General features: G+C 49.7%; 1 protein-coding gene across 1 annotated transcript; it reads left to right on the top strand.

Moving 5' to 3' along the window:
* Positions 1–12,212: 12,212 nt before the first annotated feature.
* Positions 12,213–33,742, top strand: LOC134350186 (endonuclease domain-containing 1 protein-like). The gene is made up of 2 exons (XM_063055163.1): positions 12,213–12,664; positions 30,346–33,742. Exons 1-2 carry the CDS (start codon positions 12,356–12,358, stop codon positions 31,075–31,077), a joined length of 1,041 nt encoding a protein of 346 aa, XP_062911233.1. The 5' UTR covers positions 12,213–12,355; the 3' UTR covers positions 31,078–33,742.
* Positions 33,743–70,655: the final 36,913 nt, after the last annotated feature.

The following is a 70,655-nucleotide window of genomic DNA, read 5'->3' as shown; positions in this document are numbered from 1 at the left end:
GTGTAGTTCTTGTCCATTTCCCTGGGGGTGGTACAGTGTAGTTCTTGTCCATTTCCCTGGGGGTGGTACAGTGTAGTTCATGTCCATTTCCCTGGGGCTGGTACAGTATAGTTCATGTCCGTTTCCCTGGGGGTGGTACAGTGTAGTTCTTGACCGTTTCCCTGGGGGTGGTATGGTGTAGTTCATGTCCATTACCCCGGGGGTGGTACAGTGTAGTTCGTGTCCATTTCCCTGGGGGCGGTACGGTGTAGTTCTTGACCATTTCCCTGGGGGTGGTACAGTGTAGTTCTTGTCCATTTCCCTGGGGGTGGTACAGTGTAGTTCATGTCCATTTCCCTGGGGCTGGTACAGTATAGTTCATGTCCGTTTCCCTGGGGGTGGTACAGTGTAGTTCTTGTCCATTTCCCTGGGGGTGGTACAGTGTAGTTCTTGACCGTTTCCCTGGGGGTGGTACAGTGTAGTTCTTGTCCATTTCCCTGGGGGTGGTACAGTGTAGTTCATGTCCAGTTCCCTGGGGAGTGGTACAGTGTAGTTCATGTCCATTTCCCTGGGGGCGGTACGGTGTAGTTCTTGACCATTTCCCTGGGGGTAGTACGGTGTAGTTCATGTCCATTTCCCTGGGGAGTGGTACAGTGTAGTTCTTGTCTAGTTCCCTGGGGATGGTACGGTGTAGTTCATGTCCATTTCCCTGGGGATGGTATGGTGTAGTTCATGTCCATTTCCCTGGGGAGTGGTACAGTGTAGTTCATGTCCATTTCCCTGGGGAGTGGTACAGTGTAGTTTATGTCCATTTCCCTGGGGGTGGCATGGTGTAGTTCTTGACCATTTCTCGGGGGGGGGGGTAGAGTGTAGTTCTTGACCATTTCCCAGTGGCCACCCATTTTAATTGCACTTCCCATTCCAATTCTGATATGTCAACCCATGGCCTTCCTTACTCCCAAGATGAGGCCACACGCAGGATGAGGAGCAGCACCTTATATTCTATCTGGGTAGTCTCCAACCTGACGGCATGAACACCGATTTCTCGAACTTCCAGTAATGCCCCCCCTCTTCACCACTCCTCATCCCCTCTTCCCTCTCCCACTTTATCTCCTTGCCTTCTCATCGCCTCTCTCTGGTGTTCTTCCCCCCTCTTCTTTCTTCCATGACCTTCTGTTCTCTCCTGTCGTACTCCCCCTCTCCAGCCCTGTATCTCTTTCACCAATCAACTTCCCAGCTCTCTACTTCACCCCCTCCCCTACCTTTTAAATCTTCTCATCTTTTTATCTCTCCAGTCCTGCTGAAGGGTTTTGGCCTGAAATGTTGACTGTTCTTCTTTCCATAGATGCTGCCTGGCCTGTTGAGTTCCTCCAGCATCTGTGTGTGTTGTTTGGATTTCCAGCATCTGCAGTTTTCTCTTGTTTGAGATTTCAATCTTGTCACACTCACAATACTCCGTGTGGTCTGACCAGTGCCTTATAAAGCCTCAGCATTACATCCTTGCTTTTATATTCCAGTCGTCTCAAAATGAACGCTAACATTGCATTTGTTTTCCTCACCATCAATGCAACCTGCAAATTAACCTTCAAGGAAACCTGCATGAGGACTCCCAAGTCCCTTTGCACCTCAAACTTTTGAATTTCCTCCCTGTTTAGAAAATAGTTAATGCTTTTATTCTTTCTACCGAAGTGCATGACCATACACTTCCTGACACGGTATTCCCTCTGCCACCTCTTTGCCCATCCTCCTAATCTGTCCAAGTCCTTCTGCAGACTCTCTGATTCCTCAACACTACCTGCCCCTCCACCTATTTTCGTATCTTCTGCAAACTTCGTCAGGAAGTCATCAATTCTGTCATCCAAACATTAACAAACAGCACTGTGCAAATATATATACACACATACATACATACATATATATACAGTGAGGGTGCCTTAGACCTTTGCGCAGTACTGTATTTGTCAACGTGGAGTGGACAGTGATGTTGTATATCTGCTGGGAGCAAAGGATGTGGGGAATGGTGAGGGTGGAGAGCAATGGGAGGGGTGTGGGGAAGATGGCAGAGGAACAGTGTGAGGGGCATGGGAGATGGTGATACACCCAAACCCAAGATACCAGGCAAGGGCATTTAATTACAAACAATTCGTTTATTGATCATTACAGAACATTTCTCTGGTGCTTCTGCTCCATCCCCTCTCCCTTCCCATTTTCCCTACCACAATTCCCCTCTCCCAGCCCCCTTCCCACTCTCAGTCCACAATTGAGACCCAAATCAGAATCAGGTTTATCATCACTCACATAAATCATGAAATTTGTTTTTCTTTTTGCGGCAGCAGTTCAGTGCAATACATAAAATGACTACAGTACTGTGCAAAAGTCCTAGCTACATATATGTGCTCAAGACTTTTGCACAGTACTGTACAACGTACAAAGAAGTGGTTCTAACACCAAGTCCTGTGGAACACCACTAGTCACTGGAAGCCAGTTAATAAAGGCTCCTTTTATTCCCACTTGTTGCCTCCAGCTCGTCAGCCAATGCTCTATCCATGCTAGAATCTTTCCTGTAATACCAAGGGGTCTTGACTTGTAAAGCAGCCTCACATACAGCACCTTGTAAGAGGCCTTCTGAAAATGCACCGATTCTCCTTTGTCTATGCTGCTTGTCATTTCTTCAAAGAATTCCAACATATTTGTCAGGCAAGATTTTCCCTTAAAGGAAACCACACTGACTTTGGCCTATTTTATCATGTGACTCCAAGTACTCTGAAAACACATCCTTAACAGTCGATTCCAACATCTTCCCAACCACTGAGGTCAGTCTAACTGGCCCATCGTTTCTTTTCTTTTGCCTCCCTCCCTTCTTGAAGAGTGGATTGACATTTGCAATGTTCCAGTCGTCCAGGATCATTCCAGAATCTGGTGATTCCAAAATTACAGAAAAGGGCCAGACCCCAGGCACCTCCTTCCCTCGCTTCTCACATTGTCCAGGACCCAACCTATTGATTCCCCTTCATGCACTTCAAAGCCCTTGACACCTCACCTTTCTTAATGCTGGTAGAGGGGAGGCTGATGTCCATCATGCACTGAGCTGGTGCCACAACTCCCCGCAGTTTTTTGTAGTCACGGGCAGCGGAGTCGCCACACCAAGCTGTAATGTATTCAGATAGCATGCTTCAATAAGTACATTTAATGTCAGAGAAATGTAATCAATGTACATCCTGAAATTCTTTTTCTTCGCAGACATCTACAAAAACAGGGGAGTGCCCCAAAGAATGAATGACAGTTAAACATTGAAACTCCAAAGCCCCCCCCAACTACCCCTCCCATGCACAATCAGCAGCAAGGCAACGACACCCCCACCCGCCAGCAAAAGAGCATCAGCGCCCTCCACTGAGCACTCAAGTGTGCAGCAAAGCAACAATAAAGACACAGACTTGTAGTACCCCAAAAACTACATGTCCACCAGATAATTTGACATACCACAGGTTCTCTGTCTCTCTCTCTCTCTGATAAGGGAGAAAGAGGTGTCTCCGTTTCACAGCGAGAGGGCAGACATAACAAACAACTGGCTGGTCTATCATGTTAAAAGTCCGTTGCGTCACATTTTTTGAGCTCTGCGCCCAGAGAGTCGGCACTAAAAAGGCGCAGCTCCCCGGGACTCTCATACGTATTGTTGAAAATTGGTCAGGGTCAATGCGGACTTGCCAAATTCTTCAGCTTCTTGAGGAAGCAGAGCATCGGTGAATTTTCTTGACCATGGAGACAATGTGATTGGACCAGGACACGGTATTGGTGATGTTTACTCCGAGGAACTTGAAACTGTCAATGCTGTTGACCTCAACACAGGAGCACGTGTACCACCCTCACTCCCCTCCTGAAGTCAGTGATCAGCTCTTTAGTGTTACTGACTTTGAGTCTTGGGCCTTGAGGCTTGAGGCTTGAGGCCGGGGTCTTGAGTCTTGAGGCTTGAGGCTGGGGTCTTGGGTCTGGGACCTTGAAGCTTGAGGCCGGGGTCTTGGGTCTGGGATCTTGAGGCTTGAGGCCGGGGTCTTGGGTCTGGGATCTTGAGGCTTGAGGCTGGGGTCTTGGGTCTTGAGTCTTGAGGCTTGAGGCCGGGGTCTTGGGTCTGGGACCTTGAGGCTTGAGGCCGGGGTCTTGGGTCTGGGATCTTGAGGCTTGAGGCTGGGGTCTTGGGTCTTGAGTCTTGAGGCTTGAGGCTGGGGTCTTGGGTCTGGGACCCTGAGGCTTGAGGCCGGGGTCTTGGATCTGGGATCTTGAGGCTTGAGGCCAGGGTCTTGGGTCTGGTATCTTGAGGCTTGAGGCCAGAGTCTTGAGGCCGGGGTCTTGGGTCTTGAGGCTTGAAGCTTGAGGCTGGGGTCTTGGGTCTTGGGTCTTGAGGCTTGAAACTTGAGGCTGGGGTCTTGGGTCTTTGGTCTTGGAACGTGGAGGCTGATAACTCGGAGACTGGACCTTGGAGACAGACTGGGAACTGTACATCAACATAGAGCCGGGACTTATCCTTCAAAAAGCCGGGACTCAACTTTAACATGACACTAACATGAGACTGGACAGTACATAGACATAGAGCCAGGACTTATCCTTAGACAAGCTGCCCGGACTCAACTTTATCCCCACACCAAGGTGGGACAGGTCCATCTGTCGAATAACGGCAAAACAGCCGGACTTACCCAACAGAGGCAAAGACAAGACAAGCCGAGACAGGACACCCCGCAGGGCAACAGCAGAACGGCCTGACTTACCCCACGGAGGCGAGGAGAAGACAGATCCCCCCACAGGACAACGGCAGATCAGCCTGACTTACCCCACAGAGGCGAGGACAAGAAGAGACAAACACCGAAGAACAGACAGTCAGTTCCATCTCTGCATCAGGGTTGCTCTGAAGCGGAGATCAGCATCTTACCTCCAACGAGTTACGACACCCGCAACAGAGAACCGGGACCCACCCTGAGGGCCGCAAATGGCAGCACAATATGAACCTACGGCACCCGCACGGTGCGGCTACAGTTCAGCTCCAGCCGGTTCACGTGGGACTTCACACTGGCCGCCGTGGCCCAACCACTCCTGGGGTTGGATTTTCTACGAGCCCACAGCCTGCTGGTCGACCTGCAAGGGAAGCGAATAGTCCACGCCAAGACTTTTCAAACGTTCTCCCTGGGTGAAGCCAAGTTGCCGGCCCCACACCTGGACTCCATCACGCTGTCCGACGATGAATTCACCAGGGTCCTGGTGGATTTCCCATCAGTTCTGCCACCGCAGTTCACGGCAGCCATGCCCAGACACGGAGTACAGCACCACATCCCGACCCAGGGACCACCCCTCCACGCCCGTGCTCGAAGGCTTCCCCCGGACAAGCTCCAACTGGCGAAGGAGGAGTTCAAGAAGATGGAGGAATTGGGGATCATACAACGGTCTGACAGCCCATGCATATGGTGCCCAAGGCAACGGGGGGCTGGAGACCATGCGGTGACTACCGCAGACTGAACGAGGCTACAACGCCAGACCGCTACCCTGTGCCGCACATTCAAGACTTCGCAGCAAACCTACACGGCGCAAGGATCTTATCCAAGGTAGACCTCGTCCGGGGATACCATCAAATCGCGGTACATCTGGACGACATCTCCAAATCAGCACTCATCACCCCGTTTGGCCTTTTCGAATTCCTCCGAATGCCGTTCGGCCTAAAGAATGCTGCACGGACTTTCCAGCGGCTAATGGACGCGGTGGGATGCGACCCGGACTTTGCAATCATCTATTTGGACGACATCCTCATAGCCAGCAGTAGTCGGCAGGAGCATCTGTCCCACCTCCGCCAGCTCTACTCCCGCCTGAGCGAATTCAGCCTTACAATAAACCCGGCCAAATGCCAGTTCCGACTCGACACCATCGACTTCCTGGGCCACAGGATTACTAAAGACGGGGTAACCCCGCTGCCCGCCAAGGTAGACGCGGTCCGCCACTTCCCCCGACCCAACACAATCAAAAGCCTGCAGGAATTCGTGGGTATGGTGAATTTTTACCACCGTTTCCTCCCCTCAGCAGCCTGAATCATGTGCCCCCGTTCACCCTGATGTCGGGTAAGGGCAAGGACATTACCTGGGATGAAGAGGCCGCAGCCGCTTTCGTTAAAACCAAAGAAGCCTTGGCAAATGCCGCAATGCTAGTGCACCCCAGAACGGACATTCCTACTGCCCTCACGGTGGACGCATCCAACACAGCAGTCAGAGGAGTGCTGGAACAACTCATCGAGGGTCACTGGCAACCCCTGGCGTTCTTCAGCAAACACCTACGACCACCCGAACTCAAATACAGTGCTTTCAACCGGGAGCTATTGGCACTATACCTGGCAATCCAGCATTTCAGATACTTCTTAGAAGGTAGGCCCTTCACCGCGTTCACAGACCACAAACCGCTTACCTTTGCGTTCATGAAGGTGTCCGATCCCTGGTCGTCCCGCCAGCAGCGACATCTGTCCTACATCTCCGAGTACACGACGGACATCCGGCATGTCTCTGGAAAGGACAACGTCGTGGCGGACGCACTTTCCAGACCGACCATACAGGCCCTGTCCCAGGGGGTGGACTATGCAGCGCTGGCAGAGGCACAGCAGGCAGACGCTGAGATCCCCAGTTACAGGACTGCAGTCTCCGGTTTGCAGCTCCAAGACCTCCCCATAGGCCCAGGTGAGAGGACCCTACTATGTGACGTAGCTACTGGCCCACCCCACCCCGTCGTCCCGGCAGCCTGGCGCCGGCGGGTGTTCGAATCCATTCACAACTTAGCGCACCCCTCCATCAGGACAACTGTCCGGCTGGTCGCCAACAGGTTCGTGTGGCATGGACTTCGTAAGCAGGTCAGTGAATGGGCCAAAACGTGCATGCAGTGCCAAACGGCCAAGGTGCAGCGGCACACCAAGGCTCCACCGCAGCGGTTCGAACCCACCCGCCGGAGGTTCGACCACATCCATGTGGATATTGTGGGGCCCCTGCCAGTGCCGCGAGGAGCGCGGTATCTCCTAACTATGATAGACCGGTTCACCAGATGGCCAGAGGCAGTCCCGCTCACCGACACCACCTCCGAATCCTGCGCCCGAGCACTGATCGCAACCTGGGTAGCACGCTTTGGGGTACCGGCCCACATTACCTCCGACAGGGGCGCCCAGTTCACCTCCAGCCTGTGGTCGGCTATGGCCAACCTTTTAGGATCGCAGCTACACCACACAACTGCCTACCACCCACAGTCGAACGGACTAGTGGAGCGCTTCCACCGTCACCTAAAGTCGACTCTCATGGCCCGCCTGGAGGGGCCTAACTGGGTGGACGAACTTCCCTGGGTCCTGCTCGGAATCCGCATGGCTCCCAAAGAGGATCTGCACACCTCGTCGGCCGAGTTGGTGTACGGCGCGCCCCTGGTCGTCCCAGGAAAGTTCATACCAGCCCCAAGGGGGCAAGAGGAAGAACCCACAGCAGTCCTGGACAGACTACAGGAGAGGCTCGGTAACCTGGCCCCCATACCCACTTCACAGCACGGACAGAGCCCCACCTGCGTACCCAAAGACCTGCAGAATTGTAAGTTTCTTTTAGTACAACGGGGCAGACACTGGGCACCGCTACAGCGGCCCTACGAGGGGCCGTTTAAAGTGATCAAGAACAACGGGTCCACATTCGTGCTGGACATTGGGGGAAGAGGAGAGGTTTTCACAGTGGTCCTACTCAAACCGGCCCATGTGGACTTGGCGCAGCCGGTCCGGGCTCAGGCACCGCGGCGCAGGGGCAGACCTCCAAAACAGAGGCCGATCCAGACTGTGGACATTGGGGGAGGTATCGCCGGTTCTGGGGGGGCGTTATGTGGCGACCCACTTTCTAGCACACACGAACCGGCTCACAAAACAGCGCGCGCAGGCAGAGGGCCGGCCCCAAAAAGGGCGCCAGGCCATCTTCACCAGCAGGGGGAAAATCCCGCGCACGGGAAGGGTCTGCGAATATGCATTCCCCACAGCAGTCCCACCTGGGAAGGGCGGGAACGGGAAGGCTTTAAAGGAGGCTGCGAAGTTTGAATAAATCTCTTTTATCGCAACTCCAACTCACTGACTACGTGTCGTTATTCTAGCGCTGTGTGTAGCACACCGCTACAATATGTTAATTCATGTGAACCTTTATTTAACTGACAAAAGTACAAAGAAAAGATTTTCAATACTTTTACTGACCAACTTAATTGTATTTTGTAAACATACACAAATTTAGAATTTGATGGCTGCAACACACTCAACAAAAGTTGGAACAGAGGCATGATTACCATTGTGTTACATCACCTTTCCTTTTAATAACACTTTTTAATCGTTTTGCAACTGAGGATACTAATTGTAGTAGATTTGCAATTGGAAATTTTGTCCATTCTTGCTTGATGTAAGACTTCAGCTGCTCAACAGTCTGTGGTCTCCGTTGTCTGATTCTCCTCTTCATGATGTGCCATACATTTTCAATAGGAGATAGATCTGGACTGGCAGCAGGCCAGTCAAGCACACGCACTCTGTGTCTACAAAGCCACGCTGTTGTAGCCCGTGCAGAATGTGGTCTGGCATTGTCCTGCTGAAATAAGCATGGACGTCCCGGGAAGAGATGTCGCCTTGATGGCAACATATGTCTCTCTAAAATCCTAATATACACCTCAGAGTCAATGGTACCTTCACATACATGCAACTCACCCATGCTGTGGGCACTGATGCACCCCCATACCATCACAGATGCTGGCTTTTGCACCTTTCGCTGATAATAATCTGGATGGTCGTTTTCATCTTTGGCACGGAGAACTCGACGCCCCTTTTTTCCGAAAACTAGCTGAAATGTGGACTCACCTGACCACAGCACACGGTTCCACAGCCTTTCGGTCCATCTGAGATGAGCTCGGGCCCAGAGAACTCACCGGCGTTTCTGCATAGAGTTGATGTATGGCTTCCTCCTTGCATAATACAGTTTCAAGTTGCATTTCTGGATGCAGCGACGGACTGTGTTGAGTGACAATGATTTTCCGAAGCACTCCCAAGCCCAGGTGACTATAATTCTCACAGTAGCATGACCGTTTCTTAGGCAGTGCCGCCTGAGGGCTCGAAGATCACGCGCATTCAACAGTGGTTTCCGACCTTACCCTTTATGCACTGAGATGTCTCTGAATTCTCTGAATCTTTTCACAATATTATGTACTGCAGATGTTGAAAGACCTAAATTCTCTGCAATCTTGCATTGAGCAATGTTTCTTTTGAACTGATACTTGAATAGTCTGTGCACTTTTCTAGCAACACACATCAAAGTTGCTGGTGAACGCAGCAGGCCAGGCAGCATCTATAGGAAGAGGTACAGTCGACGTTTCAGGCCGAGACCCTTCGTCAGGACTAACTGAAGGAAGAGTGAGTAAGGGATTTGAAAGCTGGAGGGGGAGGGGGAGATGCAAAATGATAGGAGAAGACAGGAGGGGGAGGGATAGAGCCGAGAGCTGGACAGGTGATAGGCAAAAGGGGATACGAGAGGATCATGGGACAGGAGGTCCGGGAAGAAAGACAAGTGGGGGGGGGACCCAGAGGATGGGCAAGAGGTATATTCAGAGGGACAGAGGGAGAAAAAGGAGAGTGAGAGAAAGAATGTGTGTATATAAATAAGTAACAGATGGGGTACGAGGGGGAGGTGGGGCCTTAGTGGAAGTTAGAGAAGTCGATGTTCGTACCATCAGGTTGGAGGCTACCCAGACAGAATATAAGGTGTTGTTCCTCCAACCTGAGTGTGGCTTCATCTTTACAGTAGAGGAGGCCGTGGATAGACATGTCAGAATGGGAATGGGATGTGGAATTAAAATGTGTGGCCACTGGGAGATCCTGCTTTCTCTGGCGGACAGAGCGTAGGTGTTCAGCAAAGCGGTCTCCCAGTCTGTGTCGGGTCTTGCCAATATATAGAAGGCCACATCGGGAGCACCGGACACAGTATATCACCCCAGCCGACTCACAGGTGAAGTGTCGCCTCACCTGGAAGGACTATTTGGGGCCCTGAATGGTGGTAAGGGAGGAAGTGTAAGGGCATGTGTAGCACTTGTTCCGCTTACACGGCTAAGTGCCAGGAGGGAGATCAGTGGGGAGGGATGGGGGGGACGAATGGACAAGGGAATGGACAAGTTCATTCTAGGACGAGGGAGATGTCTTCTTTTTTTAAAGAAAGGGGCTTCCCTTCCTCCACTATCAACTCTGCTCTTAAACGCATCTCCCCCATTTCACGTACATCTGCTCTCACTCCATCCTCCCGCCACCCCACTAGGAATAGGGTTCCCCTGGTCCTCACCTACCACCCCACCAGCCTCCGGGTCCAACATATTATTCTCCGTAACTTCCGCCACCTCCAACGGGATCCCACAACTAAGCACATCTTTCCCTGCCCCCCCTCTCTGCATTCCGCAGGGATTGCTCCCTACGCAACTCCCTTGTCCATTCGTCCCCCCATCCCTCCCCACTGATCTCCCTCCTGGCACTTAGCCGTGTAAGCGGAACAAGTGCTACACATGCCCTTACACTTCCTCCCTTACCACCATTCAGGGCCCCAAACAGTCCTTCCAGGTGAGGCGACACTTCACCTGTGAGTCGGCTGGGGTGATATACTGTGTCCGGTGCTCCCGATGTGGCCTTCTATATATTGGCAAGACCCGACACAGACTGGGAGACCGCTTTGCTGAACATCTACGCTCTGTCCGCCAGAGAAAGCAGGATCTCCCAGTGGCCACACATTTTAATTCCACATCCCATTCCCATTCTGACATGTCTATCCACGACCTCCTCTACTGTAAAGATGAAGCCACACTCAGGTTGGAGGAACAACACCTTATATTCCGTCTGGGTAGCCTCCAACCTGATGGTACGAACATCGACTTCTCTAACTTCCGCTAAGGCCCCACCTCCCCCTCGTACCCCATCTGTTACTCATTTTTATGCACACATTCTTTCTCTCACTCTCCTTTTTCTCCCTCTGTCCCTCTGAATATACCTCTTGCCCATCCTCTGGGTCCCCCCCCCACTTGTCTTTCTTCCCGGACCTCCTGTCCCATGATCCTCTCTAATCCCCTTCTGCCTATCACCTGTCCAGCTCTTGGCTCCATCCCTCCCCCTCCTGTCTTCTCCTATCATTTTGCATCTCCCCCTCCCCCTCCAGCTTTCAAATCCCTTACTCACTCTTCCTTCAGTTAGCCTTGACGAAGGGTCTCGGCCTGAAACGTCGACTGCGCCTCTTCCTATAGATGCTGCTTGGCCTGCTGCGTTCACCAGCAACTTTGATGTGTGTTGCTTGAATTTCCAGCATCTGCAGAATTCCTGTTGTGTGCACTTTTCTATCTTATTTTAACTCTGTCCCAACGTTTGTTGAGTGTGTTGCAGCCATCAAATTCTAAATTTGTGTATGTTTACAAAATACAATTAAGTTGGTCAGTAAAAGTATTGAAAATATTTTCTTTGTACTTTTGTCAGTTAAATAAAGGTTCATGTGAATTAACATATCACAGATTGTTGTTCTTATTGCATTTTGGAAAATATCCCAACTTTTCTGGAAATGGGGTTTGTAAGACTTTGACAAATCTCTACAGATGCGCAGTGGAGAGTAACCTGAATGGATGCCTCACAGTCTGCTATGCAAACACCAATGCCCAAGGATGGGAAAGCTGACAAAAAGTGGTGGATACAGCCCCGCCCATCAGAGGAAAAGCCCTCCCCACCTCTGAGCAGATCTACAGGGTGCAGCGTCCATGTCAAGGACCCCCACCATCCAGGCCGTGCTCTCTTCTCACTGCTGCCACCAGGAGCTTTAGGTCGCACACCACCAGGTTCATGACCGGTTATTACCTCTCGGCTACCAGCATGGATAACTTCACTCACCTCAACACCGAACTGATTCCACAGACTCACTTTCAACGACTCCAGAGCTTCATGTTCTCAGTATTATTTATCTGCTGTCTACCTGTTTATTTACATACTTCAATAATAAGTTTACTTTGAACTTTGATGGCCTCCTCACTGGGACAGTGATGCATAAGGAAGTACTGAAGTCACTCCCCAAAGCCGGCCGCAGTTGCATGGGCTCAGCATTTTCAGCAGACCAGGCAGCAGAAATCTGCTGACTTTGCTCACGTCAGCAATCACTATTCTCGGAAGGAACAGTGAGTTTCTTCCCTCTCGCCATATAAAACTAGAACAGAGGAGCCTGAATGAGTGGCTCACTCTGCTTTGTGCTCCCTCATTCCAGAAGGTTCCGTCTTGCAGAACTTTCCCCCAGGAAACTGCAGTGACACAGATCGTCAGCTTGTCAACCACGGGTTGAAGCCCCCTCTGCTCAGCATGGCCATTGGGCTCGGCGCTCTGGTCTGGTTCCTGCTCCTGGCTACCTCCCACCCTGGGACAGTGCAGGGGACGGTGGTTCAAAACTTCCAGGAATGTCACTCTTTCTTCAAGGACGGGATCCCACCGCAGGGATTCGAAAACATGGGCAACCTGGTCAGGATCTGTCAGAGGAAGGAGAACCGCTATCACTTCGCCACTTTGTACCGGACAGACCTGAGGATCCCAGTCTACTCCGCCTACATGTATCTGAGAGCCAGGGACATGGTGGAAATTCAGAGACCTTGTGACTGGTTTTATGAGCCTCAGGTGAGATACAGCAGCTGCTAAGGTTTGTGTCCCCGTGGGCATCGTTTTTTTTGCATACAAAAGCGCAGTCAAGGAGAGGCACGGTGGACCCATGAGTAGAACCATTGCCTCAGACTGCCAGAGACTCGGGTTCGATCCAGTTTCTGCCGATATCTGTGTGGAGGTTGCTTGTTCTCCTTCCAGCCACATTATTTCCTGCAAGTTTCTGTTTTCCCAAGACGGGCAGTTATGTAGAGTCACAGAGCACTGCAGAAGCAGAAACAAGAGCAGGACCTTCCGCCCATCGAGTCCATGCTAAGCTACCTGACCATAAGACCATAAGATACAGGAGCAGAATTAGGCCATTTGGCCCATCAAGTCTGCTCTGCCAGTGGTTGATCCATTTTTCCTCTCAAGATCCTGTCTTTCCCCCACATCCCTTCATGCCCTGACCAATCAAGAACCTATCAACCTCCGCCCTAAATATACATGAAGACACGTCCCCCACAGCTTCTGGCAATGAATTCTATAGATTCACTGCTCTCTGGCTAAAGATATTCCTCATCTCCATTCTAAAAGGACGATTTTCTATTCTGAGGCTATGTCATCTGGCCTTAGACTCTCCCACCATAGAAATATCCTCTAACATCCACTCTATTGAGGCCTTTCACCATTCTATTGGTTTCAGTGAGGTCCCTCCCTCATTCGTCCATCCCCATCAGGTGGTTGTCCAGTCTCTATAACCCTCCTATTCCCATCAGGTGGATGTCCAGTCCCTATAACACCCCCATCCCCATTAGGTGGATGTCCAGTCCCTATAACACCCCCATCCCCATCAGGTGGATGTCCAGTCCCTATAACCTCCCCTATCCCCATCAGGTGGCTGTCCAGTCCCTATAACACCCCCATCCGGTGGATGTCCAGTCCCTATAGCCTCCCCCATCCCCATCAGGTGTATGTCCAGTCCCTATAACCCCCCTATTCCCATCAGGTGGATGTCCAGTCCCTATAACACCCCCGTCACCATCAGGTGGATGTCCAGTCCCTATAACCTCCCCTATCCCCATCAGGTGGCTGTCCACTCCCTATAACACCCCCATCCCCATCAGGTGGCTGTCCACTCCCTATAACACCCCCATCCCCATCAGGGGGCTGTCCAGTCCCTATAACACCCCCATCCCCGTCAGGTGGATGTCCAGTCCCTATAACCCTCCCCACCCCCATCAGGTGGCTGTCCAGTCCCTATAACTCCCCCATCCCCATCAGGTGGATGTCCAGTCCCTATAACACCCCCATCCCATCAGGTGGATGTCCAGTCCCTATAACCTACTATTCCCATCAGGTGGATGTCCAGTCCCTATAACCCTCCCCATCCCCATCAGGTGGCTGTCCAGTCTCTATAACCCTCCCCATCACCATCAGGTGGCTGTCCAGTTCCTATAACCCTCCCCAGCACCATCAGGTGGATGTCCAGTCCCTATAACACCCCTATCCCCATCAGGTGGATGTCCAGTCCCTATAACCCCTCCATCCCCTTCAGGTGGATATCCAGTCACTATAACACCCCCATCCCCATCAGGTGGATGTCCAGTCCCTATAACCTCCCCCATCACCATCAGGTGGATGTCCAGTCCCTATAACCCCCTTATTCCCATCGGGTGGATGTCCAGTCCCTATAACCTCCCCTATCCCCATCAGGTGGCTGTCTAGTCCCTATAACCCCTCCATCCCCTTCAGGTGGATATCCAGTCCCTATAACCCTCCCCATCACCATCAGGTGGCTGTCCAGTCCTTATAACCCTCCCCATCACCATCAGCTGGCTGTCCAGTCCCTATAACACCCCCATCCCCATCAGGTGGATGTCCAGTCCCTATAACACCCCCATCCCCATCAGGTGGACGTCCAGTCCCTATAACCCCTCCATCCCCTTCAGGTGGATATCCAGTCCCTATAACCCTCCCCATCACCATCAGGTGGCTGTCCAGTCCCTATAACCCTCCCCCTCACCATCAGGTGGCTGTCCAGTCCCTATGCCCCTCCATTCCCTCATCAGGAAATTCTCAAAGCTCTCTGCTTATTTCAAGGGCAGAATTCCCACCCTAAACCTCACCCGTGCAGATTCGACATGACATGACATGACCTCTAAAGATCTGAGAAACGTCTATAGATGGAGAGTGGAGAGTATCCTGACTCTTTGCATCCTGGTCTGGTATGGAAACACAAATGGCCAGGATTAGAAAGGTTACAGAGAGTGGTGGATCCAATCCAGTCTATCACAGCCAAAGCCCACCCCACCTTTGAGTACATTTACAGGGATTGCTGCCACAAGAAAACAGCATCCATCATCAAGGCATCCCACCATGCCATGCTCTCTTCACACTGCTACCTTGGGCAGGAGGTACTGCAGCCTTAGGTCCCACACCACCAGGTTCAGGAACAGCTATTGCCCTTTAAACATCAGGCTCCTGAACCAGTGTGGACAACTTCACTCACCTCAACTCTGAACTGATTCTACAACCTGAAGACTCACTTTCAAGAACTCTTTACAGCTCAAGTTGTCAGTACTGTATTATCTGTATTTGCACAGTTTGACTTCTTTTCTACATTGATTGTTTATCAGTCTTTTTTCTTAAAATTCTCTTGTATTTCTTTTTCCCCAGTCAATAACTGCAAGAAAATGAATCTCAATTTAGTATATGGTAACCTTGAACTTTGAGAAGATCTCATTATTGATCTGCGACAAGCTGAGTCAGGAAATACAGAGACTTCCTCTGTATGTGTATGAGACAGCAAGAGATATTTTGTGTGTGTGTGTGTGTGTGTGTGTGTGTGTGAAAGGGAGTTGGTGTGTGTATACGTATGTACATGCGTGCATGTGTTTGTGAGTGTGAGTGTGTATTTGTGTGTGTATGTGTGACAGTGTGTGTAATAGTGTGAGTGTTGTTGTGTACTGATCAGCTAGGTCTTCTACTATACAGTAACCAACTGCAAAAAATTCAGAGTGGATCAAATGATAGGCTTATTTATTATTTACTTACAAGGTAAGTCTGCTTCCCTACATTAAGTTAGTAGCTCAAATAAACCACTTTTACAGAGACCAGTAATTAGTTTGTTCCATTCCATAACATTTCTTCCTTATCTGGAACCGTCTCTGGTTCCTGGCATCTATTCGCCAATCAGTCTAATTGCCTTTAGAGGCTCCTTCCCCCATGACAGCTCTGTCTTCTTTTACTCTGTTGTCAAAACATTCCTGCCATAAACGAACATCTTGATATAAAACACATACAGACTTCTTGTAAGCCTCCGTCCAAACTAGCAAAGCACTCTGAAATCACACAGGTTCCATTTTGTCACATTGCATTTTACAGAAGTTATAAATTGATAAAGATTTCAAGGTTACAGATATACTGTATTTCCACATTTGCCCTCGTTTGTCAGATCATGATAACAAAATTTTCTCCAATACACAACTGTTAAGGTATGAGTACAGTAATCAAAGTGATATTAAACATTACTATAATGATACAGTCTCAGAACTTCAGTTAGGCAAAATCCATTTTTCTAGTCCACACTGCCAGATACCCATTTTCAATATCCTCTCCTTTTTAGTCCTACTATACTGCACAAAATTCACAAAACAATTACAGCTATTATTATTGTACCAATGATTATACCATAAGGTAGAATAGTTGCCCACCATCCCCTTCCTAGAAAGTTATAATTGTGAAACTGATCTCCCATTGTTTGGTGCCCTCTTGGATTTGAACACAAAGTGAGTTATGTCTTCGGATTCATCTGGTATGTAAATACAACGTTCTTGTCCAATCAGGGCACACTTGCCTCCTTTTTTGGATAAAACAAAGTCCAAAGCCCTTCGGTTTGCAATGCTATTGTACAGACCACCGCCGATTCTGCCAACAATTTAGATATTGTTTATTCGATCGAGAGCATGTGCAGTTTCACTTGTTAACTTTTTCCAGTGCTGGTGCCATGTTAATCAGTTCCTGTGCTGCTTTACCAGTTCCATAGGCAAGTGTTACCTTTCCCCAAGGACAAGAATGACTCTATTTACTCAGGGCATAGCATTGTCATATGGAGGTATATACCATCCTCTAAATCACTTGTTTCCAAATTAATATCCTCATCTTCCCCCAGTGACATTCTTGCACTGAAAAGGGGAGCAAGGGGGTCTGTGTTTTTGAGTCCTATCATGTACCAAACATTTCCAGGGCAGCAGGCTTGGACCAAATCGAGTAACAATTCATCTCTGTTTCACTAAAGGGTACGGGTAAAAGGGACACACCCATTTCTACAAACCCAGCAGCTTGAGATATTGATCCTGTTTGCATGTCGTAAGTCATTCGTAAGAAAGCACTCAAGGCAGTTACACCTGCCAGAGAAAGGACACGTGCTAATCCAACTGCTGTCATTAGGACTTTGTGTTTTTTACATCGTTATGCACTTTCTTACAGTCAGAGACATGAACTGGTGACGGCTTTTCTCTTACCTTGATCGTTGTATTGGTAACCAGCAACATCTGAAATGGTTCTTCAAATAATTATTTCTTTCAAATGTCTGTATCACCACGAAATCTCCAGGCTCGATGTGTGGGACTTATTGTCTGCTGCTGCTTGCTGGGCTTCCTTTAACTGTTGATGATATTTGTTTTTTTTTAGAGTAATGCAATGGCTCAGAATCCAGGTTATTTACATCCATCTGCTTAACTTCCCATGGCATATCCGTGTTACGCAAGGGCCATCCCGTTATGATTTAGTGTAGGGACAAACCAATGGTTCTACTAGCAATAGCTTGAAAAGTCATCAGAACCAAAAACAGAACCTGTTTCCACTTCAGTCCTGTTTTCTCATACATTTTACTAAATTTGTTTTAATTGTTCATTTCATCCTTTCCGCTAGGCCTGCTGATTGAGCTACAATGGAAATGTTGATCCACCTGTAAGGCCTTGCATATTAATTTAATGACTTTACCAGTGAAATGGCTACCATTGTCTCTAGATTGTGTCCAGGTGATCCCAAATTGCGGGATTATTTTCTTTAACAAACATTTCGCCACTGTAACTGCATCATTTGTTCAACAAGGAAGTGCTTCAACCCATCGTGAGAAGACATCTAAAATGACTAATACATATTTAGACCCTTCCCATTGAGGCAAATCAGTAAAGTCCATCTGTAAGTGTACAAAGGGGTGAACTGATGCCAGAGTATGAACCCCTGATTTCCCTGATTCTGTAAAGCTCAAATAATACATTGTCTATAGATTTGTTCTGCAACTTGAAATATTGCTTCAATCCAAGTCTTAATCAACGACAGGGATAGGGTATGTCCGAGACAATGAACTTCTGGTCATATAAACTGCTTTGATACTTCATGGTCTTTCTTAGTTAGTTTATGTAAAAGGTGAGGCAGTCCTGCTCACCAGCTCCCTTGCTTGGGGAAGTCGACAGGATGGACTGTATAAGAGTCGAGTCCCCGGGAAACTCTTTACCTTCCTTCATTTGCAATTTACATGCCAAAACGCTGATTGCATTAAACTCAAAGTCAATATGTCAAAAGTATTGAGTAAAATATTTTATTGTTCTATAAAAGAAAACAGTCTTGTTAGTGATGCAAACACGAGAAAATCTGCAGATGCTGGAAATTCAAGCAACGCACACAAAATGCTGGTGAACGCAGCAGGCCAGGCAGCATCTATAGGAAGAAGTACAATTGACGTTTTGGGCCTCCTCTACTGTCAATATGAAGCCACACTCAGTTTGGAGGAACAACACCTTAGATATGTAAAAAGGAAAAGACTGGTAAAGACAAATGTAGGTCCCCTACAGACAGAAACAGGTGAATTGATTATGGGGAGCAAGGACATGGCAGACCAATTGAATAATTACTTTGGTTCTGTCTTCAGTAAGGAGGACATAAATAATCTTCCAGAAATAGTAAGGGACAGAGGGTCCAGTGAGATGGAGGAACTGAGCGAAATACATGTTAGTAGGGAAGTGGTGTTAGGTAAATTGAAGGGATTGAAGGCAGATAAATCCCCAGGGCCAGATGATCTGCATCCTAGAGTGCTTAAGGAAGTAGCCCAAGAAATAGTGGATGCATTAGTGATAATTTTTCAAAACTCGTTAGATTCTGGACTAGTTCCTGAGGATTGGAGGGTGGCTAATGTAACCCCACTTTTTAAAAAAGGAGGGAGAGAGAAACCGGGGAATTATACACCGGTTAGCCTAACGTCGGTGGTGGGGAAACTGCTGGAGTCAGTTATCAAAGATGTGATAACAGCATATTTGGAAAGCGGTGAAATCATCAGACAAAGTCAGCATGGATTTGTGAAAGGAAAATCATGTCTGACGAATCTCATAGAATTTTTTGAGGATGTAACTAGTAGAGTGGATGGGGAGAACCAGTGGATGTGGTATATTTGGATTTTCAAAAGGCTTTTGACAAGGTCCCACACAGGAGATTAGTGTGCAAACTTAAAGGACACGGTATTGGGGGTAAGGTATTGATGTGGATGGAGAATTGGTTAGCAGACAGGAAGCAAAGAGTGGGAATAAACGGGACCTTTTCAGAATGGCAGGCGGTGACTAGTGGGGTACCGCAAGGCTCAGTGCTGGAACCCCAGTTGTTTACAATATATAATAATGACTTGGATGAGGGAATTAAATGCAGCATCTCCAAGTTTGCGGATGACACGAAGCTGGGTGGCAGTGTTAGCTGTGAGGAGGATGCTAAGAGGATGCAGAGTGACTTGGATAGGTTGGGTGAGTGGGCAAATTCATGGCAGATGCAATTTAATGTGGATAAGTGTGAAGTTATCCACTTTGGTGGCAAAAATAGGAAAACAGATTATTATCTGAATGGTGGCCGATTAGGAAAAGGGGAGGTGCAACAAGACCTGGGTGTCATTATACACCAGTCATTGAAAGTGGGCATGCAGGTACAGCAGGCGGTGAAAAAGGCGAATGGTATGCTGGCATTTATAGCGAGAGGATTCGAGTACAGGAGCAGGGAGGTACTACTGCAGTTGTACAAGGCCTTGGTGAGACCACACCTGGAGTATTGTGTGCAGTTTTGGTCCCCTAATCTGAGGAAAGACATCCTTGCCATAGAGGGAGTACAAAGAAGGTTCACCAGATTGATTCCTGGGATGGCAGGACTTTCATATGAAGAAAGACTGGATGAACTGGGCTTGTACTCGTTGGAATTTAGAAGATTGAGGGGGGATCTGATTGAAAAGTATAAACTCCTAAAGGGATTGGACAGGCTAGATGCAGGAAGATTGTTCCCGATGTTGGGGAAGTCCAGAACAAGGGGTCACAGTTTGAGGATAAAGGGAAAGACTTTTAGGACCGAGATTAGGAAAAACTTCTTCACACAGAGAGTGGTGAATCTGTGGAATTCTCTGCCACAGGAAACAGTTGAGGCCAGTTCACTGGCTATATTTAAGAGGGAGTTAGATATGGCCCTTGTGGCTATGGGGATCAGGGGGTATGGAGGGAAGGCTGGGGCGGGATTCTGAGTTGGATGATCAGCCATGATCATAATAAATGGTGGTGCAGGCTCGAAGGGCCGAATGGCCTACTCCTGCACCTATTTTCTATTCCGTCTGGGTAGCCTCCAACCTGACGGCATGAACATTGATTTCTCTAACTTCCGTTAATGCACCTCTTCTGCTTCTTACCCCATCCCTTATTTATTTATTTATTTATTTATTTATTATTCCTCCCCCACCCCTTTTCCTCTCTCTGTCCCTCTCACAATCACTCCTTGCCTGCTCTCCATCTTTCTCTGGGCTCCCCTCTCTTTCTCCTTAGGCCTCCCGTCCCATGATCCTCTCCCTTCTCCAGCCTTGTACCCTTTTGCCAAACAATTTTACAGCTCTTAGCTTCATCCCTCCCCCTCCTGTCTTCTCCTGTCATTTCGGATCTCCCCCTCCCCCTCCCACTTTCAAATCTCTTACTATCTCTTCCTTCAGTTAGTCCTGACAAAGGGTTTAGGCCCAAAACATCGACTGTACTCCTTCCCATAAACAACACACATCAAAGTTGCTGGTGAACGCAGCAGGCCAGGCAGCATCTGTAGGAAGAGGTGCAGTCGACGTTTCAAGCCGAGACCCTTCGTCAGGACTAACTGAAGGAAGAGTGAGTAAGGGATTTGAAAGTTGGAGGGGGAGGGGGAGATCCAAAATGATAGGAGAAGACAGGAGGGGGAGGGATGGAGCCAAGAGCTGGACAGGTGATAGGCAAAAGGGGATACGAGAGGATCATGGGACAGGAGGTCCAGGAAGAAAGACAAGTGGGGGGGGGACCCAGAGGATGGGCAAGAGGTATATTCAGAGGGACAGAGGGAGAAAAAGGAGAGTGAGAGAAAGAATGTGTGCATAAAAATAAGTAACAGATGGGGTACGAGGGGGAGGTGGGGCTTTAGCGGAAGTTAGAGAAGTCGATGTTCATGCCATCAGGTTGGAGGCTACCCAGACGGAATATAAGGTGTTGTTTCTCTAACCTGAGTGTGGCTTCATCTTTACAGTAGAGGAGGCCGTGGATAGACATGTCAGAATGGGAATGGGATGTGGAATTAAAATGTGTGGCCACTGGGAGATCCTGCTTTCTCTGGCGGACAGAGCGTAGATGTTCAGCAAAGCGGTCTCCCAGTCTGTGTCGGGTCTCGCCAATATATAGAAGGCCACATCGGGAGCACCGGACACAGTATATCACCCCAGCTGACTCACAGGTGAAGTGTCGCCTCACCTGGAAGGACTGTTTGGGGCCCTGAATGGTGGTAAGGGAGGAAGTGTAAGGGCATGTGTAGCACTTGTTCCGCTTACACGGATAAGTGCCAGGAGGGAGATCAGTGGGGAGGGATGGGGGGGACGAATGGACAAGGGAGTTGCGTAGGGAGCAATCCCTACGGAATGCAGGGGGGGGAGGGAAAGATGTGCTTAGTGGTGGGATCCCGTTGGAGGTGGCGGAAGTTACGGAGAATAATATGTTGGACCCGGAGGCTGGTGGGGTGGTAGGTGAGGACCGGGGAACCCTATTCCTAGTGGGGTGGCGGGAGGATGGAGTGAGAGCAGATGTACGTGAAATGGGGGAGATGCGTTTAAGAGCAGAGTTGATAGTGGAGGAAGGGTGGCCCCTTTCTTTAAAAAAGGAAGACATCTCCCTCGTCCTGGAATGAAAAGCCTCATCCTGAGAGCAGATGCGGTGGAGACGGAGGAATTGCGAGAAGGGGATGGCGTTTTTGCAAGAGACAGGGTGAGAAGAGGAATAGTCCAGATAGCTCCTTCCCATAAATGCTGCCTGGCCTGCTGTGTTTTATCAGCATTTTGTGTGAGTCCTGTTAGTGAAGCAACTTTTAGGATTTAACCCAAATATTCCAAACTTTGCAAAATTGTTAATTTCAAATTCCCAATTTAACTGTCTATCAATGAGCAATTTCCCCAAATCCTATTTCCCTCAGAAATGTGGACATAGCATAGCTGAAATACAGGTGCTCAACTTTCCATTTTCTTAACCTAGATTCCAGATGGCCAGTGTGTAATCAGAGTTTCTCTAAATCAATCACATGGAAAACAAATAAAGAAACACAACTCAAAAACCACAGACAAGACAGAACAAAATCCATGCTTGTACCTTTCTTCCTCTAGAACCTTCACAAATAACTGCAAAGCTGAAATGAACAGTGAATTCTCAGGTTTCACACATTTTAAAAGTAACCATGGAGGGAAAAACTGCTGCATGGGGGTCCTGACATATTAACACATTTTTAAAACACAAAAGCGAATTCACTCCAGAATAAATTATTTCACTCTGGTCTAAAGCACAAGATTAATTGCTTTGCTTTTTTCCCCTTTCCCTCTCCCGCTCTGTCTGTCTGTCTGTCTCTCTCTCTCTCATGCTCCAACCATTCACGCTTTAAATCATTCCGGAAAATTTCTAAGGGTTAAACCATTAACAGGATTTTCAGTTACAATCAGACAAAATTGAGGAAATAAGTTATTTTTAATACTTTAAGATAAAGAAATGTTCTAAGTTATTTATCATGCACAATTAAACATTACCAGAGAGCAGATTGTGCATTGCTCTCTTGAAACAGCTCTATAAAATCTTCCCCGGGTACTTATATCCTCAGCAATATCCCCCATCTGCCGTGGCCCGAACGGAGTAGTGTATGTTATATTTTGGTTTAGAGTTCCTTCCCCCGCTCCACCCTCTCTGATAGTAACTGGGGGGGGGGGGCAATCATGCGGACGGTAACACAGGCTCTTCTTGGTTGTATGTTGGCTGGGGGCCCTCAGAAGGAGAGTTCTCATCATAACCATATCTGATCACCCTATCTGCTAAACCACTCCAATTCATATTTCCATATTCATCCTGCTGCCCTCTTCCAGATCCAAAAGCATATATTACTCCTCTCTGCGCAGCAAGTTGGCTCTGCAGCTTTTGCATCGGTTAAAGAGTTTGTATGATCTCCAGTGTTGCATTACTTTTCATGTACCGATTTCTTGTATCACATTCATAGCTGCCTTTAAGTCACTACACTGTTTCTTCAGCCCCTCCACTCTGGTCTCAGCTACTGGGCTGCTTCCTTCTGTTTATTCCTTTCTTTAACCAGCTTTTCACACTGGAACTGAAACCGATACATACAGTAAGTCAAATCCATACTCCTCTGCGTCTACAAATCGATAAGTTTTTCTTTTTGGATCAGCAAAAGTTTCACCATGCCCCATCTTTTACTTTATTTTTTTTGTTCTATTTACGTTTACCAATATTCCACCAACTTACCAGTTTTCACAACAGTGTCCTGTTGAGTTTAATACATTTCAGTATTTAGTTCTGCCACCCTTTCAATATTGGATGGTTTACCAATTTGCTTTCTCATGTTACCTCAGTAAAATTCCACACGACACCGACACTAGGCCAACCTGAGTAAGTGTTTCCTACACTGAACCATTCAATTTGTTTGCTCACCTTTTTCCACATGTTCCAGACGCTAAGTTGACATGAATTATTCACCTTTTTTATTTCTCAAAGTAACTGTTGTCATGCCAAATGCATTGGAATCAGAGTGAGAGAAACTGATCCACACAAGGCCATAGCTTTGATCACAGTGTATAGGGCAAAAGGAAGACAGAACTGAAGTCTGGCTGCCAATAGGGAGAATCTGCAGAAGTGAAAGTAACTTTCTTTTTTTGGCGATTGCTACTTTTGAGCAGGTTTGCCCCAGACAGTCCCATCCTCGGGATTCTCTCAGTCACTGTCACACCTAGTCAGGCGATTCTTGGAGGAACTTCCAAATTATGTCATCTACCATTCAGCTAGGTCTTCTAATTTACAGTAACAAACTTCAACAAATTCAGAGTGGATCAAATTATATGCGCATTTATTACTTGCAAGGAAAGTCTACCTCCATATGTTAAGTTGGTAGGGAGCTTTAATCTTATAGCTCAAATCAAACCACTTTTATAGTTTTACAGGGACCAGTAATTAGTTTGTTCTGTCCCATAACATTCCTTCCTTACCTGGATCTGTCTCTAGTTTCTGGCATTTCTTCTCCTATCAGTTCATTTGTCTTTATAGGCTTCTTCCCCCATGACAGCTCTGCTGCCAAAACATTCCTGCCGTAACCATACACTTTGATATAAAATACACACAGATTCCTTGTAAGCCTCTTTCCAAACCTGGGATCACACAGGTTCCATTTTGTCACATTACACTTTACAAAAGTTATAAATTCATAGAAACTACAGGATTGCAGAGTGTGTGTGTGTGTGTGCAAGAGAGAGAGAGAATACATTTGTATGTGTACGTGTGTGTGAGAGAGAAAGTGTGCGTGTGTGTGTATCTGAAAGAGAGCGAGAGAGGAGAGTTGGAATGAGTGTGTGTGTGAGTGAAAGAATGAGTGTGAAACACTTTGTATGTGAGTGTAAGTTTGCATGTATTAGTGTGTGTAAAGGAACTAACTGTTTATAAATTGGTTGAAAACTGAACAGTTTAGAGACAGGAGACTGCAGATATTGGAATTGGGACCAATGTACATTCAGTGTCAGTGTTTGAAATATTCTAAGAACGATATACTTGTACATAGTAAGGAAAGTCATGGATATTAGATTCATGCAGGAAAATGACACAGAAATGAAAGATCACCCATAGTCTTACTGAATTTTATGACAAGTGTCACGAACCCCGTGACGGGAATAAAGAACCAGCAGAGATGGAAAGTGCTTTGGAGTCTAGTATTGCTATAAACTAATAATATTTATTAATAAGTATGCAATACCATAAATATCAACGTAAATAAATCAAACAGGTTAGCAATGATTATATATAAGCAGGTAAATCAGTAAGTGTGGAAATAGATGTATGAAAAAACCAAGCTTCTTTAAGTCTAGGGGTAAAAAGACACAGTCTTACGATGTTGAGTAAAGTTCAGTTCAGTTCAGTTCGTGGTATTTAGTCGAGTAGCGATGGAGAGAGAGAGAGTGAGTTGAGTCTTCAGGTGAGCTGTTGCCGTCAATCTTCTCGTCGTCCTCTGAAATCTTTCACAAGTCACCAACTGTGACTTTAACAAAGGGGACCGGTTTTCCTGTGGTGGAGCTATCACTCCGGCAAGGGTGGACACATAGACAACTCCCCACCAGTCAACACCTTGTCCTTCACTGGTAGAGCAATTGGATCGATCCGCCTGATCGATCTTCCAAAACCCACTTTCTCTGCAGGCACAACAATGCTCATTCAGTGTCCAGATCATGTGTCAAAGGTCTGTATCATCTGACCTCCTATTTATTTCCCTGTGCTGAGCATCACCTGTCATTCAAAGAGTCCCTCCTTCCTTCGTCTGTGAGGACATGCAAGCAGGCAACAAGTCCTTGAAAGTAACATCAATAATGTGTTGTCGGTCACCATAGCAACCTTCGAGCTGCTCAGTGTTATCTCCAAAGTAAAACTCCAAAGTTACCTCTTGTGTCCTGACGTGACAGTCCAACCGTTAATCTTCGTCTCTCTCTCTCTCTCTCTCTTTTCAAAACAAACCATCGATGATAAATGACTCTCTCTGTCTCTCTTCAAACAGTTAACAGAGGCACTCCTGGATCCCCTCACATAAGATTGAGGGGCTGAATGGTCTAACCCTGTTTCTGTTTGTTCTGCTCTAATAATGAAGGAACTTGCATCCAGTTGCCACTTTATGGACACCTTCTCACTACAAATTGTCTCCTCTGAAACTGCTGAGTAACATGGGATGTTACAGTGCAGGAGGAGACTATTCCACCCAACAAGTCTATGTCAGTCCTGGGAGAGTTATTCCATCAGAACCATTCCCCAAATTTAAACAGATGCTGAATATTTCCAGGATATTCCATTTTTACCTCAGATTTTCAGCATCTGCAGTTACGTGACTTTCAATAGTTAATGTCGAGTTTATAGTCATCTACACGAGTACATGTACAGACAGGTGAAATGAAAAATCTTTCTTGCAGCAGTGTCATTGGCACAAAGCATCAGATAAACAGCATTCACAATAAAAATGAATTAAACACAATAAAAAAAAAATTAGATTATATAAATTAAATTATATTATATACAGGTTCCCCCCCATCCGAAGGTAGAGCGTTCCTATGAAATGGTTCGTAAGCCGAAATGTTGTAAAGCGAAGAAGCAATTACCATTTATTTATACGGGAAAATTTTGTGAGCATTCGCAGACCCAAAAATAACCAACCAAATCATGCGAAATAACACATAAAACCTAAAATAACAGTAACATATAGTAAAAGCAGGAATAAACAGCCTATATAAAGTAGAAATACTTCTCTACAACGATTGCCTGCACAGATCTCCGTAGCGAAAATCTCACGCAAGTGCTGTTGGCATAAACGCGCTGTCCAGCAACCTTTAAACTATGAAGCTGCCAAATCTACCAAATAATAAGTAAAAATACACAGCCTATATAAAGTGGAAATAATGTATGTACAGTGTAGTATCACTTACCAGAATTGGGAAGACATCGAGCACACTGATGATGGTGTGTTCGACTGAGTCGCCGCAGGCTGGGTGGTGCAGTGGCCCCCACCCTACGGGCCGCCGACTGATACGTTGCCGCGAAGCACGCAGGGGTAGCAGGAGGCACACAGCACATCTTTAAGAAAAAAGCTGAAATAAACATGCTAATTAATGAGGTGCTGCCCAGCACGTAAATGTCGGCGCAGATCAGAGGCGATTGCTGATTGCATCGCCTCTGATCTGGGCCGACAATTACGTGCTAGGCGGCACCTAATTAACTAGCATGTTTATTTCGGCTACCGCTGCGTTCTTTGCGAATCGGTACAGTATCTGTCCAGGGCCCGGGTGTTGGGGTAGTGGGACACAGGGGTGTCATCTCATCATCGATCAGGGCAGGCAGCTCATCTTCTCCTATGACTGCCTGCCTCGATGTCGAAGGTAGAGGTTCGTTGTCTGCTGTGGCTGATGTGGAAGGCTTGGCTTAACTGCTGAGCCTTGTGCATTTTCCTATCATACAGTTGTTTGTAAGCTCTCAATCCATCCTGCAAATATCCCCTAAACCTACGTACCCTTTCAAAATTGAAGTCGTACTTTATCATTGCAGTGAAAATCTCACGCAGTTGCTTCACTTTCTGCATTCGGTTTCATAGAAAATAGGTGCAGGAGTAGGCCATTCGGCCCTTTGAGCCTGCACCGCCATTTATTATGATCATGCCTGATCATCCAACTCAGAACCCTGCCCCAGCCTTCCCTCCATACCCCCTGATCCCCGTAGCCACAAGGGCCCTATCTAACTCCCTCTTAAATATAGCCAATGAACTGGCCTCAACCGTTTCCTGTGGCAGAGAATTCCACAGATTCACCACTCTCTGTGTGAAGAAGTTTTTCCTAATCTTGGTCCTAAAACGCTTCCACCTTTATCCTTAAACTGTGACCCCTCGTTCTGGACTTCCCTAACATCGGGAACAATCTTCCTGCATCTAGCCTGTCCAATCCCTTTAGGATTTTATACGTTTCAATCAGATCCCCCCTCAATCTTCTAAATTCCAACGAGTACAAGCCCAGTTCATCCAGTCTTTCTTCATATGAAAGTCCTGTCATCCCAGGAATCAATCTGGTGAACCTTCTTTGTACTCCCTCTATGGCAAGGATGTCTTTCCTCAGATTAGGGGACCAAAACTGCACACAATACTCCAGGTGTGGTCTCACCAAGGCCTTGTACAACTGCAGTAGTACCTCCCTGCTCCTGTACTCGAATCCTCTCACTATAAATGCCAGCATACCATTCGCCTTTTTCACCGCCTGCTGTACCTGCATGCCCACTTTCAATGACTGGTGTATAATGACACCCAGGTCTCGTTGCACCTCCCCTCTTCCTAATCGGCCACCATTCAGATAATAATTTGTTTTCCTATTTTTGCCACCAAAGTGGATAACTTCACATTTATCCACATTAAATTGCATCTGCCATGAATTTGCCCACTCACCCAACCTATCCAAGTCACTCTGCATCCTCTTAGCATCCTCCTCACAGCTAACACTGCCACCCAGCTTCGTGTCATCTGCAAACTTGGAGATGCTGCATTTAATTCCCTCATCCAAGTCATTAATATATAAACAACTGGGGTCCCAGCACTGAGCCTTGCGGTACCCCACTAGTCACCGCCTGCCATTCTGAAAAGGTCCCGTTTATTCCCACTCTTTGCTTCCTGTCTGCTAACCAATTCTCCATCCACATCAATACCTTACCCCCAATACCGTGTGCTTTAAGTTTGCACACTAATCTCCTGTGTGGGACCTTGTCAAAAGCCTTTTGAAAATCCAAATATACCACATCCACTGGTTCTCCCCTATCCACTCTACTGGTTACATCCTCAAAAAATTCTATGAGATTCGTCAGACATGATTTTCCTTTCACAAATCCATGCTGACTTTGTCCGATGATTTCACCGCTTTCCAAATATGCTGTTATCACATCTTTGATAACTGACTCCAGCAGTTTCCCCACCACCGATGTTAGGCTAACCGGTCTATAATTCCCCGGTTTCTCTCTCCCTCCCTTTTTAAAAAGTGGTGTTACATTAGCCACCCTCCAATCCTCAGGAACTAGTCCAGAATCTAACGAGTTTTGAAAAATTATCACTAATGCATCCACTATTTCTTGGGCTACTTCCTTAAGCACTCTAGGATGCAGACCATCTGGCCCTGGGGATTTATCTGCCTTTAATCCCTTCAATTTACCTAACACCACTTCCCTACTAACATGTATTTCGCTCAGTTCCTCCATCTCACTGGACCCTCTGTCCCCTACTATTTCTGGAATATTATTTATGTCCTCCTTAGTGAAGACAGAACCAAAATAATTATTCAATTGGTCTGCCATGTCCTTGCTCCCCATAATCAATTCACCTCTTTCTGTCTGTAGGGGACCTACATTTGTCTTTACCAGTCTTTTCCTTTTTACATATCTATAAAAGCTTTTACAGTCAGTTTTTATGTTCCCTGCCAGTTTTCTCTCATAATCTTTTTTCCCTTTCCTAATTAAGCCCTTTGTCCTCCTCTGCTGAACTCTGAATTTCTCCCAGTCCTCAGGTGAGCCACTTTCTCTGGCTAATTTGTATGCTTCTTCTTTGGAATTGATACTATCCCTAATTTCTCTTGTCAGCCACGGGTGAACTACCTTCCTTGATTTATTCTTTTGCCAAACTGGGATGAACAATTGTTGTAGTTCATCCATGCAACCTTTAAATGCTTGCCATTGCATATCCACCGTCAATCCTGTAAGTGTCATTTGCCAGTCTATCTTAGCTAATTCACGTCTCATACCTTCAAAGTTACCCCTCTTTAAGTTCAGAACCTTTGTTTCTGAATTAACTATGTCACTCTCCATCTTAATGAAGAATTCCACCATATTATTTCAATTGTTATCCTTTCCTCTTCCAATTGCATCAGCTCTTCGTCTATCAGTTCTTGGTCATGGGATGCCAAAACCTCTTCAACATCATCTTCGTCAACTTCCACAAGCCAAACTCACTTTGTCCTTGCTTCGTTCACCACAATCGAAACACTTAATTATGTCTAATTTTACGCTAAGTGTAACACCCTTATTCTTTCAGGCTTTTCCGACACCTTAGAACTCATCTTGCTAACGGCTGCTCAATGCAACGAATCCGGGGCAGAGCGGCTGCTCGGGGCGCACGCTGCCTTTTATTGCCTTTTATCGTGCGCTGCCTTTCTTCGTCACAGTGAAAACACCTTCTGAAAGCGAAAGCAGGGTACTAACGTAGGTCTTTCGTAACAGTGAGGTTTCGTAAAGCGAATGTTCGAAAAGTGGGGGACACCTGTATATATATATGACCCTCTGCCTGTTCCCATGGGCAACGAGTACCCACCACCATCGGCTCTTATTGCCATAAACATACCCATCTCCTCACCTCCGTCTCATACCACTGGTCACTGAGTCCTCCACTGATGGGAACTACTAGAAAACTAGTTAAAACCAGTCATATAGAGGACCAGGAGTGATCTTTGGGCAGGTTACAATCAGTCCTTGTTCACCACTAGCCATGAGTATCCATAACCCCTGATCCCTTGATTGAGGAACTGAAGTTAATTGAGACCTCTCTTAGCTAATTTTATAAATAGTGAATATTTCCTGTGGACTAATTTCTGCTGGTTTTAGATTGATGATCCGACTGCCAGTCCTGAAATGGAATCCAGCAAGAACAAGAACAGTACAAAACAAGCAGTGGACACAGATTATGAAAAATCAGGTTATGACCGAGGACATCTGTACCCGTATACCTTCAATGCACAAGATAGTCCAGAAGCCAGCTGCACCCTCACTAATGCGATCCCCCAGACAGGTGAGGATAATAAGAAATGGTATCATTATGCGGAGAGATGCATTAAAGATTTGGCGAAGATCTGCTCCAACGCTGGCAGCCGGATGTACGTGGTAACGGGCTCTGCTAAATACACAGGGAGGAAAATGAAGAATAAGGTTGAGGTGCCTGGGCTGATCTGGTCAGCTGCTTGCTGTACCTCATCAGGGAGGCTGGAAGTGCTTAGTTCACCTGAAGAGATGGAAGTAACCCCAGTGAATACCCAGAAGGACTTCTCCATTGCATTCATGAAAGAGTTGCTGACTGGTAAGACTGTAACCAAAATGACAGTATTGCAGCTGGAGAGTAAACTGAAAGTGAAGATCTTTAACCAGTGCAGGGGAACAAGTCAAACTGATGAAGAGGAGAACTATCAAGAGGTGAACGCTTTGCTAAAAGAAAAATGGTGTGAGATTCCGGAACTCGAAAAGGATTCAGAAAGGAATAGACTGAGTTGGCTAAGAAAACTGGTGCAAGAGCTCAAGAGGGCATTTTTGGCATTTCTTGAATATTTTCTACCGCAAGACTAACAGCAAGTTATAGTTGCTTCTCCCTTCCCCCTTCTCTTCTTTTCCATTCCCCATTTGGCTCCCCTCTTACCCGCTTCTCTTCACCTTCCTCGTGTGTCCCTTCTCCTTCCCTTTTTCCCATGACCCACTCTCCTCTCCTAACATATTCCTTCTTCAGTCCTTGGAGTAGAAATAGGCCATTCAGCCCATTGAATCTTCTCTGCTATTCCATCATAAGAACATAACAAATGGGAGCAGGAATAGGCCATCCGGCCCATCGAGCCTGCCTGTCCATAAACTCAGCTCCATCCACCTGCCTTTTCCCCATAACCCTTAATCCCCCTACTATGTAAAAATCTATCTAACTGTATCTTAAATATCTTTAGTGAAGAAGCCTCAACTGCTTCCCTGGACAGAGAATTCCACAGACTCACCACTCTCTGGGAAAAACAGTTTCTCCTCATTCCTGTACTAAATCTTCTCCGCTGAATCTTGAGGCAATGCACTCTAGTTCTAGTCTCACCTATCAATGGAAACAACTTTCCTACTTCTATCTTATCTATCCCTTTCAAAATTTTGTATGTTTCTATAAGATCCCCTCTCATTCTTCTGAATTCTAGAGAGTATAGTCCCAGGCGATTCAACCTCTCCTCATAGGTTAACCCCTTCATCTCTGGAATCAACCTAGTGAACCTCCTCTGCACCGTCTCCAAAGCCAGTATATCCTTCCTCAAGTATGGAGACCAGAACTGCACGCAGTACTCCAGGTGCAGCCTCACCAGTACCCTGTATAGTTGCAGCATGACCTCCCTGCTCTTGAATTCAATCCCTCTAGCAATGAAGGCCAACATTCCGTTTGATGTATTAACCCTTCAACCCCATTCTTTGCCTACCGACACAACCGATCGACAGACGACACAATAGCCACAGCTCTACACACTGTCCTTGCACATCTGGAGAAACATAGGAACACAGAAAGCCTACAGCACAACACAGGCCCTTCGTCCTACAATGCTGTGCCAAATATGTACTTACTTAGAAATTATCTAAGGATGCTTATGTGAGAATGCTGTTCTTGGTGTAAAGTTCAGCATTCATCACCATAATTCCCGCTAGGCTTGACAAGAAGCTGAGACCCCAGCCTTCACCCTGCCTTGTGCAGCTGGATCCTGGACTTCCTGTCAGATTGTTGGCAGGTGGTAACAGTGGGCTCCCTCACCTCTGCCCCTCTGGCCCTCAACAAAGGTGCCCCTCAGGGCTGTGTCGTAAGCCCCTTCCTTTACTCTCTGTATACCCATGACTATATCGCCACCCACAGCTCCAATCTGCTAATTTAATTTGCTGACGACACTACACTGATTGGCCTAACCTCAAATAATAATAAGGCAGCCTGCAAGAAGTCATCACCCTGACACAGTGGTGTCAAGAAAACAACTTCTCCCTCAGTGTCACAAAAACTAAAGAGCTGGTTGTGCATTACAGGAGGAATAGAGACAGGCTAACCCCTATTGACATCAATGGATCTGGGGTTGACAGGGTGAACAGCTTTAAATTCCTCGGCATACATATCACCGGCTGTGTGGTGAAAAAAGCACAACAGTGCCTCTTTCACCTCAGAAGGTTGAAGAGTTTAGAAGCAAATCCCTTCCCCCTTTTCCTTTAGGAAGGAAGATGAGAAAGGCCACAACAATCAGAAACAGCAGCTTCTGTCTTGAAATTAACAAAAAAATCTTATTAATAATTTTAAACTTTCTCATTTACAAAAAGGTGTACAGTTCTGGTCACCTAACTATACGAAGGAAATCAGTAAGATTGAAAGAGTGCAGAGAAGATTTACTGGGATGTTGCCGGGTCTTCAGGAGTTGAGTTACAGGGAACAATTGAACAAGTTAGGACTTTATTCCTTGGAGCGTAGAAGAATGCGGGGAGATTTGATAGAGGTTTACAAAATTATGAGGGGTAAAGACAGAGTAAATGTGAATAGACCCTTTCCACTTAGATTAGGAGAGATAAATATGAGAGGACATGGCTTTAGGGTGAAAGGGGAAAGGTTTCGGGGGAACATTACGGGGAACTTCTTCACTCAGAGTAGTGGGAGTGTGGAACGAGCTGCCATCTGACATGATAAATGCGGGCTCACTCTTAAGTTTTAAGAATAGATTGGATAGGTACATGGATGGGAGAGGTCTGGAGGGTTATGGACTGGATGAAGGTCAATGGGACTAGCGGAATAATGTTTCGGCACAGACTAGAAGGACCGAATGGTCTGTTTTCTGTGCTGTAGTGTTCTCTGGTTCTGTGGTTCTAAGTATTGATGCAAATCTATGCATAAGGTCCATTGGGAAGTGATTTCCTCCTGTAGATCTTATGTTTTTTGCTTTACAGATTTGATTTGTTGGTTTGTATGCAATCCAAGTTACAAAAATGGATTTAATTATCGGATACTTCTTGTACACATCTTTAATGTAGTTTGCATGTGCTTTGAGTTACCCAGTTTGCATATATTTACAGATATACTGAAGATAATTTTGTCAATCAATTGCCAGTGTATTTTGTTAATTAATGTCTGCCTCATGAGCAATTCAGCAACAGCTGGACATTCAGTGTAACCAACGAAAGGTGGAGAGATCACAGATCATTAATTGTGAAGTTTGTAATCCATTGTGTGATTTTTCATCAAATAAAAATCTGCAATATATATTCCTTGTGTTAATGTCTGCAAACGATCTTTGGCAGTGTTGGGGATCAAACCTGTCACACACAGAAAAGGCCAAGGCACCATACAACCATGACTTAGAGTGGAAATAGGCCATTTGGCCCATCAAGTATGCTCCGCCATTCAGTCATGGCTGATCTTTCTCATTCCTATTCTCTCACCTTCTCTCTGTAACCCTCAACTCCCTTACCAATCAAGAAACTATTGACCTCTGCTTTAAATGCGCCCAATGACTTGGCTTCCACAGGCACCTGTGCCAATGAATTCCACAGATTCACCACCCTCTGGCTAAGGAAATTCCTGCTCATCTCCGTTCTAAAGGGATGTTCCTTTATTCTGAGGCTGTAACCTCAGACCCTAGACTCTCCCTGTAACCTCAGACCCTAGACTCTCCTACTAATGGCAACATCCTCTCTAAATCCACTCTATCCAGGCCTTCCATCGAACACAGGCTTGGAGTTTTCCAATGCTTCTTACAGGCTGATCTTTTCATTCCTGGGATCACTCCCAGGAACCTCCTCTGGACCTTCTCTATCTCTCCAATACCAGCTCATCCTTCCTTAGATATGGCCCAAATACAGTCTGAGAAAAGCCTTATAAAGCCTTGGCAGCACGTCCTTACTTCATGTTTGAGTCATCCCAAAATGAGTGCCAATTGGGTCCTCAAGTTAGAGAATAGAAAGATGAATGTTGCTTTGTCAAAGTCACTGGCAATTTGTCAAAGTGAGAATTCTCCACGTCAGGAGGAGCAAAGGACGCAGAACGGCTAAGATAACTGTGCCTCTCTGAGAGGGGTTGAGAGGGAGGGTGATGGGCTGATCCAAGGCAGCGATAGGTGATCGAAGAGTCAGAGCAATGGCAGATACAGGAGTGGACTAAACTTGGACTGACAGAGCGTAGTACACTGGTCTACAAATACGGAAGTGTAAAAGGTTGTCCTGGGAGAGGGAGAGGGAGAGAGGCAGAGGGGGTGAAGAGAGGGAAAGCAGGAGAAAGAGAGGGAAGAAGGTGGAGGCAGGGGAAGGGGACAGAGGTGGAGGGAGTTTGAAGGAGGTTCAGGGAGGGGGCGGTGGGGGACGGAGAGAGAGAGAGGGGAGAGATAGGAAAAGGGAGAGAGTGGAAAGGAACGCAAAGGAAGATGGACAGAGGGAAAAGGAGGGGGACAGAGGGAGAAGGAGTGGGAGAAGGGAGGGGGAGGAGAAGGAGTGGGAGAAGGGAGGGGGAAGTAGGGGTGGGAGGGCGAGGGAGTGAGACAGAGGGGGAGGGAGAGGGAAATGACTGATGCAGGGAGGAGAGGGACTACAACAGGCTGGAGTGCCACAGGGACACAATTAACAGGGCTGTTGCTGGTTCAGTCAATGAAGGCACCATGGTGCTGTCGCTGTTAGTGTGAAGCTATTAATGCTCATGGTGTCAGAATTCAGAGTTCAGAGTTCAATTCCGGCACCATCTGTACATTCTTCCTCTGTGCACACGGGTTTCCTCCAGGTGCTTGGGTTTCCTTCCACATTCCAAAGACATACTGATTAAAAGGGTTAATCTGTTATTGTAAGTATTCCGTGATTGGGCTAGTATTAAATGGCTGGATGGGCCGAAGGGCCTGCTCTGCGTTGTAATCGTTAAATAAATCAATAAATAGACCTCTAGTGCGATCCCTGAGATTGCAAGAGCTTCATCCCACATCACAGGGAGGCTGGTTGACCATTACAAATCTATAGACCAGTAACTGCAAACTGTAAACATCAAGAACTGTTATCTGTAAACAAACTATGCAAATGCAGGTATAAGTAAATAGTAAAAAATAACGAGCATGAAATAACAAGATAAAAGACTCCTTCAATGAGAGTAGCTATCCATTTTTGTTCAAGATCCTGATGGTTGAGGGGTAGAAATTGTTCTTGAGCCTGGTGGTGTGAGTCCTGAGGCACCTGTACCTTCTACCTGATGGCAGCAGAGAGAAGAGAGCATGGCCTGGGCAGTGAGGATCATTGAAAGGTTGCATGGATGAACTACAACAATTGTTCATCCCAGTTTGGCAAAAGAATAAATCAAGGAAGGTAGTGCACCCGTGGCTGACGAGAGAAATTAGGGATAGTATCAATTCCAAAGAAGTAGCATACAAATTAGCCAGAGAAAGTGGCTCACCTGAGGACTGGGAGAAATTCAGAGTTCAGCAGAGGAGGACAAAGGGCTTAATTAGGAAGGGGAAAAAAGATTATGAGAGAAAACTGGCAGAGAACATAAAAACGGACTGTAAAAGCTTTTATAGATATGTAAAAAGGAAAAGACTGATAAAGACAAATGTAGGTCCCCTGCAGACAGAAACAGGTGAATTGATTATGGGGAGCAAGGACATGGCAGACCAATTGAATAATTACTTTGGTTCTGTCTTCACTAAGGAGGACATAAATAATCTTCCAGAAATAGTAAGGGACAGAGGGTCCAGTGAGATGGAGGAACTGAGTGAAATACATGTTAGTAGGGAAGTGGCGTTAGGTAAATTGAAGGGATTGAAGGCAGATAAATCCCCAGGGCCAGATGGTCTGCATCCCAGAGTGCTTAAGGAAGTAGCCCAAGAAATAGTGGATGCATTAGTGATAATTTTTCAAAACTCGTTAGATTCTGGACTAGTTCCTGAGGATTGGAGGGTGGCTAATGTAACCCCACTTTTTAAAAAAGGAGGGAGAGAGAAACCGGGGAATTATAGGCCGGTTAGCCTAACGTCGGTGGTGGGGAAACTGCTGGAGTCAGTTATCAAGGATGTGATAACAGCACATTTGGAAAGCGGTGAAATGATCGGACAAAGTCAGCATGGATTTGTGAAAGGAAAATCATGTCTGACGAATCTCATAGAATGTTTTGAGGATGTAACTAGTAGAGTGGATAGGGGAGAACCAGTGGATGTGGTATATTTGGATTTTCAAAAGGCTTTTGACAAGGTCCCACACAGGAGATTAGTGTGCAAACTTAAAGCACACGGTATTGGGGGTAAGGTATTGGTGTGGGTGGAGAATTGGTTAGCAGACAGGAAGCAAAGAGTGGGAATAAACGGGACCTTTTCAGAATGGCAGGCGGTGACTAGTGGGGTACCGCAAGGCTCAGTGCTGGGACCCCAGTTGTTTACAATATATATTAATGACTTGGATGAGGGAATTAAATGCAGCATCTCCAAGTTTGCGGATGACACGAAGCTGGGTGGCAGTGTTAGCAGTGAGGAGGATGCTAAGAGGATGCAGGGTGACATGGATAGGTTGGGTGAGTGGGCAAACTCATGGCAGATGCAATTTAATGTGGATAAATGTGAAGTTATCCACTTTGGTGGCAAAAATAGGAAAACAGATTATTATCTGAATGGTGGCCGATTAGGAAAAGGGGAGGTGCAACGAGACCTGGGTGTCATTATACACCAGTCATTGAAAGTGGGCATGCAGGTACAGCAGGCGGTGAAAAAGGCGAATGGTATGCTGGCATTTATAGCGAGAGGATTCGAGTACAGGAGCAGGGAGGTACTACTGCAGTTGTACAAGGCCTTGGTGAGACCACACCTGGAGTATTGTGTGCAGTTTTGGTCTCCTAATCTGAGGAAAGACATCTTTGCCATAGAGGGAGTACAAAGAAGGTTCACCGGATTGATTCCTGGGATGGCAGGTCTTTCATATGAGGAAAGACTGGATGAACTGGGCTTGTACTCGTTGGAATTTAGAAGATTGAGGGGGGATCTGATTGAAACGTATAAGATCCTAAAGGGATTGGACAGGCTAGATGCGGGAAGATTGTTCCCGATGTTGGGGAGGTCCAGAACGAGGGGTCACAGTTTGAGGATAGAGGGGAAGCCTTTTAGGACCGAGATTAGGAAAAACTTCTTCACACAGAGAGTGGTGAATCTGTGGAATTCTCTGCCACAGCAAACTGTTGAGGCCAGTTCATTGGCTATGTTTAAGAGGGAGTTAGATATGGCCCTTGTGGCTACAGGGGTCAGGGGGTATGGAGGGAAGGCTGGGTTCTGAGTTGGATGATCAGCCATGATCATAATAAATGGCGGTGCAGGCTCGAAGGGCCGAATGGCCTACTCCTGCACCTATTTTCTATGTTTCTATGTTTCTATAATGGATGCTGCTTTTCTACGGCATCGTTTCATATAGATGTGCTCAATGGTTGGAGGGTTTTACCCGTGATGTACCAGGTCGAATCCACTACCTATTGTAGGATTTTCCACTCAAAGGCCTTGGGGTTTCCATACCAGGCCATAATACAGCCAGTCAGCACACTTTCCACCACATATCTACAGAAGTTTGTCAAGGTTCTCAATGACATGCCGAACCTCCGTAGACTCCTGAGGAAGTAGAGGCACTGTTGTGCTTTCTTTGCGATAATATTTATATGATGGGTCAAGGATAGGTCGTCTGAGATAGTAATACCCTCTCCACCTCCGATCCTCAGATGATTACTGGTTCATGGACCTCTGGTTTCCCTCTCCTGAAGTCTACAATCAGTTCCTTGAGTGAGAGGTTGTTGTTATAACACCACTCAGCCAAGTTTTCAATCTCCCTCCTGTATGCTGATCCATCACCCCCTTTGATACAGCCCACAACAGTGGCGTCATCAGAAAACGTGTATATGGTGTTGGAGCTGTTCCTAGCCACACAGTCATAGGTGTAAAGCAAGTAGATTAGTGGGTTAAATACACATGAATACCGATGTGTCGGCTCCCTCACTAGCCACTTGTTTTAAGACCCTCGGGTAAAATTTGTCAGGACCAGAGACTTATCAGGCCCCAGCTCCAATGATTTGCTGAGTATCACAGCCTTGGTGATCGTAATGCTCTTGATTTCTTCCTTTCTTTCCATAAAAATAAGTGGAGCTGATGCAAATGCCCAAGTTAATTAATCTGCCACATCCTTGCTTTCCATTATTAGTTCCCGAGATATGCATAGTTAAGTACCTGCTGAGATGCAAAACAGAATTTTGGGTTGTTAATTGCATACATTCTCTGATATTAAATGGACTATTGAGATGTTGTTGATTTAAAGTTCAGCAGTCCATAAAAATTCTCTGTGGAGAGAAGCTTCTGTTCTGCAAGCACATTTCCTCATTCTGAAGACTACTTTCAATATTTGTAAGGAGCCCGACATCTGACTATGCATGTAACTGATTCAGAAAGATGCTTGTTCCTTCAAATGACATTCAGGATCTGCGTGTGTGCTGGGCAGTCAGATGGTATTCAGGGTGTGTGTGTCTGAGTGTGGGTGCTGGGCAGGAACAGGGTATTCAGGGGGTGTGTGTGTGCTGGGCAGTAACAGGGTATTTAGGGTGTGTGTGTGTGTGTGTGTGTGGGTGTGTGTGTGTGCTGGGCAGAAACAGGGTATTCAGGGTGTGTGTGTGTGCTGGGCAGGAACAGGGTATTCAGGTTGTGTGTGTGTGCTGGGCAGTAACAGGGTATTCAGGTTGTGTGTGTGTGCTGGGCAGTAACAGGGTATTCAGGGTGTGTGTGTGTGTGCTGGGCAGTAACAGGGTATTCAGGGTGTGTGTGTGCTGGGCAGTAACAGGGTATTCAAGATGTGTGTGTGTGCTGGGCAGTAACAGGGTATTCAGGGTGTGTGTGTGTGCTGGGCAGTAACAGGGTATTCAGGGTGTGTGTGTGCTGTGCAGTAACAGGGTATTCAGGATGTGTGTGTGTGTGTGTGTGTGTGCTGGCCAGTAACAGGGTATTCAGGGTGTGTGTGTGTGTGCTGGGCAGTAACAGGGCATTCGGGGTGTGTGTGTGCTGTGCAGTAACAGGGTATTCAGGGTGTGTGTGTGTGCTGGGCAGTAACAGGGTATTCAGGGTGTGTGTGTGCTGTGCAGTAACAGGGTACTCAGGGTGTGTGTGTCTGCTGGGCAGCAACAGGGTATTCAGGGTGTGTATGTGTGTGTGCTGGGCAGTAACAGAGTATTTAGGGTGTGTGAGTGTGTGTGCTGGGCAGTAACAGATTATTCAGGGTGTGTGTGTGTGCTGGGCAGTAACAGGGTATTCAGGGTATGTGAGTGTGCTGGGCAGTAACAGGGTATTCAGTGTGTGTGTGTGCTGGGCAATAACAGGGTATTCAGGATGTGTGTGTGTGTGTGTGTGCTGGCCAGTAACAGGGTATTCAGGGTGTGTGTGTGTGTGCTGGGCAGTAACAGGGTATTTATGGTGTATGTGTGCTGGGCAGTAACAGGGCATTCGGGGTGTGTGTGTGTACTGGGCGTTAACAGGGTATTGAGGGTTTGTGTGTGTGTGTGTGTTGGGCAGTAACAGGGCATTCGGGGTGTGTGTGTGTACTGGGCGTTAACAGGGTATTGAGGGTTTGTGTGTGTGTGTGCTGGGCAGTAACAGGGTATTCAGGGTGTGTGTGTGTGTGTGTGTGTGTGCTGGCCAGTAACAGGGTATTCAGGGTGTGTGTGTGTGTGCTGGGCAGTAACAGGGTATTCAGGGTGTGTGTGTGTGCTGGGCAGTAACAGGGTATTCAGGGTGTGTATGTGTGCTGGGCAGTAACAGGGCATTCGGGGTGTGTGTGCTGGGCAGTAACAGGGTATTCAGGGTGTGTGTGTGCTGGGCAGTAACAGGGTATTCAGGGTGTGTGTGTGCTGTGCAGTAACAGGGTATTCAGGGTGTGTGTGTGTGCTGGGCAGTAACAGGGTATTCAGGGTGTGTGTGTGCTGTGCAGTAACAGGGTATTCAGGGTGTGTGTGTCTGCTGGGCAGCAACAGGGTATTCAGGGTGTGTGTGTGTGTGCTGGGCAGTAACAGCGTATTTAGGGTGTGTGAGTGTGTGTGCTGGGCAGTAACAGATTATTCAGGGTGTGTGTGTGTGCTGGGCAGTAACAGGGTATTCAGGGTATGTGAGTGTGCTGGGCAGTAACAGGGTATTCAGTGTGTGTGTGTGCTGGGCAATAACAGGGTATTCAGGATGTGTGTGTGTGTGTGTGTGCTGGCCAGTAACAGGGTATTCAGGGTGTGTGTGTGTGTGCTGGGCAGTAACAGGGTATTTATGGTGTATGTGTGCTGGGCAGTAACAGGGCATTCGGGGTGTGTGTGTGTACTGGGCGTTAACAGGGTATTGAGGGTTTGTGTGTGTGTGTGTGTTGGGCAGTAACAGGGCATTCGGGGTGTGTGTGTGTACTGGGCGTTAACAGGGTATTGAGGGTTTGTGTGTGTGTGTGCTGGGCAGTAACAGGGTATTCAGGATGTGTGTGTGTGTGTGTGTGTGCTGGCCAGTAACAGGGTATTCAGGGTGTGTGTGTGTGTGCTGGGCAGTAACAGGGTATTCAGGGTGTGTGTGTGTGCTGGGCAGTAACAGGGCATTCAGGGTGTGTATGTGTGCTGGGCAGTAACAGGGCATTCGGGGTGTGTGTGCTGGGCAGTAACAGGGGGATTCAGGGTGTGTGTGTGCTGGGCAGTAACAGGGTATTCAGGGTGTGTGTGTGCTGTGCAGTAACAGGGTATTCAGGGTGTGTGTGTGTGCTGGGCAGTAACAGGGTATTCAGGGTGTGTGTGTGCTGTGCAGTAACAGGGTATTCAGGGTGTGTGTGTCTGCTGGGCAGCAACAGGGTATTCAGGGTGTGTGTGTGTGCTGGGCAGTAACAGCGTATTTAGGGTGTGTGAGTGTGTGTGCTGGGCAGTAACAGATTATTCAGGGTGTGTGTGTGTGCTGGGCAGTAACAGGGTATTCAGGGTATGTGAGTGTGCTGGGCAGTAACAGGGTATTCAGTGTGTGTGTGTGCTGGGCAATAACAGGGTATTCAGGATGTGTGTGTGTGTGTGTGTGTGCTGGCCAGTAACAGGGTATTCAGGGTGTGTGTGTGTGTGCTGGGCAGTAACAGGGTATTTATGGTGTATGTGTGCTGGGCAGTAACAGGGCATTCGGGGTGTGTGTGTGTACTGGGCGTTAACAGGGTATTGAGGGTTTGTGTGTGTGTGTGTGTTGGGCAGTAACAGGGCATTCGGGGTGTGTGTGTGTACTGGGCGTTAACAGGGTATTGAGGGTTTGTGTGTGTGTGTGCTGGGCAGTAACAGGGTATTCAGGATGTGTGTGTGTGTGTGTGTGCTGGCCAGTAACAGGGTATTCAGGGTGTGTGTGTGTGTGCTGGGCAGTAACAGGGTATTTATGGTGTATGTGTGCTGGGCAGTAACAGGGCATTCGGGGTGTGTGTGTGTGTACTGGGCGTTAACAGGGTATTGAGGGTTTGTGTGTGTGTGTGTGTTGGGCAGTAACAGGTATTCAGGGTGTGTGTGTGTGTGCTGGGCAGTAACAGGGTATTCAGGGTGTGTGTGTGTGTGTGTGTGTGTGCTGGCCAGTAACAGGGTATTCAGGGTGTGTGTGTGTGTGTGCTGGGCAGTAACAGGGTACGCAGGGTGAGTGTCTGCTGGGCGGTAATGGGGTATTTATGGTGAGTGTGTGTGTCGGGCAGTAACAGGGCATTCAGCGTGTGTGTGTGTGCTGGGCGCTAACAGGGTATTCAGGGTTTGTGTGTGTGTGTGCTGGGCAGTAACAGGGCATTCAGGGTGTGTGTATGCTGGGCATTAACAGGGCATTCAGGGTGTGTGTGTGTGCGCTGGGCAGTAACAGGGTATTCAGGGTGTGTGTGTGTGTGTGCTGGGCAGTAACAGGGTATTCAGGGTGTGTGTGTGTGTGTGTGTGCTGGCCAGTAACAGGGTATTCAGGGTGTGTGTGTGTGTGCTGGGCAGTAACAGGGCATTCGGGGTGTGTGTGTGTGCTGGGCTGTAACAGGGTATTCAGGGTGTGTGTATGCTGGGCATTAACAGGGCATTCAGGGTGTGTGTGTGTGCGCTGGGCAGTAACAGGGTATTCAGGGTGTGTGAGTGCTGGGCAGTAACAGGGTATTCAGGGTGTGTGTGTGTGCTGGGCAGTAATAGGGTATTCAGGGTGTGTGTGTGCTGGGCTGTAACAGGGTATACAGGGTATGTGTGTGCTGGGCAGTAACAGGGTATTCAGGGTGTGTGTGTCTGCTGGGCAGTAACAGGGTATTCAGGGTATGTGTGTGCTGGGCTGAAACAGGACATTCAGCGTGTGTGTGTGTGCTGGGCAGTAACAGGGTACGCAGGGTGTGTGTCTGCTGGGCGGTAATGGGGTATTTATGGTGAGTGTGTGTGTCGGGCAGTAACAGGGTATTCAGCGTGTGTGTGTGTGCTGGGCGCTAACAGGGTATTCAGGGTTTGTGTGTGTGTGTGCTGGGCAGTAACAGGGCATTCGGGGTGTGTGTGTGTGCTGGGCTGTAACAGGGTATTCAGGGTGTGTGTATGCTGGGCATTAACAGGGCATTCAGGGTGTGTGTGTGTGCGCTGGGCAGTAACAGGGTATTCAGGGTGTGTGTGTGCTGGGCAGTAACAGGGTATTCAGGGTGTGTGTGTGTGCTGGGCAGTAACAGGGTATTCAGGGTGTGTGTGTGCTGGGCAGTAACAGGGTATTCAGGGTATGTGTGTGCTGGGCAGTAACAGGGTATTCAGGGTGTGTGTCTGTGTGCTGGGCAGTAACAGGGTATTCAGGGTGTGTGTGTGCTGGGCAGTAACAGGGCATTCAGGGTGTGTGTGTGTGCGCTGGGCAGTAACAGGGTATTCAGGGTGTGTGTGTGTGTGTGCTGGGCAGTAACAGGGTATTCAGGGTGTGTGTGTGTGTGTGTGTGCTGGGCAGTAACAGGGTATTCAGGGTGTGTGTGTGTGTGCTGGGCAGTAACAGGGCATTCGGGGTGTGTGTGTGTGCTGGGCAGTAACAGGGTATTCAGGGTGTGTGTATGCTGGGCATTAACAGGGCATTCAGGGTGTGTGTGTGTGCGCTGGGCAGTAACAGGGTATTCAGGGTGTGTGTGTGCTGGGCAGTAACAGGGTATTCAGGGTGTGTGTGTGTGCTGGGCAGTAATAGGGTATTCAGGGTGTGTGTGTGCTGGGCAGTAACAGGGTATACAGGGTGTGTGTGTGCTGGGCAGTAACAGGGTATTCAGGGTGTGTGTGTCTGCTGGGCAGTAACAGGGTATTCAGGGTGTGTGTGTGTGTGTGTGTGTGCTGGCCAGTAACAGGGTATTCAGGGTGTGTGTGTGTGTGCTGGGTAGTAACAGGGTACGCAGGGTGAGTGTCTGCTGAGCGGTAATGGGGTATTTATGGTGAGTGTGTGTGTCGGGCAGTAACAGGGCATTCAGCGTGTGTGTGTGTGCTGGGCGCTAACAGGGTATTCAGGGTTTGTGTGTGTGTGTGCTGGGCAGTAACAGGGCATTCAGGGTGTGTGTATGCTGGGCATTAACAGGGCATTCAGGGTGTGTGTGTGTGCGCTGGGCAGTAACAGGGTATTCAGGGTGTGTGTGTGTGTGTGCTGGGCAGTAACAGGGTATTCAGGGTGTGTGTGTGTGTGTGTGCTGGGCAGTAACAGGGTATTCAGGGTGTGTGTGTGTGTGCTGGGCAGTAACAGGGCATTCGGGGTGTGTGTGTGTGCTGGGCTGTAACAGGGTATTCAGGGTGTGTGTATGCTGGGCATTAACAGGGCATTCAGGGTGTGTGTGTGTGCGCTGGGCAGTAACAGGGTATTCAGGGTGTGTGAGTGCTGGGCAGTAACAGGGTATTCAGGGTGTGTGTGTGTGCTGGGCAGTAATAGGGTATTCAGGGTGTGTGTGTGCTGGGCTGTAACAGGGTATACAGGGTATGTGTGTGCTGGGCAGTAACAGGGTATTCAGGGTGTGTGTGTCTGCTGGGCAGTAACAGGGTATTTATGGTGTATGTGTGCTGGGCAGTAACAGGGCATTCGGGGTGTGTGTGTGTACTGGGCGTTAACAGGGTATTGAGGGTTTGTGTGTGTCTGTGTGTTGGGCAGTAACAGGGCATTCGGGGTGTGTGTGTGTACTGGGCGTTAACAGGGTATTGAGGGTTTGTGTGTGTGTGTGCTGGGCAGTAACAGGGTATTCAGGATGTGTGTGTGTGTGTGTGTGTGCTGGCCAGTAACAGGGTATTCAGGGTGTGTGTGTGTGTGCTGGGCAGTAACAGGGTATTCAGGGTGTGTGTGTGCTGCTGGGCAGTAACAGGGTATTCAGGGTGTGTGTGTGCTGGGCAGTAACAGGGTATTCAGGGTGTGTGTGTGTGCTGGGCAGTAACAGGGTATTCAGGGTGTGTGTGTGTGCTGGGCAGTAACAGGGTATTCAGGGTGTGTGTGTGTGTGTGCTGGGCAGTAACAGGGTATTCAGGGTGTGTGTGTGTGCTGGGCAGTAACAGGGTATTCAGGGTATGTGAGTGTGCTGGGCAGTAACAGGGTATTCAGAGTGTGTGTGTGCTGGGCAGTAACAGGGTATTCAGGATGTGTGTGTGTGTGTGTGTGCTGGGCAGTAACAGGGTATTCAGGGTGTGTGTGTGTGTGCTGGGCAGTAACAGGGTATTCAGAGTGTGTGTGTGCTTGGCAGTAACAGGGCATTCGGGGTGTGTGTGTGTACTGGGCGTTAACAGGGTATTGAGGGTTTGTGTGTGTGTGTGCTGGGCAGTAACAGGGTATTCAGGGTGTGTGTGTGTGTGTGTGTGCTGGGCAGTAACAGGGTATTCAGGGTGTGTGTGTGTGTGCTGGGCAGTAACAGGGTATTCAGGGTGTGTGTGTGTGCTGGGCAGTAACAGGGCATTCAGGGTGTGTGTGTGTGCTGGGCAGTAACAGGGCATTCGGGGTGTGTGTGCTGGGCAGTAACAGGGTATTCAGGGTGTGTGTGTGCTGGGCAGTAACAGGGTATTCAGGGTGTGTGTGTGCTGGGCAGTAACAGGGTATTCAGGGTGTGTGTGTGTGCTGGGCAGTAACAGGGTATTCAGGGTGTGTGTGTGCTGGGCAGTAACAGGGTATTCAGGGTGTGTGTGTGTGCTGGGCAGTAACAGGGTATTCAGGGTGTGTGTGTGTGCTGGGCAGTAACAGGGTATTCAGGGTGTGTGTGTGCTGGGCAGTAACAGGGTATTCAGGGTGTGTGTGTGTGCTGGGCAGTAACAGGGTATTCAGGGTATGTGAGTGTGCTGGGCAGTAACAGGGTATTCAGAGTGTGTGTGTGCTTGGCAGTAACAGGGCATTCGGGGTGTGTGTGTGTGTGTGTGTGCTGGGCAGTAACAGGGTATTCAGGGTGTGTGTGTGCTGGGCAGTAACAGGGTATTTATGGTGTATGTGTGCTGGGCAGTAACAGGGCATTCGGGGTGTGTGTGTGTACTGGGCGTTAACAGGGTATTGAGGGTTTGTGTGTGTGTGTGTGTTGGGCAGTAACAGGGCATTCGGGGTGTGTGTGTGTACTGGGCGTTAACAGGGTATTGAGGGTTTGTGTGTGTGTGCGCTGGGCAGTAACAGGGTATTCAGGATGTGTGTGTGTGTGTGTGTGTGCTGGCCAGTAACAGGGTATTCAGGGTGTGTGTGTGTGTGCTGGGCAGTAACAGGGTATTCAGGGTGTGTGTGTGTGCTGGGCAGTAACAGGGCATTCAGGGTGTGTATGTGTGCTGGGCAGTAACAGGGTATTCAGGGTGTGTGTGTGTGTGTGCTGGGCAGTAACAGGGTATTCAGGGTGTGTGTGTGCTGGGCAGTAACAGGGTATTCAGGGTGTGTGTGTGCTGGGCAGTAACAGGGTATTCAGGGTGTGTGTGTGTGCTGGGCAGTAACAGGGTATTCAGGGTGTGTGTGTGTTGGGCAGTAACAGGGTATTCAGGGTGTGTGTGTGTGCTGGGCAGTAACAGGGTATTCAGGGTGTGTGTGTGTGCTGGGCAGTAACAGGGTATTCAGGGTGTGTGAGTGTGTGTGCTGGGCAGTAACAGGGTATTCAGGGTGTGTGTGTGTGCTGGGCAGTAACAGGGTATTCAGGGTTTGTGAGTGTGCTGGGCAGTAACAGGGTATTCAGTGTGTGTGTGTGCTGGGCAATAACAGGGTATTCAGGATGTGTGTGTGTGTGTGTGTGCTGGGCAGTAACAGGGTATTCAGGGTGTGTGTGTGTGTGCTGGGCAGTAACAGGGTATTTATGGTGTATGTGTGCTGGGCAGTAACAGGGCATTCGGGGTGTGTGTGTGTACTGGGCGTTAACAGGGTATTGAGGGTTTGTGTGTGTGTGTGTGTTGGGCAGTAACAGGGCATTCGGGGTGTGTGTGTGTACTGGGCGTTAACAGGGTATTGAGGGTTTATGTGTGTGTGCGCTGGGCAGTAACAGGGTATTCAGGATGTGTGTGTGTGTGTGTGTGTGTGCTGGCCAGTAACAGGGTATTCAGGGTGTGTGTGTGTGTGCTGGGCAGTAACAGGGTATTCAGGGTGTGTGTGTGTGCTGGGCAGTAACAGGGCATTCAGGGTGTGTATGTGTGCTGGGCAGAAACAGGGCATTCGGGGTGTGTGTGCTGGGCAGTAACAGGGTATTCAGTGTGTGTGTGTGCTGGGCAGTAACAGGGTATTCAGGGTGTGTGTGTGCTGGGCAGTAACAGGGTATTCAGGGTGTGTGTGTGTGCTGGGCAGTAACAGGGTATTCAGGGTGTGTGTGTGCTGTGCAGTAACAGGGTATTCAGGGTGTGTGTGTCTGCTGGGCAGCAACAGGGTATTCAGGGTGTGTGTGTGTGCTGGGCAGTAACAGGGTATTTAGGGTGTGTGAGTGTGTGTGCTGGGCAGTAACAGATTATTCAGGGTGTGTGTGTGTGCTGGGCAGTAACAGGGTATTCAGGGTATGTGAGTGTGCTGGGCAGTAACAGGGTATTCAGTGTGTGTGTGTGCTGGGCAATAACAGGGTATTCAGGATGTGTGTGTGTGTGTGTGTGTGTGCTGGCCAGTAACAGGGTATTCAGGGTGTGTGTGTGTGTGCTGGGCAGTAACAGGGTATTTATGGTGTATGTGTGCTGGGCAGTAACAGGGCATTCGGGGTGTGTGTGTGTACTGGGCGTTAACAGGGTATTGAGTGTTTGTGTGTGTGTGTGTGTTGGGCAGTAACAGGGCATTCGGGGTGTGTGTGTGTACTGGGCGTTAACAGGGTATTGAGGGTTTGTGTGTGTGTGTGCTGGGCAGTAACAGGGTATTCAGGGTGTGTGTGTGTGTGTGTGTGTGTGTGCTGGCCAGTAACAGGGTATTCAGGGTGTGTGTGTGTGTGCTGGGCAGTAACAGGGTATTTATGGTGTATGTGTGCTGGGCAGTAACAGGGCATTCGGGGTGTGTGTGTGTGTACTGGGCGTTAACAGGGTATTGAGGGTTTGTGTGTGTGTGTGTGTTGGGCAGTAACAGGTATTCAGGGTGTGTGTGTGTGTGCTGGGCAGTAACAGGGTATTCAGGGTGTGTGTGTGTGTGTGTGTGTGCTGGCCAGTAACAGGGTATTCAGGGTGTGTGTGTGTGTGTGCTGGGCAGTAACAGGGTACGCAGGGTGAGTGTCTGCTGGGCGGTAATGGGGTATTTATGGTGAGTGTGTGTGTCGGGCAGTAACAGGGCATTCAGCGTGTGTGTGTGTGCTGGGCGCTAACAGGGTATTCAGGGTTTGTGTGTGTGTGCGCTGGGCAGTAACAGGGCATTCAGGGTGTGTGTATGCTGGGCATTAACAGGGCATTCAGGGTGTGTGTGTGTGCGCTGGGCAGTAACAGGGTATTCAGGGTGTGTGTGTGTGTGTGCTGGGCAGTAACAGGATATTCAGGGTGTGTGTGTGTGTGTGTGTGCTGGCCAGTAACAGGGTATTCAGGGTGTGTGTGTGTGTGCTGGGCAGTAACAGGGCATTCGGGGTGTGTGTGTGTGCTGGGCTGTAACAGGGTATTCAGGGTGTGTGTGTGCTGGGCAGTAACAGGGTATTCAGGGTGTGTGTGTGTGCTGGGCAGTAACAGGGTATTCAGGGTGTGTGTGTGTGTGTGCTGGGCAGTAACAGGGTATTCAGGGTGTGTGTGTGCTGGGCAGTAACAGGGTATTCAGGGTGTGTGTGTGTGCGCTGGGCAGTAACAGGGTATTCAGGGTGTGTGTGTGTGCTGGGCGTTAACAGGGTATTCAGGGTGTGTGTGTGTGTGTGTGTCTGCTGGACAGTAACAGGGTATTCAGGGTGTGTGTGTGTGGCTGGGCAGTAACAGGGCATTCAGGGTGTGTGTGTGTGCTGGGCAGTAACAGGGTATTCAGGGTGTGTGTGTGCTGGGCAGTAACACGGTATTCTGGGTGTGTGTGTGTGCGCTGGGCAGTAACAGGGTATTCAGGGTGTGTGTGTGCTGGGCAGTAACAGGGTATTCAGGGTGTGTGTGTGTGCTGGGCAGTAACAGGGTATTCAGGGTGTGTGTGTGCTGGGCAGTAACAGGGTATTCAGGGTGTGTGTGTGTGCTGGGCAGTAACAGGGTATTTAGGGTGTGTGTGTGCTGGGCAGTAACAGGGCATTCGGGGTGTGTGTGTGTACTGGGCGTTAACAGGGTATTGAGGGTTTGTGTGTGTGTGTGCTGGGCAGTAACGGGGTATTCAGGGTGTGTGTGTCTGTGTGTGCTGGGCAGTAACAGGGTATTCAGGGTGTGTGTGTGTGTGCTGGGCAGTAACAGGGTATTCAGGGTGTGTGTGTGTGCTGGGCAGTAACAGGGTATTCAGGGTGTGTGTGTGCTGGGCAGTAACAGGGTATTCAGGGTGTGTGTGTGCTGGGCAGTAACAGGGTATTCAGGGTGTGTGTGTGTGCTGGGCAGTAACAGGGTATTCAGGGTGTGTGTGTGTGCTGGGCAGTAACAGGGTATTCAGTGTGTGTGTGTGCTGGGCAGTAACAGGGTATTCAGGATGTGTGTGTGTGTGTGTGTGCTGGGCAGTAACAGGGTATTCAGGGTGTGTGTGTGTGTGCTGGGCAGTAACAGGGTATTTATGGTGTGTGTGTGCTGGGCAGTAACAGGGCATTCGGGGTGTGTGTGTGTACTGGGCGTTAACAGGGTATTGAGGGTTTGTGTGTGTGTGTGCTGGGCAGTAACAGGGTATTCAGGGTGTGTGTGTGTGTGCTGGGCAGTAACAGGGTATTCAGGGTGTGTGTGTGTGCTGGGCAGTAACAGGGTATTCAGGGTGTGTATGTGTGCTGGGCAGTAACAGGGCATTCGGGGTGTGTGTGCTGGGCAGTAACAGGGTATTCAGGGTGTGTGTGTGCTGGGCAGTAACAGGGTATTCAGGGTGTGTGTGTGCTGGGCAGTAACAGGGTATTCAGGGTGTGTGTGTGTGCTGGGCAGTAACAGGGTATTCAGGGTGTGTGTGTGCTGGGCAGTAACAGGGTATTCAGGGTGTGTGTGTGTGCTGGGCAGTAACAGGGTATTCAGGGTGTGTGTGTGTGCTGGGCAGTAACAGGGTATTCAGGGTGTGTGAGTGTGTGTGCAGGGCAGTAACAGGGTATTCAGGGTGTGTGTGTGTGCTGGGCAGTAACAGGGTATTCAGGGTATGTGAGTGTGCTGGGCAGTAACAGGGTATTCAGTGTGTGTGTGTGCTGGGCAATAACAGGGTATTCAGGATGTGTGTGTGTGTGTGTGTGCTGGCCAGTAACAGGGTATTCAGGGTGTGTGTGTGCTGCTGGGCAGTAACAGGGTATTTATGGTGTATGTGTGCTGGGCAGTAACAGGGCATTCGGGGTGTGTGTGTGTACTGGGCGTTAACAGGGTATTGAGGGTTTGTGTGTGTGTGTGCTGGCCAGTAACAGGGTATTCAGTGTGTGTGTGTGTGTGCTGGGCAGTAACAGGGTATTCAGGGTGTGTGTGTGTGCTGGGCAGTAACAGGGTATTCAGGGTGTGTGTGTGTGCTGGGCAGTAACAGGGTATTCAGGGGGTGTGTGCTGGGCAGTAACAGGGTATTCAGGGTGTGTGTGTGCTGGGCAGTAACAGGGTATTCAGGGTGTGTGTGTGCTGGGCAGTAACAGGGTATTCAGGGTGTGTGTGTGTGCTGGGCAGTAACAGGGTATTCAGGGTGTGTGTGTGCTGGGCAGTAACAGGGTATTCAGGGTGTGTGTGTGTGTGCTGGGCAGTAACAGGGTATTCAGGGTGTGTGTGTGTGCTGGGCAGTAACAGGGTATTCAGGGTGTGTGTGTGTGTGTGCTGGGCAGTAACAGGGTATTCAGGGTGTGTGTGTGTGCTGGGCAGTAACAGGGTATTCAGGGTGTGTGTGTGTGCTGGGCAGTAACAGGGTATTCAGTGTGTGTGTGTGTGCTGGGCAGTAACAGGGTATTCAGGATGTGTGTGTGTGTGTGTGTGCTGGGCAGTAACAGGGTATTCAGGGTGTGTGTGTGTGCTGGGCAGTAACAGGGTATTCAGGGTGTGTGTGTGCTGGGCAGTAACAGGGCATTCGGGGTGTGTGTGTGTACTGGGCGTTAACAGGGTATTGAGGGTTTGTGTGTGTGTGTGTGTTGGGCAGTAACAGGGCATTCGGGGTGTGTGTGTGTACTGGGCGTTAACAGGGTATTGAGGGTTTATGTGTGTGTGCGCTGGGCAGTAACAGGGTATTCAGGATGTGTGTGTGTGTGTGTGTGGGCTGGCCAGTAACAGGGTATTCAGGGTGTGTGTGTGTGTGCTGGGCAGTAACAGGGTATTCAGGGTGTGTGTGTGTGCTGGGTAGTAACAGGGCATTCAGGGTGTGTATGTGTGCTGGGCAGAAACAGGGCATTCGGGGTGTGTGTGCTGGGCAGTAACAGGGTATTCAGTGTGTGTGTGTGCTGGGCAATAACAGGGTATTCAGGATGTGTGTGTGTGTGTGTGTGCTGGCCAGTAACAGGGTATTCAGGGTGTGTGTGTGCTGGGCAGTAACAGGGTATTTATGGTGTATGTGTGCTGGGCAGTAACAGGGCATTCGGGGTGTGTGTGTGTACTGGGCGTTAACAGGGTATTGAGGGTTTGTGTGTGTGTGTGTGTTGGGCAGTAACAGGGCATTCAGGGTGTGTGTGTGTGCTGGGCGTTAACAGGGTATTCAGGGTTTGTGTGTGTGTGTGCTGGGCAGTAACAGGGCATTCAGGGTGTGTGTGTGCTGGGCATTAACAGGGCATTCAGGGTGTGTGTGTGTGCGCTGGGCAGTAACAGGGTATTCAGGGTGTGTGTGTGTGTGTGCTGGGCAGTAACAGGGTATTCAGGGTGTGTGTGTGTGTGTGTGTGCTGGGCAGTAACAGGGTATTCAGGGTGTGTGTGTGTGTGCTGGGCAGTAACAGGGCATTCGGGGTGTGTGTGTGTGCTGGGCTGTAACAGGGTATTCAGGGTGTGTGTGTGCTGGGCATTAACAGGGCATTCAGGGTGTGTGTGTGTGCGCTGGGCAGTAACAGGGTATTCAGGGTGTGTGTGTGCTGGGCAGTAACAGGGTATTCAGGGTGTGTGTGTGTGCTGGGCAGTAATAGGGTATTCAGGGTGTGTGTGTGCTGGGCAGTAACAGGGTATTCAGGGTGTGTGTGTCTGCTGGGCAGTAACAGGGTATTCAGGGTGTGTGTGTGCTGGGCAGTAACAGGGCATTCGGGGTGTGTGTGTGTACTGGGCGTTAACAGGGTATTGAGGGTTTGTGTGTGTCTGTGTGTTGGGCAGTAACAGGGCATTCGGGGTGTGTGTGTGTACTGGGCGTTAACAGGGTATTGAGGGTTTGTGTGTGTGTGTGCTGGGCAGTAACAGGGTATTCAGGATGTGTGTGTGTGTGTGTGTGTGCTGGGCAGTAACAGGGTATTCAGGGTGTGTGTGTGTGTGCTGGGCAGTAACAGGGTATTCAGGGTGTGTGTGTCTGCTGGGCAGCAACAGGGTATTCAGGGTGTGTGTGTGTGCTGGGCAGTAACAGCGTATTTAGGGTGTGTGAGTGTGTGTGCTGGGCAGTAACAGATTATTCAGGGTGTGTGTGTGTGCTGGGCAGTAACAGGGTATTCAGGGTGTGTGTGTGTCCCGGGCAGTAACAGGGTATTCAGTGTGTGTGTGTGCTGGGCAATAACAGGGTATTCAGGATGTGTGTGTGTGTGTGTGTGCTGGGCAGTAACAGGGTATTCAGGGTGTGTGTGTGTGCTGGGCAGTAACAGGGTATTTATGGTGTGTGTGTGCTGGGCAGTAACAGGGCATTCAGGGTGTGTGTGTGTACTGGGCGTTAACAGGGTATTCAGGGTTTGTGTGTGTGTGTGCTGGGCAGTAACAGGGTATTCAGGGTGTGTGTGTGTGTGCTGGGCAGTAACAGGGTATTCAGGGTGTGTGTGTGTGCTGGGCAGTAACAGGGTATTCAGGGTGTGTGTGTGTGCTGGGCAGTAACTGGGTATTCAGGGTGTGTGTGCTGGGCAGTAACAGGGTATTCAGGGTGTGTGTGTGCTGGGCAGTAACAGGGTATTCAGGGTGTGTGTGTGCTGGGCAGTAACAGGGTATTCAGGGTGTGTGTGTGTGCTGGGCAGTAACAGGGTATTCAGGGTGTGTGTGTGCTGGGCAGTAACAGGGTATTCAGGGTGTGTGTGTGTGCTGGGCAGTAACAGGGTATTCAGGGTGTGTGTGTGTGCTGGGCAGTAACAGGGTATTCAGGGTGTGTGAGTGTGTGTGCTGGGCAGTAACAGGGTATTCAGGGTGTGTGTGTGTGCTGGGCAGTAACAGGGTATTCAGGGTGTGTGTGTGTGCTGGGCAGTAACAGGGTATTCAGGGTGTGTGTGTGTGTGTGCTGGGCAGTAACAGGGTATTCAGGATGTGTGTGTGTGTGTGTGTGTGCTGGGCAGTAACAGGGTATTCAGGGTGTGTGTGTGTGTGCTGGGCAGTAACAGGGTATTTATGGTGTATGTGTGCTGGGCAGTAACAGGGCATTCGGGGTGTGTGTGTGTACTGGGCGTTAACAGGGTATTGAGGGTTTGTGTGTGTGTGTGCTGGGGCAGTAACAGGGTATTCAGGGTGTGTGTGTGTGTGCTGGGCAGTAACAGGGTATTCAGGGTGTGTGTGTGTGCTGGGCAGTAACAGGGTATTCAGGGTGTGTGTGTGTGCTGGGCAGTAACAGGGCATTCGGGGTGTGTGTGCTGGGCAGTAACAGGGTATTCAGGGTGTGTGTGTGCTGGGCAGTAACAGGGTATTCAGGGTGTGTGTGTGCTGGGCAGTAACAGGGTATTCAGGGTGTGTGTGTGTGCTGGGCAGTAACAGGGTATTCAGGGTGTGTGTGTGTGCTGGGCAGTAACAGGGTATTCAGGGTGTGTGAGTGTGTGTGCTGGGCAGTAACAGGGTATTCAGGGTGTGTGTGTGTGCTGGGCAGTAACAGGGTATTCAGGGTGTGTGTGTGTGCTGGGCAGTAACAGGGTATTCAGTGTGTGTGTGTGCTGGGCAGTAACAGGGTATTCAGGATGTGTGTGTGTGTGTGTGTGCTGGGCAGTAACAGGGTATTCAGGGTGTGTGTGTGCTGGGCAGTAACAGGGTATTTATGGTGTATGTGTGCTGGGCAGTAACAGGGCATTCGGTGTGTGTGTGTGTACTGGGCGTTAACAGGGTATTGAGGGTGTGTGTGTGTGTGTTGGGCAGTAACAGGGCATTCGGGGTGTGTGTGTGTACTGGGCGTTAACAGGGTATTCAGGGTGTGTGTGTGTGCTGGGCAGTAACAGGGTATTCAGGTGTGTGTGTGTGTGTGTGTGCTGGGCAGTAACAGGGTATTCAGGGTGTGTGTGTGTGTGCTGGGCAGTAACAGGGTATTCAGGGTGTGTGTGTGTGCTGGGCAGTAACAGGGTATTCAGGGTGTGTGTGTGCTGGGCAGTAACAGGGTATTCAGGGTGTGTGTGTGTGCTGGGCAGTAACAGGGTATTCAGGGTGTGTGTGTGCTGGGCAGTAACAGGGTATTCAGGGTGTGTGTGTGCTGGGCAGTAACAGGGTATTCAGGGTGTGTGTGTGTGCTGGGCAGTAACAGGGTATTCAGAGTGTGTGTGTGCTGGGCAGTAACAGGGCATTCAGGGTGTGTGTGTCTGCTGGGCAGCAACAGGGTATTCAGGGTGTGTGTGTGTGCTGGGCAGTAACAGCGTATTCAGGGTGTGTGTGTGTGCTGGGCAGTAACAGCGTATTCAGGGTGTGTGTGTGTGCTGGGCAGTAACAGGGCATTCAGGGTATGTGAGTGTGCTGGGCAGTAACAGGGTATTCAGAGTGTGTGTGTGCTTGGCAGTAACAGGGCATTCGGGGTGGTATTCAGGATGTGTGTGTGTGTGTGTGTGTGTGTGCTGGGCAGTAACAGGGTATTCAGGGTGTGTGTGTGCTGGGCAGTAACAGGGTATTTATGGTGTATGTGTGCTGGGCAGTAACAGGGCATTCGGGGTGTGTGTGTGTACTGGGCGTTAACAGGGTATTGAGTGTTTGTGTGTGTGTGTGTGTTGGGCAGTAACAGGGCATTCGGGGTGCGTGTGTGTACTGGGCGTTAACAGGGTATTGAGGGTTTGTGTGTGTGTGTGCTGGGCAGTAACAGGGTATTCAGGATGTGTGTGTGTGTGTGCTGGCCAGTAACAGGGTATTCAGGGTGTGTGTGTGTGTGCTGGGCAGTAACAGGGCATTCGGGGTGTGTGTGTGTGTACTGGGCGTTAACAGGGTATTGAGGGTTTGTGTGTGTGTGTGTGTTGGGCAGTAACAGGTATTCAGGGTGTGTGTGTGTGTGTGCTGGGCAGTAACAGGGTATTCAGGGTGTGTGTGTGTGTGTGTGTGTGTGTGTGCTGGCCAGTAACAGGGTATTCAGGGTGTGTGTGTGTGTGTGCTGGGCAGTAACAGGGTACGCAGGGTGTGTGTCTGCTGGGCGGTAATGGGGTATTTATGGTGAGTGTGTGTGTCGGGCAGTAACAGGGCATTCAGCGTGTGTGTGTGTGCTGGGCGCTAACAGGGTATTCAGGGTTTGTGTGTGTGTGTGCTGGGCAGTAACAGGGCATTCAGGGTGTGTGTATGCTGGGCATTAACAGGGCATTCAGGGTGTGTGTGTGTGCGCTGGGCAGTAACAGGGTATTCAGGGTGTGTGTGTGTGTGTGCTGGGCAGTAACAGGGTATTCAGGGTGTGTGTGTGTGTGTGTGTGCTGGCCAGTAACAGGGTATTCAGGGTGTGTGTGTGTGTGCTGGGCAGTAACAGGGTATTCAGGGTATGTGTGTGTGCTGGGCAGTAACAGGGTATTCAGGGTGTGTGTGTGCTGGGCAGTAACAGGGCATTCAGGGTGTGTGTGTGTGCGCTGGGCAGTAACAGGGTATTCAGGGTGTGTGTGTGCTGGGCAGTAACAGGGTATTCAGGGTGTGTGTGTGTGCTGGGCAGTAACAGGGTATTCAGGGTGTGTGTGTGCTGGGCAGTAACAGGGTATTCAGGGTGTGTGTGTGCTGGGCAGTAACAGGGTATTCAGGGTGTGTGTGTCTGCTGGGCAGTAACAGGGTATTCAGGGTATGTGTGTGCTGGGCTGAAACAGGACATTCAGCGTGTGTGTGTGTGCTGGGCAGTAAAAGGGTATTCAGGGTTTGTGTGTGTGTGTGCTGGGCAGTAACAGGGCATTCAGGGTGTGTGTGTGCTGGGCAGTAACAGGATATTCAGGGTGTGTGTGTGTGTGCTGGGCAGTAACAGGGTATTCAGGGTGTGTGTGTGTGTGTGTGCTGGGCAGTAACAGGGTATTCAGGGTGTGTGTGTGTGTGCTGGGCAGTAACAGGGTATTCAGGGTGTGTGTGTGTGCTGGGCAGTAACAGGGTATTCAGGGTGTGTGTATGCTGGGCATTAACAGGGCATTCAGGATGTGTGTGTGTGCGCTGGGCAGTAACAGGGTATTCAGGGTGTGTGTGTGCTGGGCAGTAACAGGGTATTCAGGGTGTGTGTGTGTGCTGGGCAGTAACAGGGTATTCAGGGTGTGTGTGTGCTGGGCAGTAACAGGGTATTCAGGGTGTGTGTGTGCTGGGCAGTAACAGGGTATTCAGGGTGTGTGTGTGTGCTGGGCAGTAACAGGGTATTCAGGGTATGTGTGTGCTGGGCTGAAACAGGACATTCAGCGTGTGTGTGTGTGCTGGGCAGTAACAGGGTACGCAGGGTGTGTGTCTGCTGGGCGGTAATGGGGTATTTATGGTGAGTGTGTGTGTCGGGCAGTAACAGGGTATTCAGCGTGTGTGTGTGTGCTGGGCGCTAACAGGGTATTCAGGGTTTGTGTGTGTGTGTGCTGGGCAGTAACAGGGCATTCGGGGTGTGTGTGTGTGCTGGGCTGTAACAGGTTATTCAGGGTGTGTGTGTGCTGGGCAGTAACAGGGTATTCAGGGTGTGTGTATGCTGGGCATTAACAGGGCATTCAGGGTGTGTGTGTGTGCGCTGGGCAGTAACAGGGTATTCAGGGTGTGTGTGTGCTGGGCAGTAACAGGGTATTCAGGGTGTGTGTGTGTGCTGGGCAGTAACAGGGTATTCAGGGTGTGTGTGTGTGCTGGGCAGTAACAGGGTATTCAGGGTGTGTGTGTGCTGGGCAGTAACAGGGTATTCAGGGTGTGTGTGTGCTGGGCAGTAACAGGGTATTCAGGGTGTGTGTGTGCGCTGGGCAGTAACAGGGTATTCAGGGTGTGTGTGTGCTGGGCAGTAACAGGGTATTCAGGGTGTGTGTGTGTGCTGGGCAGTAACAGGGTATTCAGGGTGTGTGTGTGCTGGGCAGTAACAGGGTATTCAGGGTGTGTGTGTGCTGGGCAGTAACAGGGTATTCAGGGTGTGTGTGTGCTGGGCAGTAACAGGGTATTCAGGGTGTGTGTGTGTGCTGGGCAGTAACAGGGTATTCAGGGTGTGTGTGTGCCTGGCAGTAATAGGGTATTCAAGTTGTGTGTGTTGGGCAGTAACAGGGCATTACAGGGTGTGTGTGTGTGCTGGGCAGTAACAGGGCATTCAGTGTGTGTGTGTGTGCTGGGAAGTTACAAGGTATTTAGGGTGTGTGTGTGCTGGGCAGTAACTGAGTATTCAGAGTGTGTATGCTGGGCAGTAACAGGGCATTCAGGGTGTGTGTGTGCTGGGCAGTAACAGTGTATTCAGGGTGTGTGTGTGTGCCGGGCAGTAACAAGGTATTTAGGGTGTGTGTGTGCTGGGCAGTAACAGGGTATTTAGGGTGTGTGTGTGTGCTGGGCAGTAACAGGGTATTCAGGGTATCTCTGTGTGCTGGGCAGTAACAGGTTATTCAGGGTGTGTGTGTGTGCTGGGCAGTAACAGGGTATTCAGGGTGTGTGTGTGTGCTGGGCAGTAACAGGGTATTCAGGGTGTGTATGCTGGGCAGTAACAGGGTATTCAGGGTATCTCTGTGTGCTGGGCAGTAACAGGTTACTCAGGGTGTGTGTGTGTGCTGGGCAGTAACAGGGTATTCAGGGTGTGTGTGTGTACTGGGGGTTAACAGGGTATTGAGGGTTTGTGTGTGTGTGTGCTGGGCAGTAACAGGGGATTCAGGATGTGTGTGTGTGTGTGTGTGCTGGCCAGTAACAGGGTATTCATGGTGTGTGTGTGTGTGTGCTGGGCAGTAACAGGGTATTGAGGGTTTGTGTGTGTGTGTGTGTGTTGGGCAGTAACAGGTATTCAGGGTGTGTGTGTGTGTGTGCTGGGCAGTAACAGGGTATTCAGGGTGTGTGTGTGCTGGGCAGTAACAGGGTATTCAGGGTGTGTGTGTGCTGGGCAGTAACAGGGCATTCAGGGTGTGTGTGTGTGCGCTGGGCAGTAACAGGGTATTCAGGGTGTGTGTGTGCTGGGCAGTAACAGGGTATTCAGGGTGTGTGTGTGTGCTGGGCAGTAATAGGGTATTCAGGGAGTGTGTGTGCTGGGTGTAACAGGGTATTCAGGGTATGTGTGTGCTGGGCAGTAACAGGGTATTCAGGGTGTGTGTGTGCTGGGCAGTAACAGGGTATTCAGGGTGTGTGTGTGTGCTGGGCAGTAACAGGGTATTCAGGGTGTGTGTGTGCCTGGCAGTAATAGGGTATTCAAGTTGTGTGTGTTGGGCAGTAACAGGGCATTACAGGGTGTGTGTGTGTGCTGGGCAGTAACAGGGCATTCAGTGTGTGTGTGTGTGCTGGGAAGTTACAAGGTATTTAGGGTGTGTGTGTGTGCTGGGCAGTAACTGAGTATTCAGAGTGTGTATGCTGGGCAGTAACAGGGCATTCAGAGTGTGTGTGTGCTGGGCAGTAACAGTGTATTCAGGGTGTGTGTGTGTGCTGGGCAATAACAAGGTATTTAGGGTGTGTGTGTGTGCTGGGCAGTAACTGGGTATTTAGAGTGTGTATGCTGGGCAGTAACAGGGTATTCAGGGTATCTCTGTGTGCTGGGCAGTAACAGGTTACTCAGGGTGTGTGTGTGTGCTGGGCAGTAACAGGGTATTCAGGGTGTGTGTGTGTGCTGGGCAGTAACAGGGTATTCAGGGTGTGTGTGTGTGCTGGGCAGTAACAGGGTATTCAGGGTGTGTGTGTGTGCTGGGCAGTAACAGGGTATTCAGGGTGTGTGTGTGTACTGGGCGTTAACAGGGTATTGAGGGTTTGTGTGTGTGTGTGCTGGGCAGTAACAGGGGATTCAGGATGTGTGTGTGTGTGTGTGTGTGCTGGCCAGTAACAGGGTATTCAGGGTGTGTGTGTGTGTGCTGGGCAGTAACAGGGTATTCAGGGTGTGTGTGTGTGCTGGGCAGTAACAGGGTATTCAGGGTGTGTGTGTGCTGGGCAGTAACAGGGTATTCAGGGTGTGTGTGTGTGCTGGGCAGTAACAGGGTATTCAGGGTGTGTGTGTGTGCTGGGCAGTAACAGGGTATTCAGGGTGTGTGTGTGTGTGCTGGGCAGTAACAGGGTATTCAGGGTGTGTGTGTGCTGGGCAGTAACAGGGTATTCAGGGTGTGTGTGTGCTGGGCAGTAACAGGGTATTCAGGGTGTGTGTGTGTGCTGGGCAGTAACAGGGTATTCAGGGTGTGTGTGTGCTGGGCAGTAACAGGGTATTCAGGGTGTGTGTGTGTGCTGGGCAGTAACAGGGTATTCAGGGTGTGTGTGTGTGCTGGGCAGTAACAGGGTATTCAGGGTGTGTGTGTGTGTGCTGGGCAGTAACAGGGTATTCAGGGTGTGTGTGTGTGCTGGGCAGTAACAGGGTATTCAGGGTGTGTGTGTGTGCTGGGCAGTAACAGGGTATTCAGGGTGTGTGTGTGCTGGGCAGTAACAGGGTATTCAGGGTGTGTGTGTGTGTGTGTGTGTGTGTGCTGGGCAGTAACAGGGTATTCAGGGTGTGTGTGTGTGCTGGGCAGTAACAGGGTATTCAGGGTGTGTGTGTGCTGGGCAGTAACAGGGCATTCGGGGTGTGTGTGTGTACTGGGCATTAACAGGGTATTCAGGGTTTGTGTGTGTGTGTGCTGGGCAGTAACAGGGTATTCAGGGTGTGTGTGTGTGTGCTGGGCAGTAACAGGGTATTCAGGGTGTGTGTGTGTGCTGGGTAGTAACAGGGTATTCAGGGTGTGTTTGTGTGCTGGGCAGTAACAGGGTATTCAGGGTGTGTGTGTGCTGGGCAGTAACAGGGGGATTCAGGGTGTGTGTGTGCTGGGCAGTAACAGGGTATTCAGGGTGTGTGTGTGCTGGGCAGTAACAGGGTATTCAGGGTGTGTGTGTGTGCTGGGCAGTAACAGGGTATTCAGGGTGTGTGTGTGCTGGGCAGTAACAGGGTATTCAGGGTGTGTGTGTGTGCTGGGCAGTAACAGGGTATTCAGGGTGTGTGTGTGTGCTGGGCAGTAACAGGGTATTCAGGGTGTGTGTGTGTGCTGGGCAGTAACAGGGTATTGAGGGTGTGTGTGTGTGCTGGGCAGTAACAGGGTATTCAGGGTGTGTGTGTGTGCTGGGCAGTAACAGGGTATTCAGGGTGTGTGTGTGCTGGGCAGTAACAGGGTATTCAGGGTGTGTGTGTCTGTGTGTGCTGGGCAGTAACAGGGTATTCAGGGTGTGTGTGTGTGTGGGTAGTAACAGGGTATTCAGGGTGTGTGTGTGCTGGGCAGTAACAGGGCATTCGGGGTGTGTGTGTGTACTGGGCGTTAACAGGGTATTCAGGGTGTGTGTGTGTGTGTGTCTGCTGGACAGTAACAGGGTATTCAGGGTGTGTGTGTGTGCTGGGCAGTAACAGGGTATTCAGGGTGTGTGTGTGTGTGTGTGCTGGGCTGTAACAGGGTATTCAGGATGTGTGTGTGTGTGTGTGTGTGTGTGCTGGGCAGTAACAGGGTATTCAGGGTGTGTGTGTGTGTGTGCTGGGCAGTAACAGGGTATTCAGGGTGTGTGTGTGTGCTGGGCAGTAACAGGGTATTCAGGGTGTGTGTGTGTGCTGGGCAGTAACAGGGTATTCAGGGTGTGTGTGTGTGCTGGGCAGTAACAGGGTATTCAGGGTGTGTGTGTGCTGGGCAGTAACGGGGTATTCAGGGTGTGTGTGTCTGTGTGTGCTGGGCAGTAACAGGGTATTCAGGGTGTGTGTGTGTGTGCTGGGCAGTAACAGGGTATTCAGGGCGTGTGTGTGCTGGGCAGTAACAGGGCATTCGGGGTGTGTGTGTGTACTGGGCGTTAACAGGGTATTCAGGGTGTGTGTGTGTGTGTGTGCTGGGCAGTAACAGGGCATTCAGGGTATGTGTGTGTACTGGGCGTTAACAGGGTATTGAGGGTTTGTGTGTGTGTGTGCTGGGCAGTAACGGGGTATTCAGGGTGTGTGTGTCTGTGTGTGCTGGGCAGTAACAGGGTATTCAGGGTGTGTGTGTGTGTGCTGGGCAGTAACAGGGTATTCAGGGTGTGTGTGTGTGCCGGGCAGTAACAGGGTATTCAGGGTGTGTGTGTGTGCTGGGCAGTAACAGGGTATTCAGGGTGTGTGTGCTGGGCAGTAACAGGGTATTCAGGGTGTGTGTGTGCTGGGCAGTAACAGGGTATTCAGGGTGTGTGTGTGCTGGGCAGTAACAGGGTATTCAGGGTGTGTGTGTGTGCTGGGCAGTAACAGGGTATTCAGGGTGTGTGTGTGCTGGGCAGTAACAGGGTATTCAGGGTGTGTGTGTGTGCTGGGCAGTAACAGGGTATTCAGGGTGTGTGTGTGTGCTGGGCAGTAACAGCGTATTTAGGGTGTGTGAGTGTGTGTGCTGGGCAGTAACAGATTATTCAGGGTGTGTGTGTGTGCTGGGCAGTAACAGGGTATTCAGGGTATGTGAGTGTGCTGGGCAGTAACAGGGTATTCAGTGTGTGTGTGTGCTGGGCAATAACAGGGTATTCAGGGTGTGTGTGTGTGCTGGGCAGTCACAGGGTATTCAGGCTGTGTGTGTTCTGGGTAGTAACAGGGTATTCAGGGTGTGTGTGTGCTGGGCAGTAACAGGGCATTCGGGGTGTGTGTGTGTACTGGGCGTTAACAGGGTATTGAGTGTTTGTGTGTGTGTGTGTGTTGGGCAGTAACAGGGTATTCAGGGTGTGTGTGTGTACTGGGCAGTAACAGGGTATTCAGGGTTTGTGTGTGTGTGTGCTGGGCAGTAACAGGGTATTCAGGATGTGTGTGTGTGTGCTGGGCAGTAACAGGGTATTCAGGGTGTGTGTGTGTGCTGGGCAGTAACAGGGTATTCAGGGTGTGTGTGTGCTGGGCAGTAACAGGGTATTCAGGGTGTGTGTGTGCTGGGCAGTAACAGGGTATTCAGGGTTTGTGTGTGTGTGTGCTGGGCAGTAACAGGGTATTCAGGGTGTGTGTGTGTGTGCTGGGCAGTAACAGGGTATTCAGGGTGTGTGTGTGCTGGGCAGTAACAGGGTATTCAGGGTGTGTGTGTGCTGGGCAGTAACAGGGTATTCAGGGTGTGTGTGTGTGCTGGGCAGTAACAGGGTATTCAGGGTTTGTGTGTGTGTGTGCTGGGCAGTAACAGGGTATTCAGGGTGTGTGTGTGTGTGCTGGGCAGTAACAGGGTATTCAGGGTGTGTGTGTGTGCTGGGCAGTAACAGGGTATTCAGGGTGTGTGTGTGTGCTGGGCAGTAACAGGGTATTCAGGGTGTGTGTGTGTGCTGGGCAGTAACAGGGTATTCAGGGTGTGTGTGTGCTGGGCAGTAACAGGGTATTCAGGGTGTGTGTGTGCTGGGCAGTAACAGGGTATTCAGGGTGTGTGTGTGTGCTGGGCAGTAACAGGGTATTCAGGGTGTGTGTGTGCTGGGCAGTAACAGGGTATTCAGGGTGTGTGTGTGTGTGTGTGTGCTGGGCAGTAACAGGGTATTCAGGGTGTGTGTGTGTGCTGGGCAGTAACAGGGTATTCAGGGTGTGTGTGTGTGCTGGGCAGTAACAGGGTATTCAGGGTGTGTGTGTGTGCTGGGCAGTAACAGGGTATTCAGGGTGTGTGTGTGCTGGGCAGTAACAGGGTATTCAGGGTGTGTGTGTGTGCTGGGCAGTCACAGGGTATTCAGGCTGTGTGTGTTCTGGGTAGTAACAGGGTATTCAGGGTGTGTGTGTGCTGGGCAGTAACAGGGCATTCGGGGTGTGTGTGTGTACTGGGCGTTAACAGGGTATTGAGTGTGTGTGTGTGTGTGTGTGCTGGGCAGTAACAGGGCATTCGGGGTGTGTGTGTGTACTGGGCGTTAACAGGGTATTGAGGGTTTGTGTGTGTGTGTGCTGGGCAGTAACAGGGTATTCAGGGTGTGTGTGTGTGTGTGTGTGCTGGACAGTAACAGGGTATTCAGGGTGTGTGTGTGTGCTGGGCAGTAACAGGGCATTCAGGGTATGTGTGTGTGTACTGGGCGTTAACAGGGTATTGAGGGTTTGTGTGTGTGTGTGTGTGTGCTGGGCAGTAACAGGGTATTCAGGGTGTGTGTGTGTGTGCTGGGCAGTAACAGGGTATTCAGGGTGTGTGTGTGTGTGTGCTGGGCAGTAACAGGGTATTCAGGGTGTGTGTGTGTGCTGGGCAGTAACAGGGTACGCAGGGTGTGTGTCTGCTGGGCGGTAATGGGGTATTTATGGTGAGTGTGTGTGTCGGGCAGTAACAGGGCATTCAGCGTGTGTGTGTGTGCTGGGCAGTAACAGGGTATTCAGGGTGTGTGTGTGTGTGCTGGGCAGTAACAGGGTATTCAGGGTGTGTGTGTGCTGGGCAGTAACAGGGTATTCAGGGTGTGTGTGTGCTGGGCAGTAACAGGGTATTCAGGGTGTGTGTGTGCTGGGCAGTAACAGGGTATTCAGGGTGTGTGTGTGCTGGGCAGTAACAGGGTATTCAGGGTGTGTGTGTGTGTGCTGGGCAGTAACAGGGTATTCAGGGTGTGTGTGTGTGCTGGGCAGTCACAGGGTATTCAGGCTGTGTGTGTTCTGGGTAGTAACAGGGTATTCAGGGTGTGTGTGTGTGCGCTGGGCAGTAACAGGGTATTCAGGGTGTGTGTGTGCTGGGCAGTAACAGGGTATTCAGGGTGTGTGTGTGTGCTGGGCAGTAACAGGGTATTCAGGGTGTGTGTGTGCTGGGCAGTAACAGGGTATTCAGGGTGTGTGTGTGCTGGGCAGTAACAGGGTATTCAGGGTGTGTGTGTGTGCTGGGCAGTAACAGGGTATTCAGGGTGTGTGTGTGTGGGCTGGGCAGTAACAGGGTATTCAGGGTGTGTGTGTGTGCTGGGCAGTAACAGGGTATTCAGGGTGTGTGTGTGTGTGTGCTGGGCAGTAACAGGGTATTCAGGGTGTGTGTGTGCTGGGCAGTAACAGGGTATTCAGGGTGTGTGTGTGTGTGCTGGGCAGTAACAGGGTATTCAGGGTGTGTGTGTGTGTGTGTGCTGGGCAGTAACAGGGTATTCAGGGTGTGTGTGTGTGTGCTGGGCAGTAACAGGGTATTCAGGGTGTGTGTGTGTGCTGGGCAGTAACAGGGTATTCAGGGTGTGTGTGTGCTGGGCAGTAACAGGGTATTCAGGGTGTGTGTGTGTGCGCTGGGCAGTAACAGGGTATTCAGGGTGTGTGTGTGCTGGGCAGTAACAGGGTATTCAGGGTGTGTGTGTGTGCTGGGCAGTAACAGGGTATTCAGGGTGTGTGTGTGCTGGGCAGTAACAGGGTATTCAGGGTGTGTGTGTGCTGGGCAGTAACAGGGTATTCAGGGTGTGTGTGTGTGCTGGGCAGTAACAGGGTATTCAGGGTGTGTGTGTGCTGGGCTGAAACAGGACATTCAGCGTGTGTGTGTGTGCTGGGCAGTAACAGGGTACGCAGGGTGTGTGTCTGCTGGGCGGTAATGTGGTATTTATGGTGAGTGTGTGTGTCGGGCAGTAACAGGGTATTCAGCGTGTGTGTGTGTGCTGGGCGGTAACAGGGTATTCAGGGTTTGTGTGTGTGTGTGCTGGGCAGTAACAGGGTATTCAGGGTGTGTGTGTGTGCTGGGCAGTAACAGGGTATTCAGGGTGTGTGTGTGCTGGGCAGTAACAGGGTATTCAGGGTGTGTGTGTGCTGGGCAGTAACAGGGTATTCAGGGTGTGTGTGTGTGCGCTGGGCAGTAACAGGGTATTCAGGGTGTGTGTGTGTGTGCTGGGCAGTAACAGGGTATTCAGGGTGTGTGTGTGTGCTGGGCAGTAACAGGGCATTCAGGGTGTGTGTGTGTGCTGGGCAGTAACAGGGTATTCAGGGTGTGTGTGTGCTGGGCAGTAACAGGGTATTCAGGGTGTGTGTGTGCTGGGCAGTAACAGGGTATTCAGGGTGTGTGTGTGTGCTGGGCAGTAACAGGGTATTCAGGGTGTGTGTGTGCTGGGCAGTAACAGGGTATTCAGGGTGTGTGTGTGTGCTGGGCAGTAACAGGGTATTCAGGGTGTGTGTGTGCTGGGCAGTAACAGGGTATTCAGGGTGTGTGTGTGCTGGGCAGTAACTGGGTATTCAGGGAGTGTGTGCTGGGCAGTAACTGGGTATTCAGGGAGTGTGTGCTGGGCAGTAACAGGGTATTCAGGGTGTGTGTGTGCCTGGCAGTAATAGAGTATTCAAGTTGTGTGTGTTGGGCAGTAACAGGGCATTACAGGGTGTGTGTGTGTGCTGGGCAGTAACAGGGTATTCAGGATGTGTGTGTGTGCTGGGCAGTAACAGGGTATTCAGGGTGTGTGTGTGCTGGGCAGTAACTGGGTATTCAGGGAGTGTGTGCTGGGCAGTAACAGGGTATTCAGGGTGTGTGTGTGCTGGGCAGTAACAGGGTATTCAGGGTGTGTGTGTGTGCTGGGCAGTAACAGGGTATTCAGGGTGTGTGTGTGCTGGGCAGTAACTGGGTATTCAGGGTGTGTATGCTGGGCAGTAACAGGGTATTCAGGGTATCTCTGTGTGCTGGGCAATAACAGGTTACTCAGGGTGTGAGTGTGCTGGGCAGTAACAGGGTATTCAGGGTGTGTGTGTGTGCTGGGCAGTAACAGGGTATTCAGGGTGTGTGTGTGTGTGCTGGGCAGTAACAGGGTATTCAGGGTGTGTGTGTGCTGGGCAGTAACAGGGTATTCAGGGTGTGTGTGTGTGCTGGGCAGTAACAGGGCATTCAGGGTATGTGTGTGTACTGGGCGTTAACAGGGTATTGAGGGTTTGTGTGTGTGTGTGCTGGGCAGTAACAGGGGATTCAGGATGTGTGTGTGTGTGTGTGTGCTGGCCAGTAACAGGGTATTCAGGGTGTGTGTGTGTGTGCTGGGGCAGTAACAGGGTATTCAGGGTGTGTGTGTGTGTGTGTGTGTGTGCTGGGCAGTAACAGGGTATTCAGGGTGTGTGTGTGTGTGTGCTGGGCAGTAACAGGGTATTCAGGGTGTGTGTGTGTGTGCTGGGCAGTAACAGGGTATTCAGGGTGTGTGTGTGCTGGGCAGTAACAGGGTATTCAGGGTGTGTGTGTGTGCTGGGCAGTAACAGGGTATTCAGGGTGTGTGTGTGCTGGGCAGTAACAGGGTATTCAGGGTGTGTGTGTGTGCTGGGCAGTAACAGGGTATTCAGGGTGTGTGTGTGCTGGGCAGTAACAGGGTATTCAGGGTGTGTGTGTGCTGGGCAGTAACAGGGTATTCAGGGTGTGTGTGTGCTGGGCAGTAACAGGGTATTCAGGGAGTGTGTGCTGGGCAGTAACAGGGTATTCAGGGTGTGTGTGTGCCTGGCAGTAATACAGTATTCAAGTTGTGTGTGTTGGGCAGTAACAGGGCATTACAGGGTGTGTGTGTGTGCTGGGCAGTAACAGGGTATTCAGGGTGTGTGTGTGTGCTGGGCAGTAACAGGGTATTCAGGGTGTGTGTGTGTGCTGGGCAGTAACAGGGTATTCAGGGTGTGTGTGCTGGGCAGTAACAGGGTATTCAGGGTGTGTGTGTGCTGGGCAGTAACAGGGTATTCAGGGTGTGTGTGTGTGCCGGGCAGTAACAAGGTATTTAGGGTGTGTGTGTGTGCTGGGCAGTAACTGGGTATTCAGGGTGTGTGTGTGCTGGGCAGTAACTGGGTATTCAGGGAGTGTGTGCTGGGCAGTAACAGGGTATTCAGGGTGTGTGTGTGTGCTGGGCAGTAACAGGGTATTCAGGGTGTGTGTGTGTGCTGGGCAGTAACAGGGTATTCAGGGTGTGTGTGTGTGCTGGGCAGTAACAGGGTATTCAGGGTGTGTGTGTGTGCTGGGCAGTAACAGGGTATTCAGGGTATATGTGTGTGCTGGGCCGTAACATGGTATTCAGGGTGTGTGTGTGTGTGTGTGCTGGGCTGTAACAGGGTATTCAGGATGTGTGTGTGTGTGTGTGTGTGCTGGGCAGTAACAGGGTATTCAGGGTGTGTGTGTGTGTGCTGGGCAGTAACAGGGTATTCAGGGTGTGTGTGTGTGCTGGGCAGTAACAGGGTATTCAGGGTGTGTGTGTGCTGGGCAGTAACAGGGTATTCAGGGTGTGTGTGTGTGCTGGGCAGTAACAGGGTATTCAGGGTGTGTGTGTGTGCTGGGGGCAGTAACAGGGTATTCAGGGTGTGTGTGTGTGTGTGCTGGGCAGTAACAGGGTATTCAGGGTGTGTGTGTGTGTGTGTGCTGGACAGTAACAGGGTATTCAGGGTGTGTGTGTGCTGGGCAGTAACAGGGTATTCAGGGTGTGTGTGTGTGCTGGGCAGTAACAGGGTATTCAGGGTGTGTGTGTGCTGGGCAGTAACAGGGTATTCAGGGTGTGTGTGTCTGCTGGGCAGCAACAGGGTATTCAGGGTGTGTGTGTGTGCTGGGCAGTAACAGCGTATTTAGGGTGTGTGAGTGTGTGTGCTGGGCAGTAACAGATTATTCAGGGTGTGTGTGTGTGCTGGGCAGTAACAGGGTATTCAGGGTGTGTGTGTGTGCTGGGCAGTAACAGGGTATTCAGTGTGTGTGTGTGCTGGGCAGTAACAGGGTATTCAGGGTGTGTGTGTGTGTGTGTGTGTGCTGGGCAGTAACAGGGTATTCAGGGTGTGTGTGTGTGCTGGGCAGTAACAGGGTATTCAGGGTGTGTGTGTGCTGGGCAGTAACAGGGCATTCGGGGTGTGTGTGTGTACTGGGCGTTAACAGGGTATTCAGGGTGTGTGTGTGTGTGTGCTGGGCAGTAACAGGGTATTCAGGGTGTGTGTGTGTGTGTGCTGGGCAGTAACAGGGTATTCAGGGTGTGTGTGTGTGCTGGGCAGTAACAGGGTATTCAGGGTGTGTGTGTGTGTGCTGGGCAGTAACAGGGTATTCAGGGTGTGTGTGTGCTGGGCAGTAACAGGGTATTCAGGGTGTGTGTGTGCTGGGCAGTAACAGGGTATTCAGGGTGTGTGTGTGTGCTGGGCAGTAACAGGGTATTCAGGGTGTGTGTGTGCTGGGCAGTAACAGGGTATTCAGGGTGTGTGTGTGTGCTGGGCAGTAACAGGGTATTCAGGGTGTGTGTGTGTGCTGGGCAGTAACAGGGTATTCAGGGTGTGTGTGTGTGTGTGCTGGGCAGTAACAGGGTATTCAGGGTGTGTGTGTGTGCTGGGCAGTAACAGGGTATTCAGGGTGTGTGTGTGTGCTGGGCAGTAACAGGGTATTCAGTGTGTGTGTGTGTGCTGGGCAGTAACAGGGTATTCAGGATGTGTGTGTGTGTGTGTGTGCTGGGCAGTAACAGGGTATTCAGGGTGTGTGTGTGTGTGTGTCTGCTGGACAGTAACAGGGTATTCAGGGTGTGTGTGTGTGCTGGGCAGTAACAGGGCATTCAGGGTATGTGTGTGTACTGGGCGTTAACAGGGTATTGAGGGTTTGTGTGTGTGTGTGTGCTGGGCAGTAACGGGGTATTCAGGGTGTGTGTGTGTGCTGGGCAGTAACAGGGTATTCAGGGTGTGTGTGTGTGTGTGTGCTGGGCTGTAACAGGGTATTCAGGATGTGTGTGTGTGTGTGTGTGTGTACTGGGCAGTAACAGGGTATTCAGGGTGTGTGTGTGTGTGCTGGGCAGTAACAGGGTATTCAGGGTGTGTGTGTGTGCTGGGCAGTAACAGGGTATTCAGGGTGTGTGTGTGTGCTGGGCAGTAACAGGGTATTCAGGGTGTGTGTGTGCTGGGCAGTAACAGGGTATTCAGGGTGTGTGTGTGCTGGGCAGTAACAGGGTATTCAGGATGTGTGTGTGTGTGTGTGCTGGGCAGTCACAGGGTATTCAGGCTGTGTGTGTGTGTTCTGGGTAGTAACAGGGTATTCAGGGTGTGTGTGTGCTGGGCAGTAACAGGGCATTCGGGGTGTGTGTGTGTACTGGGCGTTAACAGGGTATTCAGGGTGTGTGTGTGTGTGTGTCTGCTGGACAGTAACAGGTTATTCAGGGTGTGTGTGTGTGCTGGGCAGTAACAGGGCATTCAGGGTGTGTGTGTGTGCTGGGCAGTAACAGGGTATTCAGGGTGTGTGTGTGTGTGTGTGTGTGCTGGGCAGTAACAGGGTATTCAGGGTGTGTGTGTGTGTGTGCTGGGCAGTAACAGGGTATTCAGGGTGTGTGTGTGTGCCGGGCAGTAACAGGGTATTCAGGGTGTGTGTGTGTGCTGGGCAGTAACAGGGTATTCAGGGTGTGTGTGCTGGGCAGTAACAGGGTATTCAGGGTGTGTGTGTGCTGGGCAGTAACAGGGTATTCAGGGTGTGTGTGTGCTGGGCAGTAACAGGGTATTCAGGGTGTGTGTGTGTGCTGGGCAGTAACAGGGTATTCAGGGTGTGTGTGTGCTGGGCAGTAACAGGGTATTCAGGGTGTGTGTGTGTGCTGGGCAGTAACAGGGTATTCAGGGTGTGTGTGTGTGCCGGGCAGTAACAGGGTATTCAGGGTGTGTGTGTGTGTGCTGGGCAGTAACAGGGTATTCAGGGTGTGTGTGTGTGCTGGGCAGTAACAGGGTATTCAGGGTGTGTGTGTGTGCTGGGCAGTAACAGGGTATTCAGTGTGTGTGTGTGCTGGGCAGTAACAGGGTATTCAGGATGTGTGTGTGTGTGTGTGTGTGTGTGTGTGTGCTGGGCAGTAACAGGGTATTCAGGGTGTGTGTGTGTGTGCTGGGCAGTAACAGGGTATTCAGGGTGTGTGTGTGCTGGGCAGTAACAGGGCATTCAGGGTGTGTGTGTGTACTGGGCGTTAACAGGGTATTGAGTGTTTGTGTGTGTGTGTGTGCTGGGCAGTAACAGGGCATTCAGGGTGTGTGTGTGTACTGGGCGTTAACAGGGTATTCAGGGTTTGTGTGTGTGTGTGCTGGGCAGTAACAGGGTATTCAGGGTGTGTGTGTGTGTGTGCTGGGCAGTAACAGGGTATTCAGGGTGTGTGTGTGCTGGGCAGTAACAGGGTATTTATGGTGTATGTGTGCTGGGCAGTAACAGGGCATTCGGTGTGTGTGTGTGTACTGGGCGTTAAAAGGGTATTGAGGGTTTGTGTGTGTGTGTGTGTGTTGGGCAGTAACAGGTATTCAGGGTGTGTGTGTGTGTGTGCAGGGCAGTAACAGGGTATTCAGGGTGTGTGTGTGTGTGTGTGTGTGTGTGTGCTGCCCAGTAACAGGGTATTCAGGGTGTGTGTGTGTGTGCTGGGCAGTAACAGGGTACGCAGGGTGAGTGTCTGCTGAGCGGTAATGGGGTATTTATGGTGAGTGTGTGTGTCGGGCAGTAACAGGGTATTCAGGGTGTGTGTGTGTGCTGGGCAGTAACAG

This window comes from Mobula hypostoma, chromosome 8 (assembly GCF_963921235.1).
Source record: "Mobula hypostoma chromosome 8, sMobHyp1.1, whole genome shotgun sequence".
NCBI classification, from domain to species: Eukaryota; Metazoa; Chordata; class Chondrichthyes; order Myliobatiformes; family Myliobatidae; genus Mobula; species Mobula hypostoma.
Note: the sequence above shows the minus strand (reverse complement) of the source record. Positions and strands in the feature narration are given on the sequence as shown.

Excerpts from the sequence above, each read along its gene's own strand:
- LOC134350186 (XM_063055163.1), top strand. The coding sequence starts at position 12,356 with ATGGCCATTGGGCTCGGCGCTCTGGTCTGGTTCCTGCTCCTGGCTACC. Across the intron at positions 12,665-30,345 it reads ACTGGTTTTATGAGCCTCAG|ATTGATGATCCGACTGCCAG; the intron begins GTGAGATACAGC and ends TGCTGGTTTTAG.